Raw genomic sequence first — 63,548 nt, 5'->3', positions numbered from 1 at the left:
AGATATTCATCCATCTTTTTAACGTTTCCGATGTTAAACATTAAGTACCGTCCAGAAAATCAAAAGATGTTCAGGTTAAAATTGTCTTTTTGAAACTTTATTGACTTGGAAACTAAATGTGTGTTATTTAATCTCAATGAAAATACTAATAAGAACTATCTAGCCGTAAAAAGCAATGGGTATATATTTGTTGAGTATTCTTATGGTCGTAAAATTATATTAACCACATCAAATTTATATTGTATTTTATTTGATTTCCATATCCTGCACAAAAAGCAAATCAGTGGCACTCAAAAAACCAGTGTAAAAATAGCATAAATAACAAGTCATGACCCATCCGCACAATCATTTTCTATGTTCAGTGGTCATTTTTTATTAAGCACTAGTACTGTTAAAGTCACGATGTTGATCCCATAGACTCAATGTAAAAGAAAACATTCCAACCTAGATACCCTGGGTTTTTTTCAGCATGTGACAGTAAACACACACTTTTTTATTTGGCCTTAGCTCGCGATTAACTATCACTGTATGAAATATGATATATCAAAAATTCGTAGCAGATTTGTAAACATTTAAAGACTTAGTTTGATATTTATGCATGCATTGATTCAATGTCAATAACGTTATAATTACATTGTACAACTAAATTGTTGCATGTGACTTTAATTACATAGTTGATAGTATATAGAAATTTATATCACATATTATATATATAGTTATGTCAATAGTCTTCAAAGACACTAACTGAGCATTGTGTTCATTTATAAATGCATACAGATTTCTTTTTTAAATTAATTTCAATGCGGATTTTTTGAAGTGTTGATCGTGTTTCGTATCAATATTTAAAATTCATTTACCAGGCAAAGTCCTTTTATGGATAAGATTTAAAAGGTAATGAATAAAAAGAAACAAACAACAAATTACAAATAACCTTGATATGTATTTTTAAATTTGTTTAAAGGAATTATATATTAGATTCAAAGTGGGTACAAAACTAATTAGAAAAGCAGTGGAGATATTAAATAACCCATTTGTAATAGGAACTTGGATATGTAAAATAAAACCATATGCCCTCTGTTGGCTGCCGTCGAATGAATACGGTTAATGTAATCAAGGTGATTGAAAGTAAAAAATAATGATAAAATTCTGATTGAATTAAGCCAATTCAATTTTTTATCTTTTAGTGTCCTTTTCTTTGTGTGATGTTACAGTATTATTTCAGACAAGGGTGAATGTTTGTATCTTTCAAAACGTTAAAACCGCTTCATTTGTGTGCACCTCTTTCTCATTTCTCGTGTTTTATAAGGATTAGACCATAAGTTTTCCCGTTTATAGAGTTTCACACTTAGTCTAGTAGTTTTGTACCCCTTTATAGCTTGCTGTTCAGTGTTAGCCCAAGCGTCGTGATGAATACATTACTGTGACCTTAAATAGTTTACTTTTACAAATAGCGACTTTGACAGAGAGTTGTCAAAATTAACACTCATACTACATCTTCTTTTTATAGATATTCTTTCAAGTTTATTTCCAATATATCATGTAAACCTCCAATTGTTTGTTCCATATTCTATATTTTACTACAAATATCTTTATGTTCTTAACTCAAAATACCAAAATAAAATTTTATTTTTTTTTGTTTTTCATGTAAGGCAAACAGCCATAGACGACATTAAAATGTGTTATAAATTTTTGAAAAAAATCTATTAACGGAAAAATGTCAACAAATAAACATAATTTGTTTAAAAAGTGAGAAGAACTAATTTCCGAAATTATAACTTAAGAGGGATTGATATTTACGGATTACTCACAATTTATTAGTCCATAATTGCAGCCTTTGTTTTTTCTCTGTGTGTGGTCTTCAAACAACATATTCTTTATGGGATAAATGGCATGTTCTCTTTCCCAAAGCTCGACGAATTAACGTCATATACATTTGATCGAAAATTTATACCCGGACAATTACACAAATAGACATGATTCTAACCCTTCATGCTATATTAAAAGCTAACCGTAAAGTGTAGTGTCCATATATGAAATTGTATTTAAACTTGGCCTTTCTCAGTCATTGCGAATTGTTTCGTTAATATTGGTGATAACTCCATTCTAGGTTTCTTATCTAAGCAATTTCACTGTATCTTATCTACCACACAAACAACAGTTAAAGACAATAAGACAATAACAATCAAATCCAAGGAGTAAACAAAGACTCAAAAAACCAAAAGACATGTACATCAACTGTTATTAATAATAGATAAGAAACAACACGAACTCCATTAAAAACCGGGAGTGAAATCAGGTGATCCAGACGTGTAAGCATTTCCTGCACCGTGTTCGGCATCCGTCTTGTTATTTCTTTGTTCAGTTCGGTAATTTTGGAAAGTTATTTTAAAAGACTGAGAAAGAATATAAGATATGATTTCCGACACACTTTTGTCATAATGGCCAATCAGCTCATGATGGCGACCGTAAAATTTCTTGAGTGATGACCTTAATTTTATTGATTCATAGTCTTAGCAACTTTTAAGAAAGCAGTATTCCTCGTTCAACAAAATCAATGTACTTTAAGATAGCCCTAGAGTAACGTATCAAATAAATCAGGCATTCCAGTATAGGAACAGACCAAAATGTAATAACAAATCATGACTTAAGTATCAATACATAGTGAGGAGTTTAATTTCGCATTTTGCTTCATACGAAGTTTTCAAGTATGAAAACTTGTTTTGGAAGTATTTTGTTTTCTTAACTGCGTATCGCTACCTTATATCACCAGAAAGGCGTCATCAGTAAAACTGGCTAATTTATCCGTTTTAGGGCTAATTTCATATCATCTATTAAAATCTATTATTAACGTAGTAAAACATAAAATAATACTTACTTTATCAAAGTTATCATAGCAATCCAACAAATGATTATATTGACATGTCTATAACCAAGTTCAGTCACATTTTCAGAATTCTAGGTAAAGATCCACATTTAAGGCATATTTGTAATGAAAAGATTTAATGTTCTCGCGGAACCATGTGATATTTTAAAATCAAATATATGGGTAAAAATACAATATGCACTGTATGGTACTCTGTGCTTATTTATTGAAAAGAATACGTTTCAACTTATATGTTGAATACGATATCAGATAAGATACCAAAATGAATGACCGTCTATTTAAACTTTTGTGTACAAATTAGAATTAATTGGTAAATACGTTATATAGTATTGATGTACCTGTAGTTAAAGTATTTGACATTTCTTAAATATATCAACCTAATTATCTCTTAGTTTCTGATTTTATATATATAGTGCTGCAAACATTGATGAAAAGCAAAGAAAAGATTCAAAGAAAGACTCAAATCAGGCGGTGATAGCGTAGTAAATACCATTAATTTTTTTTAAAGAATTTTGCTTTTAAAAATTCTTAACACACTTATAATAAAGGTATTTCTTCGAGTGTTTAAGTTAGTGAAAACATGCGAAAAATAAAAGAATAGTGAACTTGTGTAAAACCAGAAGTCATTTTTAGTGCACCGAAAAAATTGTATGTTGTCTTTCTTTAATAAGGTTCAAAACAATTTTTTACAAGAAACCCGTTTTTTACATATCAATTAAAACGTGATCTTCCCTATTTCTAAAACAATTTTACAAGAAACCCGTTTTTTACATATCAATTAAAAAGTTATTTTCCCTATTTCTATATAAAACAATATAATATCACTTGAATTGACGTTGATATTGAAGGGTGTTTGCTTGTCCTGTTTTGGAATTTTTGACATATTTTCGAAATCTTTTGTTTTTATCAATTTAATATGTTTTGTCCATGAACCCCCATTTTCTTTTTATACATCTTTTACGTGTATAACTATTAGCCATTTGTAAAAGTCTTATACAATCTTAGTTTTTGAGAACTTAAACTGGTCAATGATAACGCTATGAAAAATCAAGAGATAACGTTTTCTCGTAATTATTCCAATGGCTAATATCTCGAAAACAAACACATTGACCCCTGTATTTTTTTGCTTTTTGCTTCCTTTATTAATCCCCTATCAATATAAACTAGTGTTATGGAAAGCTATTTATTTTGAAACTGAACAGCGAACTTCTTTAACCTGCGTTTTTGCTAATTTAAAACAACATAATAACTGTTAATATTAACAGTTAATATCATCATTTTATTAACTCAACTGTGACTCTACTGATCTTCTTAGGATTACTTTTTCTTAGTCGGAAATAATCAAATTTGGATTTCGTCGCATTTTCTCACTTGTTTTCATCCAGATATGGTCTTTTGTTGGCACTGAAAATTTCTGACCATTATCAAGCAGTTTTAGGAGAACTTTCTAATTGAATGGCTGGTCGTTTTTTACAAAAAAAAATCATTTTCATGTCATCCAGTCAGCGTTGTACAACTAATCGGTACATTTGATGTAACAAGACTATTTAGGAGTGCAACCACTGATTGACAGTCCCATTTCTATTTGAAAAATAAATAGCTACTGTGTCTTCAGTTGAAATATAGTGTCGGTCATTGCATGTCCAAATTAATAAGCCTAGGCTTAGTAATACAGACCGTACTTTGACTTATGATGGTTCACTTTTATAAATTGTGACTTGGATGAAGGGTTGTCTCATTGTCACTTATACCACATCTTCCCATATCTATATAAATTATTCTGACTTGTGTTAAGCATTTAATTGCAGGTATGTATAAAAGCACAATGGTTACCGGTTTGATAGTACATTAAAAGATACTTCTGTTCTGAAATAAAATGGCTGTGTGCAATCCTTTTATTCAAACATATTTTATAATTTTCAACAGAAATTTTCATCAAGGGTACTACAGTGATCCCAATATTCATCTTGAAACAAATTTACCAAAACGTTTTACTAATTGATTAAACTATTGTCTTCTCAGTGATAGCAATAGTTAGATAAGGAGCACACCTTACTAACAAAATCTAAGTAATTTGAACAACATAAAGCTTAAAGTATTCAATGAGATTTGGAAACCGCCAGCGATCAGCAGAGAAAATTTTTTTCTGTAAAATAGAAGGATGATAATTATAAAATTAATATGCTGTAGATTCCAGTTTAACATGTTCTAAAACAATTTGTTTTATCTATGACACTACGATTTTTGAAACGAATGTAATTAGAACATCTTAATAATTCTGCTAAATAGAGTTTTTAAAGAAAAAAGTGTGAAATCAACGTATTTAGAATAGAGAAACGAGATTTGCATAGCCATTTAAGATTATACTAAAAATAAGGCACACACAATACTTTTTTAAATCTCCTCTTTCATAAATGATGTAGAGGTAAATGTAAGGTACGCATATATGTTTTGAGTCAAATTTTCTTTCGTTAAACACTCCATATCTTTTAAAGCAAATAAAGCAAACATTGTTGACGTGGTTGTCTGATGGAACAATAACGTGTACATATGTTCCTCATGTTCCTTGAAAACATTAAACGTTATCATTACCAGGTTAATATTAGGACACTCAAACCCTCAAATATGCATGGACATGTATGTCGAGTTAATTTTAGCGTCTCTGATGAGTCTTTTGAGACGAAACGCGCGTCAGGCGTATTTACAAAATTTAGTCCTGGTATCTATGATGAGTTTATTTACAACCACTCGGTCGATGCCACTGCTGGTGGATATTTATTTCCACGAGGGTATCACCAACCCAGTAGTCAGCACTTTGTTGAGCTGACATGAATTATCATTGTCATGGTTATATTTATAATTTAACTGTTTACAAAATTTACTTTTTTTATTAAAATAAGGATTTTCTACCTCAGGCATAGATTAACTTAGCTGTATTGTGCAAAACTTTTTGGAATTTTGATCCTTAATGCTCTTCAAACTTTTAACTTTTTTGGATTCGAGCGTCACTGATGAGTCTTTTGTAGACGAAACGCGCGTCTGGCGTATATGCAAAATTTAGTCCGGGTATCTAAGATGAGTTTACTTATTAGTTATAATTAATTATTTAATGGAGGTCATTTAAAAATATAGTGTCCGAAAAATATTCGTGAATCAATGAACAAGCAACCTGATGTGAATATATTCATTTTATCTTATCTAAAAATTCATTTTAAGAGTGAGGAACAAAAACTCTATTTATGATTTTCACTGTCCGTTTGGTTTCTTCATCCCTCCTTTTTAACGTGATGATAAGTACCCATCGTCAAGGTCTATATTGTGTAAAGTTTGTATGAAAAAAGACGAAATGTAGTTAAGACATTTGATGTTGTTATCTGTTGAAGAGATATTTTGTACCGGTCATCTGTTGAAGAGACATTTTGTATCGGTCAGTCAATTCATGATAACGTCTATTAAATTAACATGAGGGTGATATCAACTTAACTGCTAGGAACTATTGGTTTAAAAGTTTCCCTGTAAACAGCATCCCTCTATCAAGAAAATCATGATCATAGGAAAAACAAGCCTTGAAATAGTTTACGTTTGAATTCAATTATCTTAGAACTATATTATTGTTTTTCTGTCTTGTTCTGCTTTGAGTTCGAAAAATCTTTATTATTTTATATTGTTTAAGGTAACGTTACTTAAGCCACATATTCAACGAACAATTGTTTCCATATGCATGTTTTGGTTTATTCTAATGTTAAATCATAACATTTAACAGAACATCAGCACTTCCGTTTAAATACGTTTTTTCACAGCAGTTGGCCGAGTATTCCTGTAAATTATTCACTGGATAACCAGGGAAGTTATTCAGGGAATTTATTCAGGGAATTCATATTTATAGGTAGTTAGTGAGTTTTACAACTCAAAACTATAACAAGCACTGATTTTTGGCCGTTATTTCTTTTTTGAAAGAAAGACATAACTTTTTTGTTATTAAAGATAAACACAAATTGTTTTTTGTTAAATACTCGGTAATATTTGTATTTTATAAGAATGTATAAAAAAAGTATGCATTTTGTATTCAGAAATAACTCATATTTATCAAATGTTCATGAATTGAGGAAAATACGTCTTTTTTTGCTGCATGTTTATCAAAATTAAAAAAAATCCTCTATTTACAATTTTATAAACTGGGTCACATAATCTGCCTGCAAAATGAAACAAATTGCTGTTTTGAAAAATAGGGGTCCATGAACTCGTTTTCAAATTAAATCAGTTTGAAGGATAAAAAAACAGTCAAAAAATGCATCTTTTCCCGATATGTCACAGTTTGACGTCGCGAAAATAACATTTTACGTTAGCAACGTCATTACCTCCCCTGTAACTGTATCGTATGCCCTTAAAGCTGGTTGATCAGATGTCTTTATTTATACGTTCTACAGGTGTAAAATTGTGTATTAGAAAAGCGTTGTCAAGGGTAAATTTTTGCTTTTCAATGAATGAGTGGATAAATGTCGTACTATAAACATAATTTACATTTAGATTGACCTCGTAATCAATAGAGGACATATTTATATAAAAAATACAATTTGATATTGATAAAAGATTTCTAAATGTTGATTGACAGTTGTAAATAAGTTAACCGATTTGCAGTTTATTTTTATTTTAACAATAAGGTGGTGTCAATTATAATTTAATCTTCACAATCTGTGCTTGTGTGGAAGGTTCTGCAACCTTATGTAAACAATTTAAATGCCTATAAGGTTAATTGTCACTCTAAAAATATAGCTAAAGGTCATGGTGAAATTAATGTTCTGCAATCAAAATATTCAATGTCTGTATGAGCAAGTTACAAAAAAATAAAATTCAAAAAATATTACAAATGATCAGAAGTTAATATTGCAGTAAAGAGATTATCCAAGAGGTTAATAATTGTAAATATTCTAACATAATTTGTTATTCTTTACTTAACTAAGGCTTCAATTACAATACAACGTATACAGATTTTTTTAGTGTTCGTTTACTTAAACATCCCGTTATTTTGTTATTGTGCTATGATGACGTTTAGTATTCTTGTCTATATCTTTAATAATTTGCTTTCTCTTTAAGCCTTTTTTGTGCTTCTTTAATACATAATTATTTGTTTTCATAGTTATTAAGATTATAGCACAATGCTGAATGCAATACCCCTACTTTGACATGTCTGTTTGTTTTGTTCACACATACATGTCCATATATTGGAATTTAATGCGACTGTTATACAAGTAAGATGGGTAGTCCCTTATTAAATTAGGTTCAACCCTCCATTTTCAACATAGATGTCTGTATCAATGCAGGAATATGACAGTTGATCAGTATTTATGTGATTGCTTTTTGCAATAATTGTTTTCATTCAGGAATCAATTAATGCTTTTGTTCAATTTCATAAAAAGGGTTTATCATTCGTCTGGCGTAAATATTAGATTCATTCCTGGTATCTATGGTGTGTTTATTTGCAACCACTGGGTCGATGCCACTGCTGATGGAGATTTATTTCAAAGTTTCAATTGATCACAATCATGCAGGGAATAGGATGTGTTCGTTTACTTAATCATCCCGTTATTTTGTTATTGTGCTATGGTAAAGATTAGTTTTCTTGTCTATATCTTTTATAATTTGCTTTCTCTTAATGCCTTTTTGTGCTTCTTTAATACATAATTATTTGTTTTCATAGTGATTAAGATTAGAGCACAATGCTGACTGCAATACCCCTATTTTTGACATGTCTGTTTGTTTTGTTCACACTCGCATGTCCATATATTGGAATTTGATGCGACTGTTATACAAGTGAGATGGTCAGCTACCAATAAAATCAGGTTCAACCCTCCATTTTCAACATAGATGTCTGTACCAATGCAGTTGATCAGTATTTATGTGACTGCTCTTTGCAATAATTATTTTCATTCAGGAATCAATTAATGCATTTGTTCAATTTCATATAAAGGGTATATCTTTCAACAAATTCATTACATTGTTGGGGCGAAAAGGCCAAACAACACACATCAATTATCAGTTCCATTGTTTTGCTTTGAACTCTTATTGTCCTCGTACAGCAATTCAAACCTTTTACACAACTTCTTGTTTTGAAGACAACATAATCTGTTCTTTCTATAATAAGTTTTAATGACTGATTTTTCTTTCTTTTTCGTTTTGTTCATTTAAATTTGTAATTAAGTTCTTAGAGTGGCCTTTTTATTTTGTGGAAGAGAAGGAAAATGATAAGCCCTCGTATTTATCATAAGTTAGACTGTTTGTGTTTTTCTTCTTATTGATTCTTGACATTTGGCTTCGTTCAAGAATAAGTGATCTGATGTATTCTCTGATCAGAAAATATTCATTTACTAAGTATTAACACTTTGAAAGTTGTATATATGTATATGTTGTATGGACGAGTGTCAATAATTGAAACCTCGAGTTATTCGTCTGTCTTCATAGTGATTTTTTTCTTTTATTTTCACCTAAATGTGTAGTATTCTGAAATAAAAGTATTATGAAATCCAATGATGTCATTGATTTTCTCCTGTTTCATAAGAAGAAAAAAAGGGTTTACACAATATCCATAGTAAAACGTCGTATTTTACTATACATATACACTTTAAACTGTCTTGGTCCATTTCATTATGTTTTAGAGTACCATGGTAATTTCAACATGTCAACATTTCCACCACATAATATAACTCCGATTTTCTTTATACCAGGATCCATCTGTTTTAACTTCTCTGACATGGCAGCAGCTACTGTAGCTCCAGCAGCGGCTTCTATTGCCATCTTAAATAAAAAATTAAAAAAAAATTACTATATAGCATTACAATCATAACATTTATTTAATGTTCTACGTTCTAATTTCCATTTTCATTTTATTTTTATGGAATAACAAAACTTAATATTAGCCCGATTGTTTCTTAGTAAAATAATTCAAATTAAAGAATTATTAATAAAAACAGATGTGTTCAGATAAAGACAGACAGACATTTCAAGTCAAAATAACATCTCATCCTAGTCCGTACTCAAATGAACACATCTTTCGTTTGTAATTACATTAAAATTAAAACTTTTTATGTTCTCCAGACGCGCGTTACGTCAACAAAAAACACACTCAAATACAAAAAAGTTAAAAAGGCCAAATCAAGATCAAAGTTTAAAATTATTCAACACTAAACATCCATAAACGTATTGCCAAATACAGCTAAGGTTATCCATTCTTGAGGTAGAAAAGTCTTAGTATTTCAAATATTCGGCAACAAAACACACATCAGTGACGCTCGATTACAATCAAGTTAAAAAGGCAAACAAAAGGGCAAAGTTGAAGAGTATTGAGAACCAAACATTCATAAACGTATTGCCAACGACAGCTAAGGTTATCCATTCCTGAGGTAGACTTTGTATTTCAAAATTTCAAAGTTTGGTAAACAGATAACTTATAATTATAACCATTTCAATGATAATACATGTCAACACAGAAATGCTGACTACTGGGCTGGTGATACCCTCGTAAAATAAAAAATCATCCAGCAGTGGCATGGACCAAGAGGTTGTAAATAAAATCATCATAGATACCTAGATTGAAATTTGGAAATGTCAACCTTTTGTATCTAACTTGCATTTTCTTATTATACACCGGGAACTTTCAATAACTATTATATAGTGATCTAAAGTCATCAAGCTTTCATTTGATATCAATATTTCCCAAATGTTTTACATGTTTACAAAATAACAGTTATGCAAACAAGGAACTACTTTGTGTAAAACAAGTTCTTTCTAACAAACCCCGAAAAAGGGATTCTATATGTATAGATATTTTTTAAACATCAGATTTTATCAAGCGTTCTTAAAAACAATGACAAATAATGATTGACACATTTAATGTTACACTAGAACACACCCGTGATATCACGGGTCCGTGACTGAATTAAAGTATATAACTATGCGCAAGCCTTATTTTAGTATTAGTATTGTCATCTGATAAAGTCATGCCGATTATAAGATACACAGTTTTCTCTGCTTTCAAATCTTTCTGTTTGAACCCGTCGAACCGGAACTTATCAATTATTGGTAATATTTATTATTTGGAAAAAAGAGGTCCTGGAATGGAGTCAACAGCATTGTCCTATATTACTATAAATAAAGTTGAATTCTTTGTTTCGCTGTTTTACGTCATGCCCACAAACAAATTGAAAACTGTACCTATGCGCCTTATTTTTAGTCCAGATTTTTAGTAATCGTATTGTTATCTTAGAAAGTCTTACTGATTAAAATACTACAATAGGTAACAATTTGACTATTTAGTAGTGTCAACCTTGTGATTATGACCCGTGTATATAGCATATTAATCCTAAATACACCGTTTGGTGGTGCGCCTGTCAGATGCGGAACGTACAGATAAGGTAATAGGTAACAGGTGAATATACTATTGGTATCGGTATCGGACTCGACCCGGAACTTCTTAATTATTGGCAATATTAATTACGTGGAAAACAAAAGGGCCTGGAGTGGTGTAATTTTTAATCTACACCTTTGTACTATATTAGTTATATATAAAGTTGAATTCTGTGATTCGTCGTTTTTATGTGATGACGGCTTACAAATTGGACCTCGTAATTTTAGTATTATAGACAAGACATGATACTTGTATCTACGTTAGTCATTCTTTTTTTTTAACAACGCAAGACCGAAAATTGAAATTGTGCGCTGTTCATGATATTCTTTTCGAGTGTGTTAACGCATGTGCAAATTATGATTGCAAATATAATAGAGTAAGTGATCACAAGAGTGTTGAGTATATAATGTTACCTTCATATACCGGAAAGAGAACACCATTCCATTAATAATATCTTCATTTCCCTAAATAGAAAAATCTATCAAATTAGAAAAGTAAGACCATGTAAGTGCAATACATTATGCATAAAACTACAATTGCATTACATCGCTTTTAACCTCAGGCATATATTACTTTAGCTGGATTTGGTAAAACTTTTAAGAATTTTGGTCCTCAATGCTCTTCAACTTCGTACTGAATTTGGCCTTTTTAACTTTTTAGTATTCGAGCGTCACTGATGAGTGTTTTGTAGACGAAACGCGCGTCTGACTTATATACAAAGTTTAGTCCTGGTATCTATGATGAGTTTATTTAGTAAACGTGGATATTCAGTTGAAAAGAAATAAAACCAAAGTGAATTGAAAGCTAATACACTATTTCTTAATGGCTTTCATTGATTGGGAAGTGGGAATACACAGATTGAGCTTACTATCACACCGAGTGTTGCACGCATTATATTTCATTGTACTAGTTTGTATGCTATATCTAGCTAAGTACATTACACAGACACCAGATTACTTTTTAAGTTTTATGTCATATTGATGTCGACTGTATGTTATGTTGATGTTTTATGTATCCTTGACCTCTCGTCTATTTTCAAACCATATTATGACTCTTGAAATGCAGTAATGCATTTGTGATTCAGGAATTTATCTGTTAATTCAAAAGTTTCATTTATATATTGCAACTTTTTTGACAAATGAATAAAGTCTTTTCTATAAAATTCCATAATTTTCCATTCTACACTTTTCTTGGCGTTATAAAATTCTGAAATTAGCAAAGAAATTTAACCAATGTTTGTGCATGCAGAAATATAAAACGTCAACTATTTTATCATTATTGCAAACAGTAAGTTTCAACTATTACTGGATTACTCATAAATTGCTTAACCCTAATTTTATATCAAAATCAGTGTTATTAAAGTTTTGTCTTATCTTTTATTTTAGAATGAATTTAATTATATATTGTTAAATGTGATGTTATGAATTTTATATGATATATTTAGACTAAAACTCTACATTTTACTCGTATTTTTTGTGTGGTTTTTTTTTCATTATAGTAAATATCACCTAGTCCAATTTAAAAACTTGTTAAATACTTTTAAAAATACAAAATTTAAAGAGTACCTGTTATAAACACTAGACATTAATGTTTTTCCTAGAGAATCTGTATGTGGGGAGAGGTAGTCTAGTTTGGAGAAGTATTCACTAGACAAATGCATCAATGATTTCTTCTGTTACATTGAACAGTTGAACTTACTAAACTGCCAAATTCCAATCGGACGTTGCTATAAATATATACATGCAAATCACGTAACACCGATCAGACCACTTTATTAAGCTTACTTTTAACTGATGGATGTAGGAATTGCAGATAAACATATTTCTATATCCTTTACTTACATTGACATTATTTTAATTGTGCCATTCTTTTTTCTACAGTTTCAAATAGCAAAACTTACAACAGTGAAAACCTCCTTTTCTACAAATCTACAGATGATTGGGACGGTGAGATTGCCTAATTGTTGACTCATTAGTCCTTCGGCAATAGTATCTATAAACTGTGGGGGATTAGGCCACAATCTGTTGCCTATAACAAAATCATAGTAAACATTTACAACAAACCTACATTTACTATACAATCCAGTTAAGATGTAAAAGATGTACATTTAAAACAGAAAAAGAAGTGATATAATTAACAATGAGACAGCCATCCTCAAGAGATCAGATGACATATAAATAAACAATTGTAGATCACCGAAGAGTGATACCAATGAACAAAATGTGTTTTTTTAAACTGGTCTTTGCGCTTGAATTTGTTTGCTAATAGTCAATTGATAACTATCTTTAATATAAAAATCATCTTCGGTTGTATTTCAAAAAAAGGGCCGGAAACAACAATTTCAAACATGAAATCAAACAATTGTGAATTCAAAGATAGTGTAAAATTTTCTTGTTCTTGCAAAACATATTCTTTTTTATAATTGTTATCACAATTATAATTAATGAATATCATCTTAATAGCTATTTATTGAAATAATAAGTACTACCTAGGTAACGAAAAACTAAGCAAAACGAAACATACAGTTATCCAATAAAAGTGGGCGATGAAAGGTGATCAAGCAGATTACGCAGAAAAATTAACGATATGTTGTCAGCTCATTCCTGTAATATAAAATTGAAATATTTACCTGCCCTTAAGCTCTCCTCAGCCATTTTACCTTGGGGTTCTACCATAAAAACTGAAACAGAAATAATGCAATTTTATTGACAGAATATGGCTTGCCTCTCAATAACCAGGGTGTGCGTAGGAACGACATTTCATTGAAATTAGTAATTGCAATTTACTGTTGTATACATTTTAATTCTAGTATTTTACAAGGTTTCACTGAATTTTGAAACATTGTTTAAATAACACATAGCTGAGAGTGTGATAGAGCAGATTGGTACCCCGAGAAAACATTGTCAACCGCGACGAAGCCAAGGTTGACAATGCCTTTTCGAGGGGGTTCCAATCTGCTTTATCACCCTCTCAACTATGTGTTATTTAATTTATTATACTGAATGTCCTATCATTATTGGCTTTTACAGATTACTTTTCTTTTAAAAGTATTTTTTATGACGTCACGTTCATAACATCGTTACGGGCATTAGAAAAAAAACAATAAAAGTCAAGCAAAATGTTTTATTTTATTTATTTTAACAGTCGATAATAAAATCTGAACCAAAACGTTGAACTTTAGCATTGTATTTAATTCCTTGATGTAAATTCAATTCATTGTTCTTTGAATTATTGATTTCTGACTGGTCTAGACGAGAGGGTAACATTAAAAAAAATTGTCAACCGCTCAGCCATGTGATAGAGTAAATTGACACCCTCGTCTTAACAAATCAAAATATGGCATTTTATCGTGAAGTATAATAAAATGTAGTTATTCATTCCAATTGCAAAGTAATATCATATAGACGCTAAAACTGATTTTTTTTCAAAAAGGTTATGGACGATTTATTTAAGGTGTAAGTAAAGTTTGGAATGTCGTTTTCTGGTGATCTATTACTCTTTAAAAACTAGTTCAAATGTAATTGTAATGAAAATATAACAAATTGTAAATATTACTTTTTATATTTTTGTTGATAGATTTAGCAGCAATAGATATACCAGATATCATTCCGCCTCCACTAGCTGATACTAATATCGCATCTAAATCTGGTACGTCCTGTAATAACTCCAACGCGATTGTTCCCTGAAAATTGAAATTTAATAAATTAGTCATCATTAAGGGGGCTCCTGGGTATAAATGATTTTTTTTCTAATATAGGATTTCGCTATATTTTTTCATAAATGAACTTTATCATATACTTAAAAGAAAAATGAAATAAAAAATGGGGTCACCGTTCATTTAAGCTAAAATCTGCTTCTGGAAAAAACATACATTTTTGTTAATGTCCCTTTTTTCTGTTGAACTAATAGGAGAAAAAGAGGAAATATCGAAATAAAAAAATAAAAAAATAACCTAATATAAGAAATCGCTTAAATTTTACAATAATTTAGTTTATGTACAGTTTATTTGAAAACAATAATAAAAAATATACGTCACCGATGAGTTAAAAAAGATATTTCAAATTTAAGGCAAAAAAAGGCATTTTCGCACCAAAGGGAGATAATTTGGAGCTTTTTCAAGTTTTAAAGTCATCTGGGGCCAAACCAAATCATTTTTGTGGGTTGTTTTTTGTACCATATCATAAAGTAACAACTAATAGACGTGTAATAAATAAAATTTGAAATGAAAAAATAAAGGTTTAATTTTTTGCTAAAGTTTTTGTACCCAGGAGCCTCCTTAAATCATTAGTTATGAACATTTCAAGATAAAATGCTTTGGACAGAATTATGTTATAAATGATTAAAAAAAAACAAAAGCTTTTTTCATGATTGGGAAACACGAATTGAATGGTAAAAATTATTTTGGTACTGATTTGCCGGTAAATATTTAAAATGCTTCACTTTTGATGCAAGATTTTATCGCTGTGTTGAAGGCCCGTTTGGCTGTGTTTTGCTCTTTCGTCAATTTTTTTTGATTTAACACATCAAGTTCCACGTTTCCATTCTTAATCATTGAGTACTGCATTTTTTGTTTGTAAAAAACTTTGTTTATTTACGTACAAATACACTGATAAACCCTCAAGGTTATACGGGTTTACTCCTGTACAGAAAAAAAAACATTTGACTATACGAGCGTCACTGGTGAATCTTTTGAAGACGACACGCGCGTCTGGCGAGCACAATTACATGGCTGGTATCTCTGTTGCGTTTTTATTTCTTTTAGTAATGCTGTCATTGAAAATGATATGGAATTCTATGTATCCAAAGAAAAGTTTGACCTTTGAAGGAAAACAATAAAATCAATGAACAAGAGTGTCATTAATTATAAGTCACTGTAATGATATACTCATTTACTATAGAAGGAAAGCCTGTACCATGTCTAAAATATGACATTTGTTTTCCATTCATTTGATGTGCTTGAGCTTTAGATTTAGCATTTGATAAAGGGCTTCCAATCTTAATTTTACTGGGAGTTTTTTTTTTTTAATATTTTTAAATAACTTTTATCTATAAGCTGATTTTTGTTATATCTTTAATATGCATAGATGTGCGTGCCGTATACACAGCTACTTGTGTATAGTTACTATTTCTGTACTAAAATTTTGTTGTACTGGAAATCTACTTTTAAAATTCAGTACTATTTTGTTACTTTAAAATTATTGTAATATTTAGGTACCTGTATTTTACAGTACTTTATTTGTACTTGAAATGTAGATACTACAGATTTTTGGTTACTACCGATACCATGGTTACATTTGCAGCATTTCGAAAGTTTTTCTATTTCAAATCTCGTAAAGTTATGATTTTCAAACATGGTATATTGTCTAATTTCTGTACCAAAATATTTAGTACAAATCAAGTACTGTAAATTACAAGTACCTAAATATTACAATAGTTTTAAAGTAAAGAAATAGTACTAAATATTAAAAGTAAATTTCCAGTACTGCATTTTTTTAGTACAGAAATAGTACCTATGCAAAAGTAGCTGTGAGTATAGATATGACAACTAAAAAAATATTGTTTGAATTGTTTTATTGTTTATTACCCATAACTACTTTTACTCATATTACATGTATTGTTTACCTGTCCATGTATAATGTCATAATGATCAGAAGTATGGATTATTTCATATCCTTCATTTGCTGCTATAGTTTCACAGGCTTTTAATCTAATTGTAGGTTAAAAAAACATTGTTAATAGCTATGACCGTCCAGTTCTTATTACAATTTAAGACAATTTATTAGTGGGTTTTTTCTGACATAATTCATGCAGTGCTGAATTTATATTTTCATGACTGAAGTTCTGTATGATCACTGTAGTCTAATGGTAAAGTATGTATTGGTAAAAGTTAAATAATAAAACAAAAAATGTATCCAACAGTTTGGATGATGTTTAGTGTAATGCCAACCGGTTTGATATTGTTGAACATTTTCTTGCACATATTGATGACCATTCCATGTATTATCATTGATATGAGCTAACGTTGCCTATTAATTCTTGTATCGTTTATTCTTAGGTAAACCAACGTATGAGATTATTGTGGCAGAACAATAACTGTAAAAATTTGAACAACCACAAATTAGAAAATATTTGAACTTAAAAATCACCAACTGATTAGAAAAAGAAATGCAAACAATCATAGCTAAAACATTGAAATAAGTTCTGTTCCAATAGTTGCAATCGTCTGTATGCCCTTTCCAAGTAACTAATCACGTTTGGTTGATGTCAAAAGCAATAAAAGAAATAAAGACAGTAGCATTGCTGCAAAAATGAGTTCATATCCTTGTTCAATTGCCAAACAGATAGTCCATAACAATCGTGATACTTGCTTGTGAAAAGATGACGTCAATAACATGTTTGATTCGTTTAATTGACAATCGTTCATATATTATTTTTTCCACAAAAAAAAAAATCTGATCTTTCGTGTGAACCAATTGCAACCGTTAACTCTGTTGATCGAAATAAACTGCGATTACCAATAATAAAAACAAACTGATCGATCTTCTCCATTTTTTATTTCGCTTCCAGAAACTTAAAAGATCGCTGTATCTTAACTTTAAGACTAAATCAGAATGTTGTAACTGCCATGTATCAATATATATAAAAATTAATGCAATATCACTTCAGATATTGTTTTAATTGTTATCATCAACCGTAGCGCATGCATGTGGTGTATTTGGAAATTAGTATGTCGTTCATTATCACTGGACTAGTATATATTTGTTTAGGGGCCAGCTGAAGGACGCCTCCGGGTGCGGGAATTTCTCGCTACATTGAAGACCTGTTGGTGACCTTCTGCTGTTGTTTTTTTTTATTTGGTCGGGTTGTTGTCTCTTTGACACATTCCCCATTTCCATTCTCAATTTTATTTTATACTAGCATATATGTCTTAGAAAACAAACCTAGATATAGGATCATATTCACATGTTACTACTTCTGCTCCATAACCTTGTATTGCTGTGACTTTGAATTCATTTGTCGTTTTGGGAACAACCACTGAGCACTTTACCTCTGCCAAACGAGATGCCCATGCTGTGGCGAGACCATGATTGCCACTACTATAAGCTACCTGTGAAAAATGTTTTAAATTAAGGGCTCAATTGATATATATTGGCAACATCTACAAGAAAATATACAAGCGTATTTAAAAGATGCTTTTCTAAAATATATATTTTAGATTCATTTGTGTAAGTTTTCCTCGACCGGTGTGTTTTTATTTTTTATTCAGTATTTTTTTGTTTAGTTAGGAGATGTTTCTATGCATGTTTGCCTTGAGTAGAAAATGTATTCTTATATCACTTGTTCTATGGAATATTACAGGTTTACAGATATAGGAAGATGGTGTGTGAGTGTCAATGAGACAACTCTCCATCTAAATAACAATTTAAAAAAGTAAAAAAGTAATTATAGGTCAATGTATACATGTATTATAAATAATCACTTTCGTGTTTTCTTTGTTACACTATAGACTATACCATAAAGCTTTGATCTTTTTCTATAAACCATAAATGTACTATACAATAAGAAATGTAATTTAATACTTACGACTCCTTTTAAATCAGGAGTTTGCTCTTTTAGTTTCAATATCTGAAATGCAATGCAAAATTTCAATTTTTTAGTAATAAGTTCGAAAAAAGGGCTTTGTTATTTTGATTGCGAGATGTTTTTTAGCCCACTCCTTCCCAGAACATACAGATGGCTACATAGAGGATATACTAAACTAGCATGATATTTATATATAAAAGATATGCAAATAAGGAGATGTGGTATGAGTGCCAATTTAGGTAACCATAAGGCCTTTAACAATAATAAAAACGGATACCGTATAATTACGCACATTTAACTAACATCACATTTTTGCCATCTGATTGAAGTCATAAAGTCATATGCAAGTCATGAAATGCAACACATCGCGTTTGGTGATATGTTCAGATAAAACAAAAATCATATCAAAAATTGTGTATGTGTTTGCCGTCCTGAACCAATGAATTAGAGGTCATAGGATACGGTTTTTATCCTTAACAAATGTAGGTATTACGTTTTAAGTTTGAATATGATAGGGAAGCTTCATCACATTTGCAAATAGAGATGACTTCAAATGTTTCTTATCAGAACTCTCAATTTTTTAGTGTTAACGCTGCAATTTATAAAAAGAGCATGTATATGGAATACTACATCCTCAGAATTCCAGACATTTTGCTTGATAGAGGGTTTCTGCTATTGAATGAATGGTTTTAAAGGAATTTGTTTTACTTCTGACTACGCATGTTGCAAAACTCTCGTTTCTTCTGGTTTAAATTACTATTATCGCATCGCATGCACACCTCTTATATCATGTATATGCCAATGTGTTCATTATGACGAATTGTGAGAGTGAATTAATTACAAGTCATCATGCATGAACTTACAGTATTTAATGCTCCTCTAGCTTTAAAAGATCCAGTTTTCTGCAAATTTTCACACTTGAAAAAAGCTTCTTTTCCAATCAGATTGTTAAATGTCGAATTAGTATAAATTGGTGTTTTATGAACAAACGGTTTTATCCGTTCGTGTGCTTTATGTATACAATCGATATCTTCCCTCCTAGACATTTTTGCAAACAATATTTTAGTGTGTGACCTTGTACATGAATTCAATAAAGCTATTTCCTTCTGTATTTGTAAATGACAGTATTACAGTTGCTGACCTTGTACCAAGACACGTCCTTCCTATACATGTATGTACAAGTACATGCGTATATATAAATTCATGGAGTAAAATTGTATTCACCTGGCCAAAAAAACTGCGTTTCGACCTCAAACCTTTTTATAAGTTGTCTCAATAAAAGAATACTTTGCTTCACTTTCGTTAAATTCTAATGATATTAAAACAAAAAACTCCAAGGAAAATTCAAAGCGGAAAGTCCTTTCTCAAAAGACAAAATTAAAAGCTTACACGCATCAAACTGATGGAAAACAACTCTTATATTCCTGTTTTGAACCAGGTATTTTCTTATGCAGAAAATGATGGATTACACCTAGCTGTATAACAAGCTTAACTTGTAATTTGTATGTCAAACCTATTACATTGACATCAACGTGTGAGTAAAATTAACTTTGGTAACCAAAATGAAATCAAAAAGAAAAAACGACACTCTATACACAAAACAAAGTAGATAAGCAAAAACGTAAGACATGATCACAAAAAATGACCATAGCACAATAAAACCACAGCGAGATGTATAAATAACGAGCCACGTAAAAAATGTAATTTGATTCAAATGAACAAAACATGCGGTTTTTTGGTTAAACGTAGATACATGAGTTGTACTTCTAAAGTCACGTATCCGGCCAACGTATATATACACCTATTTCACTGAGACTTGATATTTATAATACACTTAACCATTAAAATAATCAATTATAGTCTACAAATGAGGACAATTTTTGTACATTTTTATGATTTTTAATGTTAGTTTCTTTTATATATTTCGGAGATATGTTTGACCTCCATTATCACTGAACTAGTGCACCTTTTTGTTTATGGGCTAGCTAAAGCACGCGTCCGGAGCAGACTCATATCGATGTACTGGAGAACCATTTGTCTCCTTCGTCTGTTATCCGCTCTTTGATCGGTTTGTTGTCTCTTTGACACATTCCTCATTTCAATTCTCAATTTTATTGTATAAAAAAAAAATAACTGGGTCTCCTGTTTACGAAGCGAGAACAGTGTTAAACATGTTTTAACTGACATTAGTATATATTTTTTAACATCTCAAAAGTTGAATTTGTTAATAAGTGAAATTAACTCAGTCTAAAACGCGAACTGCAATGTCAACCCTAAATTCTAGTAATTCAATTATTACCGTTCGCTCACAACAGAAGAAGGATGCAGGAAGATTATAAATGTATTCTATACATGATATATACGTTTTGTATTCATTTAATCAGTACACTTGCATTTGTATGGTAGTTATAAGGTCGATTGCAGGATTCATTCCTAATGTATGTGTAACAAATTCAGTGATATTTGTTGTTTTTCTATGAATATAACAGATTTTAAAATGTATTTTTGGAATGTTTGGATGGCTAAGACTAATGATTGAAGTATTTCACATAGAAATACTGTTGCACTAATATTTCGCCTCTGTGAATGGGACGAGTTTTGAATTTCATATAATAAACGAGGTATTTTTTCTTCACACAATAAACCAATTTATGAGCTTGAATGTTCCTCATTTTAAATGAAAACACTGCTGACAAAAATCGAAATTCAAAACTGTAATCCAATCATATGTTCAAAGATTTAATAAAAATAGAAAAACAAAAGACTGACTTGAACCTACTGCGTGTACATATTGCAAAATCGAAATAAAACTCATGTGGAAAAGGTAAAACAGGGGAAATAATAATTAATATTCCCAAAAAGTGAAAGACTTTTAAACAGAGAAGATCTAAATAACTAATTTATATGAAAAGTCTTTGATTTCCATTTGTCTGAAAATAGCTCTGCAATTGTGTTATTTGTTTTAGAACGTATGTATAATATATTATATTGTGTTCTGTTTGTTTCAAATAACGTTGTTTAAACACGCCCGATCGCGACAGGTTGTGTATTTGAGTTTCATAGACTTGTCTTGAAAAAGGTACATTGTACGTATCCTTCGAAAGACCCATGGGTTGGATCCATTATTTTTTTTTTTACATTTATATTCTTTTCAGTTTTAGTTTTAAACCAGATTTGTTTTCAATTCAAGACATTTAATCAGCGGTATATATACTACTGTTTTCTTTATACATATCAATCACAACTACTTATACACAATCTCTAGACCTTGACAGGCACATTCAGATTGTGACGGGATTAAACAAGGTTTTTAGCACCAACTCCTCTTCTCAGGGAAGGGTTATGTAAAAATAAAAACAATAACCAACAATACGAACCTCCGAGGAAAATTCAAAACGGAAATTCAGTAATCAATTGAAAATTTCAAAAGCTCAAACACATCAAACGAATGGATGAAAATTATCATATTCCTGACTTGGTACAGGCATTTTCTTAAGTAGGAAATGGTGAATTAAACCTGGTTATTAAATCTAGATCAACCTCTCACTTGTTTGACAGTCGCATAAAATTAAATTCTATTGACAACATTGTGTGAAAAAGACAAATATACATAATAGGTAACAATGTCATAAAATAGACGAAAATCAATCAACACTGTGGTATAATCTTAATCACTGTAAAAAAACAAATGAATTGGCATATATACAAATAGATATAGGAAGATGTGGTGTGAGTGCCAATGAGACAACTCTCCATCCAAATAACAATTTAAAAATTAAACCATTATAGGTTAAAGTACGGCCTTCAACACGGAGCCTTGGCTCACACCGAACAACAAGCATATTTGACTGATTTTTCGGCTCTCCCTTGACATCATTTGCTAGTATGGTCTTGAGGAAACGATGATAGTCCGTCGGAAGGGGACGATCAATGGCTGATGACCCGTGTTAAAAGAGAGCCATATCTCTTGCACGTAAAATAACATCCTTGTAGATTTCGAAATAGAGCAGGCTAAAAGCGCTACAATGCAGCACTCGCACCCGCAAATTGGAAAGGGAATAATATAAATTGCAAAACTTTTTTCCCAATCCACTTTTAATAAATATGTCTAAACTGAACTAAAAAACGGACGAAATATACCAGAGCATAAATCGAAAATAAACTGACAACCCCATGGCTAAAAATGAAAAAGACAAACAGACAAGCAATAGTACAAATGAACGAACCCCAGCAAAAACTAGGGGTTAATACAAAGCATATTTGTAAACCAAAACAACGAAAGACAAGAATACAAAAATATACCATAGCACAATGACGATACGTATAAGTACAGAGCTACATCATGTGTATCAATGAAATACAAAAATGCATATATATACAAAGCACATAAGAAAAATTAAAATACAAAATACAAAAATTGTACCATAGAACAATAAAACTATGACTGGATGTAAAAGTACAGAGGCATGTCAAATGGATTCCTCCAAAAACATACTAAACAGTACAAGTTATATTTTTAAAAACAAATTAAAGAATACTATAACACGTTATTAATGCAAGATGATAAACAACGTGCGTACCCAGAATCTATAATTCAAAACCATCGAGTATTTTTTTATGAAGTTGATACGGAAAATTTATCGATAAGGCTTTTGTAACTTCCGATGAACTGCTTAAGAAAAAAGAATTATGCATTCTTTGATATACCCCTGGTTTATCAACTTGTAGCTCAGATGTTGGTGACGTTTTAAAATGTTTGAGCAGCATATGTAAGCTCTTGAATACCAAATAAGCTGGGAAATATCATCCCAAATGCAGGTAAAGTTATGTAACAGTACAACATAAGAACAAATTATAAACTCTAGTTGAAAAAGGCTCAACTCATCAGATCGACACAAAGCAGTAACACATCTAATTAAAAAAACAAAGTCCGGTTTTTGTCATGATAGACATGAAAATTAAAACCAAAAGTATAAATAGCAGTTTAAATATTAATATTAGTATTATTTATTTTAAACATCAAAATCGTTTTTTCTATTGTAATCTGAAATGTTCAAAAACCCAACTTTTTTACTTTATTATTATAACTATCTTCAAGATATTACAACAGTTTTACCCTGTTTAGAAAAATATGTCATGGTCAAGGATGGACATAGACTTTTCGCAAAAGATTAATGATATACTTGATATACATATATGCTACGTTTTGTTTGACAGGGTTGAGTTTGAACGACTGAATCAAGTATCTAGAGGCTGAGCAAAGATCATGCTGTACCGAACAACAATATATCATAAAATTAAGTCCTCTATACTGTTCTACACCTAATATCCTGGAAACGCAGTCTTTCATTTTTTCTAGAACCTTTTCCCTTTCCTCGTTCTTGGAACAATTATTCACATGCCAAATAAATTCAAGAAGTAGTCCATAAAGGAGTGGGTGAAAACTTATTTTCTTCTGGCTATTGTCAATGCACAACTCCAATGCCGCTGGTTTCGGTAAAACTGGTAATTCTGCAGGCATAAATGTAACGTCGAACCAACACCGCTCCCAAACAAGGATAAATGCATTGTATCCGCCAACAACATGGCCCTCTTCTTTCAATTGTTCGAATTCTTCAATTGTTTTGTACGGATCTTGGTCAATTAGGTCTCTGTTTATGATTCTGTTGTACATGGCTATTTCATGAACTTTGTGGATAGGTGAGATGTTTTCAAACGCTTTAATAGTGTTGTTTAATGTTTGTTTAACGTACTGGCTGTAGTTTTGCATAAATAAATAATTATCCGGGTGGTCTGTTACAGTCCGTATAACATTGAGGCAATCTTCCTTTATCTTATCATCTAGGTAGCACGTAGCAATACGAAGGCTAGTATGTGTACGGTCTCCTACAAGACTCATCTTCATGTATTTTAGATATTGACTACGTTCAGTCGTGTCAGTTGTGTCTTCAACTGTTAGCTTCTTTTCTTTTAGACGGACATATTCCAGTACGCCCATGCAATTTTGCAAAAGCTTGATAAAAGGCTGTGCATACATTACTGTTGTCAGATTTTGCATGGCGTCTTTACATCGGGATAAACTTGTTTTTGAACTATATCCGTCATATAGTTTCCAGAATGAATGCACACTAGTAGCGTGATACTGTTGTGCCATCGATATTCTTATTCGAAGCCATTCTTCAATGAAAATTTCCTTACTGATTGCATTCAAAACGGGAAGTGCAGTGTTTTCGTACATTTTGTATATTGACAAAATTACACTGATGCCAGCTTTGGGGTCTTCAAGAAAACTCTCCAGGAATTGTCTGGTTCTGGTTTGTATGTCTCCCGAAAATTCAGTCGAGATGAACTGATTTCGTTCCCTGATAAAGTAGTTTGGGAGAAACCCTTTTTCAACAAAGTCTTTCAGTTTTGACATGCAAAAGCAAACACAACGCAATAGATTTGATGGTTGCCAAAATTCATCAGATGTTTCTTCCAGACTCCAAAACATTATAGTTTTCATTGTATATGATGTTATGTTTTTTCCAGCTACTTTTGAAAGCTGACTTGTTTTCAATAACTTTAAAAGCATAATGCAGTGAATTTGTGTTTCGTTAAAAGACTCAATCATTAACTGTTCGGCAATGTTAAAGGATACTCTCCATTGAATTTCATTCTCTTCAGATTCTTTACTTCCAACTCCAGCAAGGAAATAACCTGATTTGATTATATTGTCATATTGTTCTTCTGTCGGCCAATTGTAAGACCTTTTCCTTTTCGTCCACTCGGAAGCCTCTGCTGGCCATTTGTCGCCTTTTAGGCAAAAAACGAAATCTGTATCCTCTATCCCATAGTCACTCTCCCTTTCGAAATCTGCAACATTAATAGGTGTTGTACTACCTGTTTGTCGAAAGAATGAAGCGATATCTCGGGGAAACAGTTCCGTATTGACCGCTGGACCATGAATATTTGAATGGTTTGGGCAGTGCTTTTTGAATTCAAGACTTTTTTCTTTCAAATTATTTTTTAAGAAACTTGTGCGACCCTTTTGATGACAAACATCTCGTAGATCGCTTCGAATTTGTGAGACAGCTAGCTTTGCATAGCCAGGACATGTCTTGTCTGGTACTCGTAAAACGTGATTAAGTGTTGGATAGGAAGCTTCCACGATATCCTTTTCATTTATATGTTCATAAACCTTAAAGTCAGAGGAAATCAAGATAATATCTGTGTCACTTGACGATAGGTCTTTATATTGTCGATCAATTGCTGTTCCTAAGCCTTCAGCAGTGCTTCCAACAATCATAGCCTGGGATTCATTTCGAAAATTGTCAATAATGTTCCCTATCTTGTTAGCATAGTTGGCCTCGTTCTGACGTAAGTTCACCAAGGGCAATGATGTACCACATGCTTTCAAAATAGTTGGCAAATGAAATTCCATTAAATCCATTACTGAAAAGATTCAAATATCCCTTTCTTATTTAAATGTTTATTTCAACTTCATGTGTAAAATTGGTGTGTTTTGATGAGGTTTATTATATGTTTAAAAACAGATTAGATAAATTTGTCATCAGGTTTATACTCACATGAGCAACACGACGGGCACGACATGTGGAGCAGGATCTGCTTATCCTTCCGAATCACCTGCGATCATCCACATTTTTTGTGGGGTTCAAGAAGCTCAATATTTGGTTTTAATACTATGTGTTGTGTGTACTATTAAAATTGAGAATAGAAATGGGGTTTTCTCACAGAAATAACAATCCGAGCAAAGAGTGTGTTTTGTCTTTGTCTTAGTATTTTAAGCCATGGCTTTGTCAGGTTTATTTTCGACTTATGAGTTTGAATGTGCTCTTTGGTATCTTCGCCTCTCTTTTGACATCCTTACAGTATATGTTTTTGGACATTTTATTAGATTAATATCTTACCTAATATAAATGAATAATCCGTTTGAAGTTATTTATTTCTTCCGCCTTGTGCAATCCTAGTCTCGTTTGAACATGTTGAAGTTTTAAATTGAATGTTAAAATAGCTGTGTGCATAGCGTAAATAATTGGTTTTATATCGACTATAATATACACAATGGTAGTTTAAAAACATATGTTTTAAACTACCATAAGCAGCGATGTATACAGATTTAAACATGTACTCAACCTATTGAAATGAAAGTTGTAAACAGGAACTTTTTGAAAGTCACGCATTCAGGAAATATTTACATGATTAAATGCAAATTTATATTGCAAATGAGACAACTATCCCACAAAGTTCAAATAATGTGGACGTAAAGAAATTAGAAATTATAGTATTAGTCTATCTAAAACTTAGACTCTACCAGCAGGTGTATCAACATAGTAGAAACACCAAACTCCAAGGTTATTTCAAAAAGCGCGAGTCCTTAAAACATAACAATAACCAAACGGACTAAAATAAGTCAATCATACAAATTATACACATGATACATGTTTCGTAGTAGGGTTGTCTTTCTTTGTATCTTAATGTGCTTTTCCGTATGATATGACAAATTTACGTAATACGTTATGTTACAATTTGTCTAGATGCTTGACGGTCAGATTCGGTATTAATTAATTCATGTACTGTGACAATAAACTAACCATAGACACGAGGCTTAAACTTTTGTACTACAGACACGCGTTTGGTCTACAAATTAGTCCTATAACATATGACCTCGGGGGCATTATTCACTATTTCTATTTGCTGTTCTGATATTTTCTTTTTACTATCAATGTGCCACCCGAGGTCATATCGCTGTAGGCAAAATTCGCGTAGCAAAAAAAATTTCTCAAACCAACATGTGTACCTTGTTTTTAAGTGTGTCCAATCATTCTTAGAAGTGAAATATCATATAATATTGCTTTAAATCCAATGAAAATGTGTCATTACATAACAAATCAACATTCATCAACATTCATCAACATCACGTTCAAACTTTCCAAAAGGCTAATACAAAAGCGGATTCTTTCGTGAAACGAAACGAAATTTTATTCTTCTGTGAATAAACCTCCTTTGCCTAGGAGCACATGACATTAAACACTAAGTATAAGATTACGTACACATATAACAGAAATTATTATGTTATATGATAAATTACGTGAATATTTTCTTTGTATCTAAAATAACAACTTGATGGAATATAATAAAAACTGTAAATGATCGATACACTTGATTAATATTTAACTAATGGTCTTCCTGTACATCTGAACTATCTCAACTATAAATTTCTTCCATGTCAGGAATTATTTTATATTTAGTTTACAATTTGATAACTTTGCTTGCATGGTTTTAATCATTTATGCTAGGTTTATAAATAAAAATGGAAGTGAATATCAGTCTAGTTTGAACCGGACAACTCCATGGGCGAGCGAAGCAATCTTCATTCACCCATATTGACATTTATTATACAATATAAAAAAGAAGATGTGGTATGATTGCCAATGAGACAACTATCCACAAAAGACCAAAATAACACAAACATTAACAACTGTAGGTTACCGTACGGCCTTCAACAATGAGCAAAGCCCATACCGCATAGTCAGCTATAAAAGGACCAGATAAGACAATTGTTAGACAATTCAAACGAGAAAACTAACGGCCTTATTTATGTAAAAAAAAAATAATGAAAAACAAATATGTAACACATAATCAAACGACAACCACTGAATTAAAGGGTCCTGACTTGGCACAGGCACATACATAAATAATGTGGCGGGGTTAAACATGTTAGCGGGACCCCAACACTCCCCCTAACATGGAACAGTGGTATAACAGTACAACATAAAAACTAACTATAAAATTCAGTTGAAAAAGGCTTAACTCATCAGATAGACAAACATACAAGTGGACAAGTCAGTTTTAACCAGACAAGTCTCTATGTACAACTCCATCGGCAAGCGAAGCAATCTTCATTCACCCATTAGTCCAGTAAACAGTTCAGTTTTAACCATACAAGTCTAGATCTCTATGTACAACTCCAGGGGCGAGCGAAGCAATCTTCATTCACCCATTAGTCGGAATTACAGTATACAGTTCTGTTTTAACTAGACAAGTCTCTATGTACAACTCCAAGGGCGAGCGAAGCAATCTTCATTCACCCATAAGTCGGAATTACAGTATACAGTTCAGTTTTAACTAGACATGTCTCTATGTACAACTCCAAGGGCGAGCGAAGCAATCTTCATTCATCAATAAGTCGGAATTACAGTATACAGTTCAATTTTAACTAGACAAGTCTCTATGTACAACTCCAAGGGCGAGCGAAGCAATCTTCATTCGCCGATAAGTCGGGATTACAGTATACAGTTCAGTTTTAACTAGACAAGTCTCTTTGTACAACTCCAAGGGCGAGCGAAGCAATCTTCATTCATCCATAAGTCGGAATTACAGTAAACATTTCAGTTTTAACTAGACAAGTCTATATGTACAACTCCAAGGGCGAGCGAAGCAATCTTCATTCCCCAATAATTCGGAATTACAGTATACCGTTTGGTTTTAACTAGACAAGTCTCTATGTACAACTCCAAGGGCGAGCGAAGCAATCTTCATTCACCAATAAGTCGGAATTACAGTATACCGTTTGGTTTTAACTAGACAAGTCTCTATGTACAACTCCAAGGGCGAGCGAAGCAATCTTCATTCACCAATAAGTCGGAATTACAGTATACCGTTCGGTTTTAACTAGACAAGTCTCTATGTACAACTCCAAGGGCGAGCGAAGCAATCTTCATTCATCCATAAGTCGGAATTACAGTATACCGTTCGGTTTTAACTAGACAAGTCTCTATGTACAACTCCAAGGGCGAGCGAAGCAATCTTCATTCATCCATAAGTCGGAATTACAGTTTACAGTTCAGTTTTAACTAGACAAGTCTCTATGTACAACTCCAAGGGCGAGCGAAGCAATCTTCCTTCACCCATAAGTCGGAATTACAGTATACCGTTCGGTTTTAACTAGACAAGTCACTATGTACAACTCCAAGGGCGAGCGAAGCAATCTTCATTCACCCATTTGTTGTAAATACCACAAGACATTTTAAACTTATTTGTCATCTTCACAGTGACGTTCTTGTTTAAGGAAAGTCTGCACATTGAAAAGGCATCTCTTTTGGCATGGACACTTTTCAATGCACACTGAACAACATCTACAAAAAGAACAATCACAATGTTCCAAGTCGCATCCACTGCATGTATCACTTTCCGACAGACTTGCACCTGTTTTCTGGTCTGAAAGAAGTGATAGTACTTGCGTACGGATACACGTGTTATCTTTGTTTTGTACGACTTTCGCAATATCTTTAGCCGTATTTTTCAAAGACACAGTGAACATGTCATAAATGATGAGACTTAACCCTTGTCGGCCATCTCTCGCACAACGACCTGCCTCTTGCCAGTAAGAGAGTACAGATTAAGAACATCCAATATGTACTACTAAGTCTACGTCCCGTATGTCGAGACCCATACCCAAAGCAACTGTAGCAATCACACATCGGATCCTACTTTCTTTCAGTTTGAATTCTTTTAAAATTCTATCTTTCGAATCTTGGTGTGTACTTTTATGGAACATTTCAACTAATATATTATTTGGGTCCTTGATGCCATCAATGTATGCCTTTACTCCAAGACAGTCCTTTAGTGTGCAAAATATTTCCGATACTCTATCGATTGATCTGCAATACACAATTACTTTTTTTGATGCAATACCACGAAGGCGTAGATGATCAATCAGCCATTTGAGACTTTCATCATAATCAGATGTTACTCTTTTATAGAATTGTATGTAAATATTAGCTCTGTCGGGACTCTTGAACACGATGTCTGTACACTCATCAGATAACTGTAAATACTTAAAAATATCGGCTTTTACTTCTTTTGTGGATGTTGCAGTCAAGGCCATTACAGGAACATCAAAAAAACTTCTAAGCTCAAAAAGTCTTTGGTATTCTTTTCTAAAACTCTCCCCCCATTCAGACACACAATGTGCTTCATCAATTGCAATTAATTTAAGTTTTTTTTGCCACACATCTGTCATAAAAACACTTCTCCATTGCGGCATCAATGCTGATTCTGGAGAGGAAAACACAAAAGAGAATTTTCCTTCTTTAATACCTACAAAATAATAAACAATTTCGTTATTCGCAGTACTAGTAGATTGGAAAAGGTGGTGTTTTTTTTTTTTGGGGGGGGGGGGGGGGGAGGTGTTCTGATACTGAAATCCTGGGCTTAAAAATACAAAATCCCGAGGTCCCGAATTTTATTAAATTTAAATCCTGACATCCCGAAAATCGAACAAAGAATTCCAGGATCCCAAAAGGGTCAATTCTGATATCCCTAGCTTCATTAAAAACACCTGATCCCGGAGTCCCGAAAAAGGTCATTTCCTCCTTGTCATATAAGTGTTATATGAAAGACAACGCCCGTAATAAGCCTATATATGTTTTATTTCTATAAAACGTTTAGGCTAAATATGGGCAGCGTTTACCTACAGGCAACACATTTTGAATAAAAAGTATTCCCTTTTCCTTCTTTTATTGATTTAAGATAAAACTTAAAAACAGTTATACTGGCAAAATAGAGAATTGAAATGTGAGAAACCAATATCAGTTTCAATTGAAAGGATCAAAGAGGCAAATTGCAGCAATGAATTTAAAAGTTAAAGGGAGAAAGTGGATGCAACCTTTTCATTAGTCAATTTAAGTCCCATATACATAAATGGCATAATTTCTCGAGATTAATATATTCACAAAAAAAGAAATTGTAACTGATTATACGGTATGGGGATTGCTCAACGCTGAAGGCTGTACGGTGACCTAGGTGGAATCTTGTTTCGCTTAGCATTTATATCACCATCTTCCTTTTTATATTGCATACAAGGTTTCAAAAGTTATTTTACGTACCTAAAATATCATCCTTGTCCATATCAGAGCCAATTTTTGTACATGTAAGGTTGAAGCCTCGAAGACTGGATATTTGGTCATCTATTAAACATGTGAGCGGTGACACCACTAGCGTGATCATAGACTCATCAGATAAAATAGTTGGAAGAACGATGCAAAGTGTTTTACCATAGCCTGTTGGGAGAAGTCCTAAAACATTTCGTCCATTTACAACTGTCAAAGCTACTTCAATTTGCTCATCTTTAACCTCAAATTTCATGTTGTATTCGGACTTCAGTGAATCAAACTTTGCTTTTGCACGGATTGCGTCCATCGTTTGCCAACTTTTTATTAATAAAACTCTGACGTGTCAGTTTGGCGCGTTTTCTTTTGGCGCGTTATACGATATTACAAGCTTCATTGAAAAATGTCTTGTGCAAATTGTAACAAAGTATTCATAGAAAAGCCGAACAATTCAGGATATTACAGATATTCTTTGGAAAACTCGCTACCTTGTGGCGATGAAAGTGCTAGAAACATTCTTGTCAACATCACAGGATCGCAATTAACACCGGCTCCAAATAAACGACAAGGACAATTTTTATGCCCTGAATGTTGGTCCAAGTTGAATGACACAGCAAAATATCAAAAAGCTGTCACCGAGTTTTGGAAAAGAACTGACAATGACACCTATATTGCCCAGAAAAGAAGGTTGGCCTTAACACCGGGAAAATCCCCTTTGAAGAAATTTGGTCGGATTAGTAGTCCTTTGCAGGTATGTGAAATATTCCATACCGACTTTAGTAAGGATGCAATTTAGTACACATGTCTCACCCTTTAATACATGGATATCAGTAGGTCATGATATAAAGACATAGAAGCATATACATATATATATATAATCGAGTCTAAAGGAGGGGCGAAAGTGACCAAAGGTCTGTCATGCTAATAGTTTTACATAAGTAATTCTTGGGGCCGTTTAAAGCATGCTGTTGTGAGCCAAGGCTCTGTGTTGAAGGCCGTACCTTGCCCTTTAACTTGAATGGTTTACTTTTATATATTGTTATTTTGAGGGAGAGTTGTCTCATTGGATCTCATCCCACATCTTTATACATCTTATAAATCGAAAACTAACTGACAACGACATGGCTAAAAAAGAAAAAAAGACAAATAACAGGTTACAAGGCAAAACATATTATAAAACTGAAGACTAAGCAACACGAAACCAAAAGTACAATGTTAGATATAGGCTAAAATAAATCTATCATATAAACCTCTCTCTGTTATGTCTCTCCCCCTCTCTCTCTCTCTCTCTCTCTCTCTCTCTCTCTCTTTCTCTCTCTCTCTCTCTCTCTCTTATGTCATCTTTATCTCTGTTATTTTATCTGATTATCTATCTGTTCTCTCTCTCTCTCTGTTATCTTATCTGATTATTTCTCTGTTCTCTCTCTCTCTCTCTCTCTCTCTCTGTTATAGTATCTTTATCTCGGTTATCTTATATAATTATCTATCTGTTCTCTCTCTCTTTATCTGATTATTTCTTATTTCTCTGTTCCCTCTCTCTGTTATCTTATCTGTGCTATCTCTTTCTATCTCTATCTCTTTCTATCTCTATCTCTTTCTATCTCTATCTCTTTCTATCTCTATCTCTGTTATCTCTATCTCTTGTTATCTCTATCTCTTTCTATCTCTATCTCTGTTTATCTCTATCTCTTTCTATCTCTATCTCTTTCTATCTCTATCTCTGTTATCTCTATCTCTGTTATCTCTATCTCTGTTATCTCTATCTCTGTTATCTCTATCTCTTTCTATCTCTATCTCTGTTATCTCTATCTCTGTTTATCTCTATCTCTGTTTATCTCTATCTCTTTCTATCTCTTTCTATCTCTATCTCTTTCTATCTCTATCTCTTTCTATCTCTATCTCTTTCTATCTCTATCTCTTTCTATCTCTATCTCTTTCTATCTCTATCTCTTTCTATCTCTATCTCTGTTATCTCTATCTCTTTCTATCTCTATCTCTTTCTATCTCTATCTCTTTCTATCTCTATCTCTGTTATCTCTATCTCTGTTTATCTCTATCTCTGTTTATCTCTATCTCTGTTATCTCTATCTCTGTTTATCTCTATCTCTGTTTATCTCTATCTATCTCTATCTCTTTCTATCTCTATCTCTTTCTATCTCTTTCTCTCTCTATCTCTTTCTATCTCTATCTCTTTCTATCTCTATCTCTTTCTATCTCTATCTCTTTCTATCTCTATCTCTTTCTATCTCTATCTCTTTCTATCTCTTTCTATCTCTGTTATCTCTATCTCTGTTATCTCTATCTCTGTTATCTCTATCCCTGTTATCTCTATCTCTGTTTATCTCTATCTCTGTTTATCTCTATCTCTGTTATCTCTATCTCTTTCTATCTCTATCTCTTTCTATCTCTATCTCTTTCTATCTCTATCTCTTTCTATCTCTATCTCTTTCTATCTCTATCTCTTTCTATCTCTATCTCTCTCTATCTCTTTCTATCTCTTTCTATCTCTTTCTATCTCTTTCTATCTCTATCTCTTTCTATCTCTATCTCTTTCTATCTCTATCTCTTTCTATCTCTATCTCTTTCTATCTCTATCTCTTTCTATCTCTATCTCTTTCTATCTCTTTCTCTCTCTATCTCTTTCTATCTCTATCTCTATCTCTTTCTATCTCTATCTATCTCTATCTCTTTCTATCTCTATCTCTTTCTATCTCTATCACTCTCTATCTCTTTCTATCTCTTTCTATCTCTTTCTATCTCTATCTCTTTCTATCTCTATCTCTTTCTATCTCTATCTCTTTCTATCTCTATCTCTTTCTATCTCTATCTCTTTCTATCTCTATCTCTTTCTATCTCTTTCTATCTCTTTCTATCTCTATCTATCTCTATCTCTGTTATCTCTATCTCTGTTATCTCTATCTCTATCTATCTCTATCTCTGTTATCTCTATCTCTGTTTATCTCTATCTCTGTTATCTCTATCTCTGTTTATCTCTATCTCTGTTTATCTCTATCTATCTCTATCTCTGTTTATCTCTATCTATCTCTATCTCTGTTTATCTCTATCTATCTCTATCTCTGTTTATCTCTATCTATCTCTATCTCTATCTATCTCTATCTCTTTCTATCTCTATCTCTTTCTATCTCTATCTCTTTCTATCTCTATCTCTTTCTATCTCTATCTCTTTCTATCTCTATCTCTTTCTATCTCTATCTCTTTCTATCTTTCTATCTCTTTCTATCTCTATCTCTCTCTATCTCTCTCTATCTCTTTCTATCTCTTTCTATCTCTTTCTATCTCTTTCTATCTCTTTCTATCTCTATCTCTTTCTATCTCTATCTCTTTCTATCTCTATCTCTTTCTATCTCTATCTCTTTCTATCTCTATCTCTTTCTATCTCTATCTCTTTCTATCTCTTTCTATCTCTTTCTATCTCTATCTATCTCTATCTCTGTTATCTCTATCTCTGTTATCTCTATCTCTATCTATCTCTATCTCTGTTATCTCTATCTCTGTTTATCTCTATCTCTGTTATCTCTATCTCTGTTTATCTCTATCTCTGTTTATCTCTATCTATCTCTATCTCTGTTTATCTCTATCTATCTCTATCTCTGTTTATCTCTATCTATCTCTATCTCTATCTATCTCTATCTCTTTCTATCTCTATCTCTTTCTATCTCTATCTCTTTCTATCTCTATCTCTTTCTATCTCTATCTCTTTCTATCTCTATCTATCTCTATCTCTTTCTATCTCTATCTCTATCTATCTCTATCTCTATGTATCTCTATCTCTTTCTATCTCTATCTCTTTCTATCTCTATCTCTTTCTATCTCTATCTCTTTCTATCTCTATCTCTTTCTATCTCTTTCTATCTCTATCTCTTTCTATCTCTGTTCTCTCTATCTCTGTTCTCTCTCTTTCTCTCTCTATCTCTTTCTATCTCTATCTCTTTCTATCTCTATCTCTTTCTATCTCTTTCTATCTCTATCTCTTTCTATCTCTATCTCTTTCTATCTCTATCTCTTTCTATCTCTATCTCTTTCTATCTCTATCTCTTTCTATCTCTATCTCTTTCTATCTCTATCTCTCTCTATCTCTTTCTATCTCTTTCTATCTCTTTCTATCTCTTTCTATCTCTTTCTATCTCTTTCTATCTCTATCTCTTTCTATCTCTATCTCTTTCTATCTCTATCTCTATCTCTTTCTATCTCTATCTCTTTCTATCTCTATCTCTTTCTATCTCTATCTCTTTCTATCTCTATCTCTTTCTATCTCTATCTCTTTCTATCTCTTTCTATCTCTTTCTATCTCTATCTATCTCTATCTCTGTTATCTCTATCTCTGTTATCTCTATCTCTATCTATCTCTATCTCTGTTATCTCTATCTCTGTTTATCTCTATCTCTGTTATCTCTATCTCTGTTTATCTCTATCTCTGTTTATCTCTATCTATCTCTATCTCTGTTTATCTCTATCTATCTCTATCTCTGTTTATCTCTATCTATCTCTATCTCTGTTTATCTCTATCTATCTCTATCTCTATCTATCTCTATCTCTTTCTATCTCTATCTCTTTCTATCTCTATCTCTTTCTATCTCTATCTCTTTCTATCTCTATCTCTTTCTATCTCTATCTCTTTCTATCTCTTTCTATCTCTTTCTATCTCTATCTATCTCTATCTCTGTTATCTCTATCTCTGTTATCTCTATCTCTATCTATCTCTATCTCTGTTATCTCTATCTCTGTTTATCTCTATCTCTGTTATCTCTATCTCTGTTTATCTCTATCTCTGTTTATCTCTATCTATCTCTATCTCTGTTTATCTCTATCTATCTCTATCTCTGTTTATCTCTATCTATCTCTATCTCTGTTTATCTCTATTTATCTCTATCTCTATCTCTTTCTATCTCTATCTCTTTCTATCTCTATCTCTTTCTATCTCTATCTCTTTCTATCTCTATCTCTTTCTATCTCTATCTCTTTCTATCTCTATCTCTTTCTATCTCTATCTCTTTCTATCTCTATCTCTTTCTATCTCTATCTCTTTCTATCTCTATCTCTTTCTATCTCTATCTCTCTCTATCTCTCTCTATCTCTTTCTATCTCTTTCTATCTCTTTCTATCTCTTTCTATCTCTATCTCTTTCTATCTCTATCTCTTTCTATCTCTATCTCTTTCTATCTCTATCTCTTTCTATCTCTTTCTATCTCTTTCTATCTCTATCTCTGTTATCTCTATCTCTGTTATCTCTATCTCTATCTATCTCTATCTCTGTTATCTCTATCTCTGTTTATCTCTATCTCTGTTATCTCTATCTCTGTTTATCTCTATCTCTGTTTATCTCTATCTATCTCTATCTCTGTTTATCTCTATCTATCTCTATCTCTGTTTATCTCTATCTATCTCTATCTCTATCTATCTCTATCTCTTTCTATCTCTATCTCTTTCTATCTCTATCTCTTTCTATCTCTATCTCTTTCTATCTCTATCTCTTTCTATCTCTATCTATCTCTATCTCTTTCTATCTCTATCTCTATCTATCTCTATCTCTATCTCTATCTATCTCTATCTCTTTCTATCTCTATCTCTTTCTATCTCTATCTCTTTCTATCTCTATCTCTTTCTATCTCTATCTCTTTCTATCTCTTTCTATCTCTATCTCTTTCTATCTCTGTTCTCTCTATCTCTGTTCTCTCTCTTTCTCTCTCTATCTCTTTCTATCTCTATCTCTTTCTATCTCTATCTCTTTCTATCTCTTTCTATCTCTTTCTATCTCTATCTCTTTCTATCTCTATCTCTTTCTATATCTCTATCTCTTTCTATCTCTATCTCTTTCTATCTCTATCTCTCTCTATCTCTTTCTATCTCTTTCTATCTCTTTCTATCTCTTTCTATCTCTTTCTATCTCTATCTCTTTCTATCTCTATCTCTTTCTATCTCTATCTCTTTCTATCTCTATCTCTTTCTATCTCTATCTCTATCTATCTCTATCTCTTTCTATCTCTTTCTATCTCTTTCTATCTCTATCTATCTCTATCTCTGTTATCTCTATCTCTGTTATCTCTATCTCTATCTATCTCTATCTCTGTTATCTCTATCTCTGTTTATCTCTATCTCTGTTATCTCTATCTCTGTTTATCTCTATCTCTGTTTATCTCTTTCTATCTCTATCTCTTTCTATCTCTATCTCTTTCTATCTCTATCTCTTTCTATCTCTTTCTATCTCTATCTCTTTCTATCTCTGTTCTCTCTCTCTCTCTCTCTCTCTCTCTCTCTCTCTCTCTCTCTCTCTCTCTCTCTCTCTCTCTCTCTCTCTCTCTCTCTCTCTCTCTCTCTCTCTCTCTCTCTTCTTGGTCGGACGTCGGACGATGAATATGCCTTGTTTTCTTTTCTATTTTAAAAGAAAAGGAAATCCAGTAAAAGTCTATTTACCAAGAAAGGGACACAGGCTACAAAATGGGACCACATCATAACCGCTATTAGAGCAAGACAATACCGTAGAGCAATTAAAGGACTGTACGGAGCAACTAAAGGCTCGAAAAGGAGTTTTATTGAAGTAACCAAGGATATTGTTAGAAAAGAAATTTCTGAACTGCTTCATAGCGATACTGGAAATTCTTTCCATCTATTTCAAAAAGTTAATATACCAAATTTAGAATCTTTCTCATGGGACGAGGCCCTTACTAAGCTCCAAGATTCATGCCCTCTTTTGTATAATGCCCTGAAAGAGACTATGACAGCAAAACAATATGAAAATAGTTTGGTTAAAAGTAAATACGTCAATTTGAAACCGAAGATTGGCACTGTAGCTGCTCTAATCTTGCATTCCAAAGCACCACGTAAAGCAAGTTTTTTACCAACATTGTTCTCGATCCAGTTCTGGAGAGGTGGTTTGAAACGGGAGTTGATAAAACAACTAGCCCACACTGGCATCTGCAAAGGTTATGATACAACTCTTGTAGCAGTGGATAGCATTTCTTCAGATTTTGATTCAGCTGCAGTAGTTTGCAAAGAGAAAATTGAGGGACAGTTTAGGAACGCGCCAATCGCCGAATTGCTGCAACACGAACCAGCTAATCCGGATTTAAGAATTGCTATCACTGCTACAATGGAAAACATTGAAGATGAGATTGTTGAACCATCAAGCACCGAAAATACCCAAATGACAATCTCGGTGACAATCTCGATGACACAATACCATATGGACTTGGTGAATCTGATTCAGATGATGGTGGTGATCCGGAAATTTTAGAAGAAAGTTCGGATGACTCAAATGTTATTCCTTCAGATGAAGACCTGAGCCTATCTGATGAAGATGTTGCAGAAATTGAGAGCGGACCTGAGGAAGTTGAGCAAGAAATCGCACACCCTGGATTTACAATGTGTTGGGATAATGTAGGAAAAAAGGTGACTACAAGAAATCCATCTGAGGATAAGAAGAACGTATACCTCAATATGGCGCTCGGGTACATAGGAGTAAACAGAGTGCAAACAACGCATCTTGATTGGGAAGTTAATTGTGAATTAAAGAAGGCCGTAAATTTATCTCCTGATGTTTTTGTTCCCAACGCTAAAGACACAGAAAATCTGGAAAATAGAATGAAAGTCATCGTATCCAGAATAATAACAAGACATTTGCGCTGGTTCAATAGACATCTAGGTGACTGCACCACTCCGCATATTCTACATGAGTATTCTAAAGAATCTTCAGAAAGAAGTGTGTTGATAAACCTTGGGGTTTTCGATGTAGACCCATCATCCACGCAAGGGGCAATCACCATTTACGAAAACTTACAGCGCTATATTCCATCTGTACGAGAAAAGCCATATACTTCTATAGTTTTCGGTGATGGTTTGAGCTGCGAAAGAGGAAATGATGCTCACCGTGCCAGGTGTAACGGTCTGAACCCATGGGAACGTTTGGAAGGTTGTGAACCTGCTGTTCAAGAATTCCACAAGGAAATGCTACTGCTGCAGGATTACTATGACGAATTCTTCAAAGGGTCAAGCGCGGCAGATAGAGGCACACTTAGCCACCTAAAAAATATTTTTAATTACAGGCAAGTGAAATCAGATATATCTGACAACTTCAATCACGCATGGGAATTAATGTACCTTACCACGGAGGGTTACGTTTGTCTTCTTGCAATGAATTTATTAGACATGAAAACCGCCAATGACAGACCCAACTCTGCACCAGAACAAATTGAAAATTCGTCCGTTGATGAAAGAGCCCAGTATCTTCATTCTGTGTCAACTGCAATCGTGAAAGAATTATGGCATCATTTCGATCATGACCCCCTTCAATTTGATGACAATTCGGAACCAGACCGCTATTGTTGCGGAGAGGAAACTGGAGAAGATGTTATTTTGTGTGGAGCTGGACGAAACTGTTCACATGGAGAACTGTTTCATTATACTTGCGTTGGTTTGGATCCGGATGACCTTCCAAATAACTGGTTCTGCAGTGATGCATGTAAGGATCATCAAGATATTTATCCGTACTGCACATGTCAGCAAGATCTAGGAAACGATGAACCCATGATTGGCTGTAGTGCTGGATCTAGATGTACTGGTCATGAATGGTATCATTTGAAATGTATAACTATGACAGCAGATAGTTTACCAGAAGGGGATTGGTTCTGTAAAGCAGCTTGTAAGAAGGCAAAAAAGGGCAAACCAAAGAGGAAATCAAAATCAGCAAGCAAAACCGAAAATTCTCCGAATTCTGATTTTAAATGCAACTACAGCAGAGCTATTGCTTGGGTTGGTCTAAATCTTCTTTGTCGTCGGGATGCTGTAAGAGAGGCTGATGGTGAGGCTATGCTAACTCATTGGAAATTCGACCTTATTCATTTCTTCTCAACGAAACACCCAAAATATTTGATTCTTGCACACCGTTTGTTAGTCTCTGTAAATGGATGGCTCCCCGAAAAGTTGAAGAATGACCTAATATACAACAGAACGGTTAATTATGGTGGTGTTATGGGTAGAAATCTTCCTCAAGATTTTATGAATGAAATATTGAATAGGCTTTTTAAAGACATTCTAGATGCTGCTAAAGGGAGGTATACTAAAACCACAATCCAACGATGTGGTCAGATTGTAGGTCCACTTGGCGAGGCATTGGATTCTGTGTTTGATTCCCAAATTATAGAGAAAGAGTTGTACAGACACCGAAGAAGGGAATCAAACAGAGACAAAAATATTGAAAGAATGATCGCCTTTCTTCAAGGAGACGACCTTTTCTCTACAATCAATGGACGGCATCATAGAGCTTTTGATCCATTTGTTCATAATGAGAATCCAAAGTTCCCAGGAAAGTTTCAGCCAAAAATGAAACAATTATCAAAGAGACTGGATAAACGGCGAAGAGTGATAGTCGATGCGTAGAATGTACTTACAATTTCAAGACTGGGGATTTTTTTTATTGTCAAAATGATCTGCATATATTAATTACTTCTAAAATATTAATTATAATTATTGATTAAGATACGATAAAAAAAATCTATTTAATTTGATTTTTTCAGCTTTTTTTTGGCATTAAATTTTAATTGTCTGAAATACTTGCAACCGGATTTTAAGGATCTTTATTTTAATAATTATAGATATCAAACTTGTCTAATTGAATACATGCTACTTCGTGTATGATATGCATGAAATATTTAGCAAATCAATCTTTAATTTCGTAAGAAAACTTTTCTACGATCTCACCATGATCCACAGTTGAATAAGACCGTAAGGCTTTAAGCGGGAAATAACACGTGGCATTCTTTTTACCCAAAATGTCTCAACACGCAGTGCGTAAGCAATTAGACAGGTTTGATGATGATTTTCAGAAGAAAATTGGTGGTCAACAAAGTCGTGAAGCCTTTCTTTTTACCGACAGTAAAGGGAATTATCTTCTGAGGAGTGTACAGCGCGATGACACAATTATTAAGTTTGTTGTGAAAAGGGGGGCTACAAGTAGGAACGCCAAATTTGTCGAAGAACTTGTAGGTCGTATTTCAAGTTGTAAGTCTGAAAGGCCGTTAGTAATGGTTTGGCTTGGAACTTGCGAGTTCACAAAAATTGGAGCTCACCGAATTATTTCTATCAATTCGTGTGAAACTATAGATGGCGTAATTGAAAGACTAGTATCCATAAAGACAAAAATACTAGAGGTTAAGTCGTCGGCTGAGGTAATTTTTTTGTCGTGTCCAATATTTTCAATCACCCACTGGAATGAATATCAAGGACACGCCATTCCAGAAACGTTTGCAGACGAGGACATCAAGCTGCAGGAAATTATTGAAAGTTTTAATACTAAATTGGACTCTTTAAATTCCACTACTTCGGGACCCAAATTTTCGTTAGATCTAGTAAAATCCAGCAGAGTACGTAGGGGACGCAGTAGGAGAAATATCCAAACTCATATATCGCATAATTTTAAAGATTTGTATTTAGATGGAATTCATCCAATTGAAATTTTAGCAAAACTGTGGCTTAGAAAATTGCAGAATTTGGTACTTGATAAATGTTTTTAACCAGTTGTAAAAATTATTTTCCCCCATTCTTGAAATTAACTTGTACATTTCCGTTAAACTGACAACGACACAGATTGTATAACATTATCTAGAAGAAATAATATTTGAAATATCGGTGAATGGAGATTGCTTCGCTCGCCGATTTTCTTATAATTCAGTAATGATTTGGATTGGCTAAAAATTACGTTGTTGGCTACGTCGTAGCAGAACACAATTAAAGGAGAAGAATGTTGAGTATGCAGAAACAGAAATGGACCGATAATTAAGTTACAAATTTATTCACAACACATATGTTTTATATGCTTATATACGGCGAACAAAGAATGAAATCAGAGGACGGAGAATTTTGGGAAAAACTTTCCAAAACTATTTCGAGAAACAATACAGAATGTTTTTACTATACGGTGAATGAAGATTGCTTCGCTCGCCGAATGAAATCAGAGGACGGAGAATTTCTGGAAAAAAATTTCCAAAACTATTTCGAGAAACAATACAGAATGTTTTTACTATACGGTGAATGAAGATTGCTTCGCTCGCCGAATGAAATCAGAGGACGGAGAATTTCTGGAAAAAACTTTCCAAAACTATTTCGAGAAACAATACAGAATGTTTTTACTATACGGTGAATGAAGATTGCTTCGCTCGCCGAATGAAATCAGAGGACGGAGAATTTCTGGAAAAAACTTTCCAAAACTATTTCGAGAAACAATACAGAATGTTTTTACTATACGGTGAATGAAGATTGCTTCGCTCGCCGAATGAAATCAGAGGACGGGAGAATTTCGGGAAAAACTTTCCAAAACTATTTCGAGAAACAATACAGAATGTTTTTACTATACGGTGAATGAAGATTGCTTCGCTCGCCGAATGAATTCAGAGGACGGGAGAATTTCGGGAAAAACTTTCCAAAACTATTTCGAGAAACAATACAGAATGTTTTTACTATGCGGTGAATGAAGATTGCTTCGCTCGCCGAATGAAATCACATGACCGAGAATTTCGGGAAAAACTTTCCAAAACTATATTTTGAGAAACAGTACATATTGTTTTTATTATAGTAGTACGGTGAATGAAGATTGCTTCGCTCGCCGAATGAATTCAGAGGACGGGAGAATTTCGGGAAAAACTTTCCAAAACTATTTCGAGAAACAATACAGAATGTTTTTACTATGCGGTGAATGAAGATTGCTTCGCTCGCCGAATGAAATCAGAAGACCGAGAATTTCGGGAAAAACTTTCCAAAACTATATTTTGAGAAACAGTACATAATGTTTTTATTATAGTAGTACGGTGAATGAAGATTGCTTCGCTCGCCGAATGACATTACCAGTGAGACATTTATCGAAAGTTCAAACCAAACGACTAAGGAACAATATACAGACTCTATAAAGATAACTGACACGTGTATTTAACTTTGCAGAAATTCCCATATATAACAATTGTTTTTCATATATTTTGAAACCATTCAAGAGACTGACAAATGAAAACATTAGTTGAAATAACTCAGGTATAATATATAGATGTAAGAAATTATTTTCAACGTTTCCCTTAATGAAGGTTCTGAAACATTATTGGGGGGAGGGGGTAGGGGATAGTGTTTTTCTTTAACACCTTAGAAAAAAAAATATTTTTTTTTATGAATGAGAGAGAAAATGCGGGAGTTTTTGCTATTAGAATTAAAAAAAAAATCTATGATTGATCATGTGTTGTGAAAAATTAACTCCTTTCTTTCAAGGATATATTATATTATCGTTTCATAAAAATGCTAATAAGAATTTCTTTTTTTTCTTTTTAAAACAAACTGTATTCTCTTCTGTATCTTAAAGCTAGAAATTACATTGAAACCAATCCTCGGTTAACAATGCCATAAGTTCGTTTTTTTTTCATTTGAATTTTATATTCCGAAAATTATTTAAATTTGGGCGCCATGTTTAAACTGGTGTTATTGAGCTCCGACTCGAGAATAAAATTTTCTTAAAGTGATGGATTAACTATTTCTTTAGCACAAGTAAGTATTTTTTTTAATAGTTTTCGTGCTTAAGTTATTCAAAATGATATTTGGTCCGTTAAATTTTTGACATCGAGAGAATATTGAAGCAAATTTGTTCCGACCTGAAATCATGTCGGAAAGTGCTAAAGGAAATTGACGTATCTCGATATGACTTCGCATTCAAAAAAAAAAAAAAATGAAAATATCAGTATAAAAACGTTAAAAATTGAATAAGAATGCGAAGTCATATGTTATAGGACTAGTCTACAAATCAAAAGATTAATCAGTGTTGATCAAATCAAAAGATTCTTCAGTGTTGATCAATGCAATGCAAAATGGTTATTCTAGGTATATTTATTCATCATGAATACAAATATCATACACAGTACACAATTATAATTTCCTTGTTGATGATAAATAAATTATGTTTAAACTAAAAAAAAATGGTAAAGCTACATGTAAAACAAATATAACTCATTCTAACCATAATCATGATAATTAGACTGTTTCTCCTAATATACATAAAGTCGGTTTACTTTTGAGTATTTTGCACAATATTTGTCATGCATTAAGTATATTTGTGTGCATTTATTTTAGCGACCTTGTATTCATAACCACGCTGAGGGAGGCGGCAAATAACGGCTTCTTAACACCGGCTTCTTAACATATTCAACGCATAATAATCGATATATACTCCATTGCAGGATTAGACCAAAAACCATAAATTAACGATATATTTCATCATACTTGCGTGCATTTATTATTGCGATTCTGTCATTTAATACTTAAATGCGATTTTAAATTTTACGATTTTGTGAAAAATCCTGTTTAATCTATATAAAATATTTCATAATGCGAGTTTAAATTATTGCGTTTACAACTATGTTGCATTTTTCGCAATAAAAAAACCTCGCATTAATTTCTGAATTTACAGCATTCAATTGATAAGGTTCTTTGATGGGTGTTGTGCGCCATGTGTCTACTAAATATTGGGAAACAGAAGCACAAAAGAAAGGGCAGTTAAAAAAGGAAAAAGAGATGATATGTATATGATATCAAGATATCGGCAAAGGCTTCTCAGAAATAAGACCCGTTTGATCAGAATTGAGGGATTTTGTGTCACCCATCGCCAACCCTATTAACATGATTACCCTGCAGGTAACTGTTAAAATGAAAATAAAATCAGACCGACTCGACTTATGATTTAGTCTTAAAATTGAACTTGCTGAAATTTGAATTGAAAGAATTAATCAACTATATATACCAGCGATCAACGTTACCTTTATTATTATAGAATAAGTATTTGTATAGCATGAACCTTTCAGTAGATCTTACTAATATTTTGCTTACAATTTAGTTAGCCACAAGCGCGCTTCGTTTTCTCCTCAAGATTCACCAATGGTGCTTAATCAAATGAGTTTGACTTTTCTCATTTTTGGTCTCGCTTCCGACCATTAACTACCAAGAGCCTTGGGATAAGTCACAACTGGACCATATCGAGATAACCTCATTATTATAACTTATATATAATGATGAGTTATGGATATCTGGGCGAGTAAGACAACGAATGAGAAGTATTTTAAATTCTCCCTCGCCCTGCTCGTCCGAATTTAAAGCATGTAATCTCTAATTCAATAGGCTATAAACAAGACAAACACAGATATAGGATTAGTTGCTCGCAGTAACATCTTATTTTCTCTTGCGATACAATATTTTATTTTACTGAATTGTACATATTTCTTCAATCGAAACATTATATAAACACATGACATATAACATTGTTCCTCTTTCGCATCGTTTCTTTTCCCCCGGCTAATGCCTCCAACGCCTGTACGTACAATAAACATAGCAGCAACTGCACATATACCTATGTGACCAACTTCAATCCGACGTAACTGCGAGCACCTTCGATACTAATACATTTAAATCCCAAACTTTATATAGTACCTTTAAGGTTCATCATAAGGAATTGTAAAATATGGCCGTGTTACACCTCAAAAATTACTATGAGTACAGACAAACTGGTACATCCAGGAAAGTTTTAAGGCATGGCAGGAACTAGATATATAAAAGTTATATTAAGTCTACGTTTCAGAAAATTAAAAACTTACCTGCATTTTGATGTGCATTTTTTTCCAGTCTGCAGAAGATAGAAAAATAAACAAACACCCGAGTTCATTTGATACGGTCCACTCAGTTACACAGTTTAAACCTGTTAAAACAACTATTGTTTACAGGTGTATATTGTCCATCTATTGTCCATTTAAATCAATACTACTCACAACATTGATTATATGAGGGGAGCTTCTCAATCGTTTTCACTACTTAGTTAATTTTTGCACATTCTGCAGGAACAAAAAAAATTGGATAGAAAAATCTAGAAAATTTTATAATTTTCTGAAACATAAAATGCATTTAAAATTTATATATCTAGTTCCTGCCATCCCTTAAAACTGTTGCAGGTGTATAGGTTAGTCTGTACTCAGAGTAAAATTTGGGGTGTAAATACGGCCATTTTAGCCAAAAGGTTATGATGAACCTTAAACCCCACCCATAAAAACCGCCAAAACTTTCCTCGTGCATCCTGCACCTAACATCAAACTTATAAATAGTACATACTGTTACAAAACCAGTATCCGAACTAGTTATACTAGTTCCCATCTGTAAATATAAACTACAAATAGCAAACGGGAAAACCCCTATTTCAAACGAAATAAAATACATGACTACACAGTTATCATCAAAATAAAAATTTAATATATAAGAATTACAATAATTGTAAAATTAATGAAAATTAATAAAATAGTGTAAACTCCAACACTTTATATATGCATCTAGTAACATAACTATGCAAGTAGTTTTACTACTCATAAGATTTTAAATCTTTATTAATCATGATAAGTCATCAAACAATTCGATAAATAGAATTGTACAAATAGCAAAAAATAAATTGAGTATTATTTTGGCAAGAATAATTTAATATCTATTTTAGCGGCAGTTTAGTAAATCTGTAAAAATGTCATTTGCTTGATTTAAAGAAAACAGCAGATATATAAAAATTTAAAAAAAAAGATACAAGTAATAATACGGAAAACGATCATTCAGAAAATTATATTACAACCTGAGCAAGTCTAATAAATGACAAATCTATATGTATACATATTAATAAAAAGCACCGGTTACATTGTTTGTAAAATACGGTAAACGATGTATATGTTTATAAAAAATATTAAAATGCATATATACATTTCTCATAAAAATATTATTTCAATAGCTCTTAAATGGTAAGACAGAATATAAGGGACACACATCAAACTTTGCATTGTTGATAATGAATTCCTGCATAATATATCAGTAATTACCATTTTTTTTTTAGTATTAGCAGTTGCAGAAATAGTCTTTTTTTTAATAGATTTTTTTAATCCGGGAAAAATTAGATCATACTAGTTCCTATTCAGCTTTGGTTTGTATATACAATTTTAAAAAATATAACTTTTTGACAATTTGCAGTAAATCATATCTTGATATTTTTTTAAGGCATGCGTTCTTATTACCAACATTTTGATGACTAGGTGGTCAATTAATCTTCTTACTATTGTTATTTTCTGGTTGTTGTTTATCTCTTGGATTGACAAGTCTGTAATAAGGTATAATAATGTCTGTTTTGCACAATCTCCATAACAGTACAGAATTCACGACGGCAACAATAACCGCACAAAGAGTTGTCATGGAAACAACAAAAAGATTGGGATGTCGAAAGTAAGTAACATAGCATCCATGAAGAACTATCATTATCGGTAGCACCCGGAAGAGAATAAAAGTGACGAAATTCAATACAACACACACACGGTAAAGAATAGATTCATATCCGATTTTACATATACGCAATAATTTTCTTGAATGCAAGAAGAAACTATTTCCCTCTGTTAGTAGTGCTATACATGAGTATCCAATAAAAGTCTTGGTGTGCCAGTTATGCCAAAATATAGCAATACACTGCAAAATAATAGAGAGATAAAATTAATTCAAAAGGTATCCAAATAACATCTAATATAATGATACTGCTAAGCATAAAACTTTGGCCATTGTAATGAAACATATGATATATAAATCAACAACTGTGGTATTCATAAATGCATTTAAACAGACGTGTTTTTGAATGAAGGAAAACGCCTCTAAATAAAATACAACTTCTAACACGGTATACGAGTCCGAGGCGCTTTTCTGGATTTATCTTGATCAGGGATGCTCAAAGCCAAAACATTGAAAGTCAATACAAGAATCGTAACATTTGGAGATATGTACCAATAAAGTTAATACCAAAAATAATAGCGATATTAATCTACATTGAAATAAAGTTGTAAGAATGCCACAGAATGAAATATAAAGAGCTGTAAATCAGACAAGTGTGGCGATTTAGGTGTACACGTATGAAGCTCATGTTTTATAATGTGAAAGAGCTTCAAAATGGATACTCTTAGCTGCATACGTCGTTCTCACAATCTCGTCTTCTTTTCTGATTTGCGACACCACCAAATTAGATTCGTGCTCCAATGTTTACTTGTCACGAGCAACTCGACAGGTGCCATTTTTAAATAAGGATCTGTCTAGTGCCATTCTGGAGCATCTGACATCATCCCGGTTTCTCATACAAATAGGGGTAGTGCTCTAGAGAAATGCTAAAATGCATGAGTGCAAATGAATTTGTAGCCGGATTTTTGTGACAAAAATGTCGATTATTGATTTGGGGATGTACGGAGGGCGTTTTGGTGCCCGGGCGGCAGCCAAATGATGTCCGTGCATTTACTCATGAACCGTTCAATCAAAGCTTTTTAAAATTGAAATATGTTGTTACTGACAACAAAATGGAGGTCAAGTTCAATAATGACGATACCGGATTTTGGTGACAAAAATGTCGATTATTGATTTGGTCGGGTTGCCGGGCGGGTGGCAGCCAAATGTTGTCCGTGCATTTACTCATGAACCGTTCAAGCAATGCTGTTAAAATCTAAATATGTTGTTACTGACAACAGAATGGAGGTCAAGTTTAAAAATGACGACTTTGACTGTTATCGTTCAGGAGTTATGGTTCTCAAAAGATTGAAAAAGAGCGTTTCCGTGCATTTACTCACGAACTGTTCAAGCGAAGCTTATCAAATTTAAATATGTTGTTACTGACAACGAAATGGAGGTCTCTTTTTTATAGGGTTGAGTTAACATGATGTGCAGGTCAGCAAATTCATCAAATATACCAGGATTAAGTTCGAATAGACAAAAGTAAAAAAAGGCCAAATCAAATAAAGTATGAAGTTGAAGAGAATTGAAGATGTGAGAGTTAAAAAAAACATCGTACAAAAAAATCCTGAATCGACATACAATTTGATTTATAAATATATTTAAGATACATTAAAACTTACAGCAATATGATGCAGCGTTACCTCCCATTCTTGAAGTGATTTGCCATTTATAAAATGATCAATAAAATCGTACACAAAATAACCTATAAATAAAAGAAATCAAACTAATAATTCAGACATTTGTAAAATGAGATATTTGATTTTAAACATTTTATTCATAAAATTATGAAACGATTTCGGAACAGTTACCGCATTTCAAATCTCCATGCACAAGTAAAACTAGAGATATATGTTTTCATGTTTGTTTGTGTGTGTGTTAGCTACAGATTACAAATAAAGCTTGAAGTTTGGTTCCCAAACATGCCTCAAATGAGAACAGCTGTATGTATTATCATCCAGAGCAACTGATCATGGCATCCTTCAAATATTTAGGCCATTGTTGGTCACTAAATCTATTGTTTTTTAAGACTATTGATAATTACTAATAGACAGTTGGTACATTATGAGTCATTTAACCATCAGCCTTTCCTGAAGCAAATTAATATCATGGAATTGTGTATCTTTTTATTTGAAATGACTCTCAATCAAGTATATGATTCTTTTTTGTAAGTATTATCTCTTAGGATGACATTAAAAATCAATGTCATAGAAAGAGCTAGCGGAGAGAAAAAATAATATGTGCGTTATTCGCGCAATCTTTAAGTATTTCAAATATTTTCATTATCTTTTAAACAAAAACCAATGGGCAGCAGGACCTCATCCTTTTTGTCCAAATAGAACCACTATTCTATTATTGGCAAAAGAAACCCCATTGTGTTAAAAGTATGTATTAAAATGGCAATATTCAAATTTATTTAGTAATAGGCAAAAAAAATGAAATCCGTACAGTGTCCTAAGGTCTTCGGTTGATATTTGTCACATACATGTAGGCGATCATAGAACTCCTTTTGATTTCTTATATTGACAATAGCTAGAGTATTTTTTTATATTTGAGTTTGCAATGATCTATTAACTTTACTGAACATACCTGAGCAAAATACAACCATGTGGAAAATAAACGGATTGCTGGCAGTGTATGGATCTTCAATTAATTCAGGATACAATAACAGACTATAAATATAGAAAAATATATTCGATAAAATAATTTTACTTAATTGCAGCAACAAAGTAAAACAGAGAAATTCTAAATAAATGAATCCAACAATGTTGTTCTTAATCAACACGTTTAATTGGATCTGAATGAAGTAGCTCACAAGATAACAACACGCAAAAAAAATGGGAACCAGCGAATGTACCCTAACACGTTATTCTGACTCCGTGGCTATGCTCTTTCTCCAGAATGCCGCATGTTCTGTATATAGTAGCAAATATCAATTTTCAAATCTTTGGTTTGATCAAATTTTAGGTTTTATACATCTACGTATTAAGATGGTGTACCTTATATGTGAGTAATTTGTTTATTCATTGATTGATTGTGTGTGGTTTGATTCAGTCCTGTGGTAAATACATCATTCAAAATGAGAACGTAAACGATTAATTGAGTAAGCTTTGCAGAATGTGTCGACTGACGTGTAGAGCGGTGGAAAAGATTGTCAATCAAATTGAGGCATGTTGGATAGGGACGTACTTTTGCATTTGAACAGGTCACCTAAAGACTACTAGAGTATATGTCAAAATGATTCTTAAAGTGGAGACATCTTTAAGCTACATTGTATACTTTCAAGATATATAAACTGTTAACGTCCAATTTTCACCTGACGTGGCCGCGTATTTATACATCCTGAGAAGAAAAACCGTCGATTCCTGAGTTGGGGGTGTTATAGAGCAATTAGGCACTATGTTTATACCACGTTCTATCATGTCTCGGGATTTTGTCTACTGTATCATCCTTACAGACAAACTTTTTCAGCCCTATTTGTTCGACATTTGAACCCTCTCACAAGGCCTTGTTTTGTCTTTGATATCAATGAATTGTTGACATTTTGAACTGTTACCACCACATAGGTATAACCACAATTTGATAAGCAGTTTGTAATTTACGGTTGAACTTAATACATAGAAAATGAAGTGTGTATTATGCTTACTTAAAATAACAAGCTTATCTTAATACACATATTAATCATTTATTTTCAATAGAAAAGTATGCGCTCGACTAATAACTTAAAGGATAACATTATATATATCAAATGAAACGGTTGCATAATCTTCTTAAAGATTACAGCGATAAGTAAATTAAGTTTCGTTGTATTAATTGTTTAAGAAAATCAAATCATGAAATACACAAATTAATATTGATGATAAATATTTTATGTAATTATTTCCTGTCAGTAGATGTCCATCTCCGTACATTACCTAGCTGTTGTCTGCTCTTTGGTCATGTTGGTCGGGTTGTTGTCTCTCTGACATATTCCCAATTTCCATTTTCAATTTTATCTTTAACAACTGTTCTTTGCTGTCTTTAGTTTGTCATTTATTGTATATATTTTCGTTTGCCCTATCATGTATATAATATGCTTCTTGCAAATTAAGTTTTCATACATTCAATCAATAGTATAGCAGTCAATATGAATTCAAATTATAAATGGGGTAATTGTCAATGAGACGGAAATAACAAAATACAAATATGAAAATCAATTAAAAAATGACATCTTCAGTTACATAAACAGTATAAAGTAACAAAAACAACTTTTTGTAGGATTGGGTTAGTTCTCTTGGTTTGTATTTATTTTCATGTATTTTAAAAAAAGTATACATTGGTGTTTTTTTTAGTCTTTCATTTCTTTGGTCTTTAATTACTTTTGGCCTTGGTGTTAACAGTCAACTTTGTTAAATGTCCGTTATCTTTTCGCCGAACTGACGATACGGGAAAGTAATGAGGAAAATAACTTTTGAAATTGTTGAGACCCATTCTTCCTTTTTCTATAAGAGATACATTTTTGATGTTGTATTATATTTTGTTACCTTTCAGACGTGTGTGTAATGCATTTGTGTCAGTGTCAGAAATATAATTTTAACTTTGTCATGGTTGTGTGTTATTTTTTTTTTTTTTTTTTATTTTATTTCTGTTTGTTTTGGGGTTTTTTTTTTTTTTGTTGTGTGTTTTTTTAAGGGGGTGTTGGCCCAGAAGAAATGGAAGATACTCCACTTCGATCGAAATATTTTTAGTTCGCCTACTGCAAATTCAGTATTATATGTTTTAAATATTCCGTTTATAATAAATATGTTCATTGTGGTCACAGTTATTTTTAGCAAAACAATATAATAAATGTTACAGTTTATCTGTGTCTGTCAACACCAGCGACCTGTGCTACGTGTTCAATACTATGTATTAATATATGAAATAATATAAAGTTATGCCGAGTGCTCCAATAACTATTAATAGTTGATCGTGCTATATACATGATATAATATACTGAGTATATATACGTAATATTGTTGTGCCGGTTAAATATACGTACCAAAGGCATCCCCATATACCAGCTATAAGTCCATGTATACCAGAAACAATAAGATTTCTCCATGTACAAGGATCGGTTCCCACTGATGCCGGGATATTTATCAATGAAACAATTTTGTTAAATGCAGAAAACGCTACTATAGTTGAACAAAAAACGGGATATCCATACTCTTGATTAGAGGTCATAACATTAGTTTTGTTAAGAAACATAATGTTATGTTTATCGGATCAACCCAGTGTAAAGTAGTTCGTGGTTAGTAGAGCACGAAGTGAATATTTTTATAGGTAAACACATTTATCATGTTACTGTTAAATTCATTTTTATAACAGAAATGAAACTGTGCCAAAGACGCTCATGTTTGTAACATGTGTAATCGGATATTTTACAAAACACACGATATGAAAGTACACACTTGTAGATTATAATAACTTATATGTACTTAAGCAAGTAAGATTCCATGCGTATCTTTTAAAGTCAAATCAATGTAGATTCTAACAGTCGTGTACACACTTATAAATAAATCAGATATGTTACTCTGGACCTGTCATTAGCGTTAAGTGATCTATCAGATCTTACACTGTGTAGTTATGATTATAATGTATTTTTTTCATTGAATTTTTTTTATGTGAATAAAAATTTGAATAGCTTTAAAATATAATAAAGGGTGTATCTTTAAAGTACAGTGGAAAAGTGAGATTGATTGCGCACACATATTATCTTACTGTAACTCGATCCTACATATTATATATCTATGTGGCTGTCACAAGACAAATGCATGGTTCTTGTTCAGTGGTTGTCATTGGTTTTTATCCGCTGTCACGGCTGTACTCCATATGTTAAAATATATAGAGTTTTTGGCAAAATTTTATTGTCAATTAAATTGTTTAAGAATGATTCATTTTTATATCTTGAGACGTCTTGAATAGTTATTTTAAAAATCAATGTAAATAAAAAAAATAATAATAAATGAAATAGACTATTTGAACTATATCAAATGACAAGTGCTTATTCTACACCTTGTCAGTTGAATGAATTCATACGTTTTTGCCACGGCTCTCAAAATATTAACTTTATCTACAAAAAAAATTGAGAGTATAATTTAAGTATAATGAACATTTCAGTATAACTTACTTTCGACTTAAGAGTTTTTGTGAAAAGAACCCAACGACTTATACATTTGAAATTCTCAAATAACAACACATAGAATATAATTTGCAGTGGCGGATTCAGGGGGGGGGGGCGTAGAGGGCGTACGCCCCCCCCTTTGCTCGGATTTTTTTTTTTTTTTTTGTAAAATTATTTATCAGACTAGACTTCGTGAACCGTTTGCCATTTCCCGAGTATTTAATTTTTATACGACAATTCTTTTCTTATAAAGATATTTTTCGCTGGTATTTACTGATAGTCAAAGTCATGTGATTTGCTATGGTGGATTTGACCAGTGCGTTGAAAAAACGGCACACGGTCATTTTGAAATTCAAATAACAGTAACTATATACACATTGCTTAGGCTGAGGATGTCATGACAATCAGGAAACCTTCAAAGCGACATAGGATTGAGCAAGAACGTATTGACGTCTATTTCACTATTCCACCAAACAGAAAGTAATAGTAAATATTATACTCTATAGACTATTACTCTCTCGTGAAAAAAAAGTTCCATAATATTATTTACCTACGAAAACATGTTTAACCCCAAATGCCACAGCTTATTTTATAAATAACAAAGTTGAATAATGATTCCCAGTCATCCCGCCGCATTTTTGCGCCTGTTCCAAGTCAGGAGCCTCTGGCCTTTGTTAGTTTTGTATTATTCTATTTTTCGTTTCTTGTGTACACTAAATTATTTGGGAACTAGTATGGCGTTCATTATCACTGAACTAGTATATATTTGTTTAGGGGCCAGCTGAAGGACGCCTCCGGGTGTGGGAATTTCTCGCTACATTGAAGACCTGTTCGTGACCTTCTGCTGTTGTTTTTTCTATGGTCGGGTTGTTGTCTCTTTGACACATTCCCCATTCCCCATTTCCATTCTCAATTTTAGTATAAGCTCTAGAAAAATTCAAGTCTCATGTACCATGGAACCATTTGGTTTGAGGAGGCAGTCTGAGATATTTGAGAAAGAAAAAAATGACTCTGATTCTTGCCTTAAAAACAAATTCTGGCCGTATCTGGATTGAAAACAATAGTCTTGTCCACTTTTTTGCTATTAAAAACGAAAATTTGCAACAAAATTATTTAGCATGAAATGAACATTTTTTGTGGCCGGGGTTTGCATGTCTGACTGGAATGTCTGTTTCGCCGGACTTATATATATTGAATTCTTTTTCAAGACCAGACTGTAACCTGCCTGCTGGGTGTGACCTTTAGGTCTCCAATTGTCGACCTTCATTCTAACTTCGTTGTCATTTCAGACACTTTCGTAATCTTTGGTGGCTTTGGAAGTTATGTTGGGTGAAACATATCAATCAAACATTTTGATAAAAACTGCTTGTTTGTCTTTTTTAACTCGTGTCGGTCGTATTGCAAATTTCATCGAATTTCCTTGTCTATTTTTTTACTGACAAGTCCTACCTATATCAAATATATCAGTACATCTTTGGATCAATACTATCACTTTATGATAGACAATTAATAAGGAGAATACAGCATAAAAAATGTCCAACCCTTACACTTTACAGCAACTATAAAATATACATGCCCCAAGCCAGGAACCGTTTAAATAGTGCATTTTATGTTTTTAGGCCTAAAAAGGTACCAAAAATTTTTTCGCCTCGCTCCGCTCGGCAAAATTTAAAATCTCCGCCCCCCCTTTCAAAAATCCTGGATCCGCCCCTGATTTGTCGCTAAATATAGGCAGCAACCTTACAAAAATACCCATCATTTTTACTAAACAGGCGCACATGTATTTCTTTTAAATACCGCAGTCCCACTAGGCCACGATCCCACTACGATCTGTAAAAAAAATGCAAATTTTGATGATCGTAGAACGATCGTGTAGATCGCAGTTAGGTCGTATCACGGTCGTGGTGAGGTCTTCAATATCGTGATGAGCGTAATCAACTTTGAACGTGCTCAAAACATTCGTGATGCGGTCGTGGCGAAATCAGGTCGTAGTAGTTGCGTGGTGAGAGCGCACTAATATAAGGTCGTTATAAGATCACAGAGGTCGCTGTACTATCGTAGCGAGATTCTATTCGGAGAGACTGACCCAACTACGCTTCCACTACGACTATACCCCGTTAGCACCACGCTGTTCAAGACCATAGTACGATTCTAGTACGCCCTTGTCGTCCTGATCACGCTCTTTTTACGACCTGACTACGTTCATACTACGACCTTCATTCTCATTGTCTTTTTCACATAACATATATTATATATCTCAGTAGTATTATCGATCCTCATGCCCCAAAAATATATTCCTTTGTTGTCTTAAGTAGGTGTGAAGTGTCTCTTTTGTTTTTTTTTGGGGTGTCTAATTTTTTTTTGGGGGTGTATAAATTTCTTTTTTTTTTTTTTATTTTTTTTTTTTTTTTTTGGGGTGTATAAAATTTCTTTTGTTTTTTTATTATGTAAGTTTGGGGTGTATAAAATGTCTGTGTTTTTTCTTCATTGGGTTTGGAGTGTTGAAAAAATCCTTTTGTTATTTTCTTGAATAGATTTGTGGTTTATAATTTAAACAGTCTTCCTTTGTTGTTTTGAATTTGTAGTCATAAATATTGGGGGCTATAAAGTTCCTTTGTTATGTACTTAAGTAGGTTTAAATGATCCAACTGTTAAATTATAAAAATAAGTGGAGGGGCGGTGTCAATACCCTTTATATAATTCATTGATACTCGTAAAATGTCAAATGTAAATTCGAAAGATATTAAGAAGGTGAGAAAAAACGTAAGAATAGTCATAACAAAATAAGAAGAAAAAAAGAAAGAAAAAGAAAAAAGTGCAATGTGATTTTTCTTTCCTCACTTTGTTATTCTTGTTTTTTATACTTTGAAGACTCCCTTTCTTACCGATGACAAAATTAAAGAAATCCATCCCATGATAGTCTGGGGGTTTGCGTTCCAAGAAGAAAGAAAAGGTCATTGGATGATTTGTGCCATTGATGCCCATCGTTTTAGACGGCGTGTTCAGATGGCAGATGTCTTTTGTTGGGGGTTATAACTTTTATGAATAGATTTGAGACGTCATAGATATACTGACAGGTTTGATCCTCATGATATAAAGATACTCTTATACTGATGGAAAATGTCTTTGTTTAGGGGTTATACTGTTTTTCTACTTTTTATCAATATATTAGAGACCTCATACTTTAGATGTTTGAACACCAGTTGGGGTGAAATCGATTATTGTCAAATTAATTTGGGTTCATAAATATTGGATTAAATAAGATACCTGTACTTATTGGTTTTAAATTTATTCGCGTGTGTTTTTCTTCTTCTTTAAACAGATTAAGGCATGGAAATGTTTACTATATAGAAATCAGTCGTTCGTCAGTTTTTTAATCTATGCTATTGATGTGGCGGAATAGAAGTTCCTTCATAATAAATGTTCCAAACGGAAACAATATTTGGAAAAATTATTTACACTGGAATAAATATTACAGTAAATGTTCCTAACGGAAAAAATGGTATAGAATATTTGTTCCAGTGGAACCTCTGTTATGCGGAACAAATATACGTTGACAATGGAAAGCCGTAAAATGTCAAACGTACTTTCAAAAGAAAAGAGGGTGAGTAGCGTTTAAAAAAATATTAACAAATTGAAAAAGTTTTTTAACCCTTAACACTGTTATGGTTTTCATGGTATAGAATAGGGGAAGGGGAGGGGTTCTACTTTTTTAAGTTTGGCTCACGACTCATTTTAGGTTATGTTATTTGGTGTTTTAATGCAAGATATATACATGAAGCATAAACCATAGTAATATTCGTCGATATATTTTATTGAAATTACAAGGGTATGCTGTAATTAAACCCCCATCCGTCCATAGTGCTACTAAAACGTTAAAATATAGAATGTTCAGAGTTTATGGAATAACATATGACTGTCTGTTTCCGATTTTTTTAAGATAAACTACCTCTTTCTGGTATTTTTTTATTACACTATTGAAAAAGAAATAAGTTACTTCTGTAACATCCTTCAATGTCTAAATTTTTGTATGTTTACACATTTTAATCTGTATATAGCATGTTCATATCATACTTCCATCTTTTACCCGAGAAACAACAATGAATAAGCTAAAACATAAATAAAATAAAAACATAACAGATAATAATGCAAATGAATGAGAAAAACCTCCACAGTCTGTAATTGTTTCTTAAGGTCATACGATACAGTTTGATCCCATATTTACAAGTTGATGAAAATTTACATATAGGCTATTTTTTAACTGATTAAATCAAATATGTAATAAAAAGTATACCTTCATGTGCTACTTTTTGAGTTAAATGAGGTAGAAATTTTGAATATTTGCTCAAAATTCGGATTCGTGGCCGTATTTTCCTTTTCGAAAGAAGGACATAACCTTTTTGTTTTAAAAGATAAACACAATTTTTTTTTTGTGAAATAATTTGTAATTTCTGTATTTTATAAGTATTCTAAAAAATTATGCATTTTTTATTCAGAAATGGCTCATATTTATCAAATGGTTATGAATTGAGAAAAAACGTAATGTTTTGCTGTATATTTATCCAAATTAAAAAAAATGCACTATTAACAGTTTTATAAAATTTGGTCCACATAATCTCCCTGCAAAATGAATGAAAATGTCGTTTTAAAAAATAGGGGTCCATGCACTCGTTTTCAAATGAAATCAGTTTGAATGATAAAAATCAGTCGAAAAATGCACCTTTTCCCGATAAGTCACAGTTAATAACATTTTTCGTTAGTAACGTCATTATCTCCCCTGTAACTGTATCGTATGCCCTTAAAACGAAGTATACCACTTTACACTAATAAAGTATATCCATTGAGATCAGGGTGGTTGCGTTCGAACATTTTTCACTGTAGGAGGGGGTTTCGTGTAAAATGTTTGAATACTTTGTTTCATTTATGACTGATGTCAGGGAGACCAGCATTAAATATACTACAATTAACTGTTGAATCATTTTAAGTTTTACGCAAATTAAACGGCTACATATACAACAATGAGAAACAAAAATATCGCCTACCTTCTACTTAGTTAATCAAAAAATATATACTAGTATAAGAAAGAAGTACACAAAACAAACCCACAATTTGTGTCCTGTTTTTATTTTTGTTTTATAACCTTTTATAACATGTAAAAATATTGTAAAGTAAGTTTGCACAGTTGTAAGGCCTATAATGAGGACTGAAATATAATACTTCTTCCCATGTCTAACTCTCAGTAAATCAATCAATGATGATTTATATTGAATATTATATACAAGTTGCGCTCGATGTTGATACTAGTGAGCGTAAAAAGACGTTCCTTATTATAATGCGATTTTGACGATTTCAAATAAAGTTTCAAGCGTTCAACCTTATATTTGATGAGCTCAATGAACTGTTTTGAATTCGGTTATCACGATTTCGGTTTGTCGAAAAATGCATTGTTTTTACAAATCAAACTCAAATTGCTCGTACATGTTGTTTTTTAATTGAATGTTTCTTTACATGAGTTGTCAGTCTTGGACCATTATGGCAAATTTTCCGTTTGTTTTTTAATATCATTTAGATATTGTATTTATATTCCCTACTTTTTTTGCATATACATGTATATACTCATTTCGCCGAATTTCTTACAGTTTCCTTTCATTTTTATGTATTATCATTGCCCGATGTCGCAAAAGATCTAGGTAGTTTTTTAAATTTATTTGGGAATCATATTTTAATCATTTTCAGTACTTTTTTACCATAATGCATGTCCTTTGTTTGTTATTGTTTGCCGGTAATAGTTTTCCTCTTTCTTTTATTTCAAGTTTACGATGATATTATATATTTTTTCTTTTGACGATTTGAAAACCTGCAGATCGACAACGTTCCTTAAGTAAAACAAATGTACTAAAAAAACTATGATCCCAATAATTATTAATCGCATTTGATCAACATTTGAATTTTAACTTAAACTTTTCTTTATATTATAGATTATAATTCTTTATTTTTATTCGAGTAAACCTGGAAACAAATAACTATCATGATATATATCTAAAAACCAAAGCATGACTTCAAATACGTTTTGCAGACGTTGTGACACAACTTCTTCACTTTTTGAAACGATATAAAAATCTTGTTGTCTATCGAAAAACGTTATACACTATTTTGTTTCTCTGTTACAAGATGGCTATACTTTTTGAAGTCATTGCAATAGAAACTATACTCATGTTTCAAGCAAAAATATATCATGAACCAGAAATAAAGCTAATGCACTTTTAAATGTATAAATAATTTTCCTCTCAGCTTTTCCAAATTCTTGATATGAATGCGTAAACCCGCTATATGCTTACTTTCGAATGCTTGGACATTTTTCAGATCGTTTTCAAACATGATATTTTCCGGTTCACGGTTTCAGTGATATTGATTTTGCTTTAACATGCAAATAACTATAACAATAGCAATATTCTTGTGAAGTTTTACGATGATCGGAGAAAATATGCGATACGAACGACACAGAACTCTGAACCTCTGCACACAAAATGTAACGTTTGACATTGCGGTTTTGCATAAAAATGGAAATAATTAAGTTTTAAAATTTTTGGTATTCTAAATTTCGTTTCCTTTTTTTTTTAATTTTCAAGTCTATTAAACTCAATTCAACCAGATATCACTATTTTGTCAACGAACTGTCCAGTCTACGTATTTATTTTTTATGATAATCTATAGCAAAATGGATTCGTACCAACATTGTGCGCAACGTCAGAACATTTGTATTTTTTCTTCTTTCCTCCTTTCAACTAAAGATTTCTACCCTACATCTTCATACATGTTTTCAGTCCTTGTAAAAATTGGCAAACCAGTTACTTTTTATCAGCTTTAACCTGTAAACCTTCTAATTTATAAGAATATATATATATCTTATGCCAAAATTATCCCATACCTCACTTGCATATTTAAAAAAATGGTCTAATAAGGGTTTATTCAAATTTTCCGTAGTCAATATGCTATCAATGCAATAGTCTTTTGCATTTTTAAAATAAACAATATCTTTCTATATGAATATTGTGGTCAATGAACCTCTCTAGTATTTTGAAGTAAATATTAAATGAATATCAAAAAGGGAATCTATTATAGCTAACAAACAGATTTTGATGTCATTTTAGTTGTTTCTAGGCAATTTATTCAATGAGAAAATAATAAACTAAGGTAAACTTAGGTTGCATATAGATACACTTACTCGTTGATTTTGATTGAACACTTTCTGTCTGGTAAGCTAGATTATAAATTACACACATCGATACTACACAGTAGGTATAATGTCCGGTTGGTATATGAGTTTTGTTTTAAAGACTAAATTAGGTTTTGGTATTGTTGAGTTGGACGAAAACTTTTAATCGAATGTGGTATATTAACGATTACAAGATTCAAAGGAAATGCGTTCATGAAATATGTATATCCTTGCATTATCGCACACTTAATTTTGAATTCCGGGTATTTATAGAACGGTCCCGGGTTTTTTTGTGTGTAATGTTCATGTCTTATTTCTCATCGTTAGGTTGATTTTCTAGGCACTTTATACATATTCTAATGCCTACTATTTCTTAATCATAAGAAATCCGATGGACAAGGTATAATTTGCTCTTGTCACTACACACAGACACACACACATACATATATATTTATTTACAGTGATTGTATGCTTCTAGAAATATATTAGCATCTTGTAATTATACTGAAGAGATGAGTAGATGATCATTTCTGTACACTAATAAGAATACTTCGTGTATTGTACCAGAGATCCTTATTAAATTCCTACAAGAAGGTAACACCTCCCGAAACGAAAGCTTATGTAATATAAGCTAGAGTTAGAGGAGGGGATAAGGTCTCTGCGCAATGCTAGGTGGTCTTGTCGTAGAAGTTAGAAATAAAAATTACAGGTTCCAGCCCCGGCGCCGGGGAGGAAGTTACGAATCAAATCTACTCTAACATCGTTAGGTTGATTTTCTAGGCACTTTTTTTAAATATATTTTTTTTTTCTGGAACGAAAAAATGTATTTCAAGGACCAAATAATAACTTTGCAATGTAGTATTTCAATTACTATCGTTTACAGTTTTGTATCGATTTTCCAGTTGAAACAAAATATCAGTACAAAATACTGCAAAGAAAAAAGACATTATAAACTAAGACTATATGCCATGTGCTTAGCAAGGATTTGATTCGTTTCATAAGTATTCTTACAATTTATTTTTTATTGTAGCATCGGTGGCTCATCGCCTAAATGAATCAGCTGGAGAGAGAGGTTTTAAATTTAATTTCCTCTGTCAGTCGATGCAATTAATTTCCTATCTCAAATGTAAATCTTATACTTTAATTATAGATTAAATTGAGATCTATTGATACATTGTCGTACGAAAAAAAGAAAAGATACAAAAAATAGGAAAGCATTAAGCACATTTGCAAAATGTTTAATTTAAACAACTTTTGATAAGCTTTATTTCCGCATTTAATCCAACAAAAATCGTTCATTATTACAGTTTGTTCTATATGAATATGATTTTTGTTTTACAGACAAATATTTTTATCTATCATTCACTTAAAAAGAAAAAAACTGCACACATGTTACTATTTTGAAGAGAAATTTTATATAGCATATCGATTCGAAGTTGTCAAAGCATTGTTAACAATGGTTAAAGACCATGGTTTATTTATTTCCCCATTTTAAAGACAACTTGAACATGTAACACACATTGTAAATTTAATTTACACATTTGTAATGACAATAACAACGAGTGAATACAATACTTTCCTCTAAATGTCAAATTATTAGTTAATCAATCAATTTTATTGGATTTTACGACTTTTTATAAACCAGTGTATAGTTCGATGTTTCATTTATATATTTAAGCAGATTGTAATGTTAACAGTTTTGAAGGGAAGTGGTATTGTAGTTTTTGTTAAAAATAGATTGCGAGAGACACATGGTTTGATTGTTGAGCCGTTCATGTAACGTTTTAGAATTAAGTCCTGTAGTTTGTTTGTGGAGAGATTGAAGAAAGATCGGATTGAAATTAGTTATCGAGTTGCGTGACAAAATTGAATGAAAACAAGACTGAATTAAAACAAAATATTATCATTATCACTACCTTTAATTGTCCATTTTTTTCCCTTAAGGTTTACGAACATATCACTCTTTTAATTACAAATTTAACCATTGCTTAATTTTTTTTCTCTTAAAAACTTGTATGATATTGTTGTTTTAGAACTAAATAAAACTTGATCCCTCTATACTTATAAACGCTATTAGAAAGCGAATAATAATAAATATTTGGTAAGATCAGGAA

General features: G+C 32.3%; 4 protein-coding genes across 4 annotated transcripts; all 4 read right to left on the bottom strand.

Moving 5' to 3' along the window:
- Positions 1 to 9,485: 9,485 nt before the first annotated feature.
- Positions 9,486 to 20,008, bottom strand: LOC134681810 (probable serine racemase). The gene is made up of 9 exons (XM_063541449.1): positions 19,733 to 20,008; positions 18,870 to 18,911; positions 18,227 to 18,393; positions 16,908 to 16,992; positions 14,841 to 14,967; positions 13,915 to 13,965; positions 13,186 to 13,313; positions 11,699 to 11,749; positions 9,486 to 9,676 (listed from the first exon to the last, which is right to left on the bottom strand). Exons 1-9 carry the CDS (start codon positions 19,913 to 19,915, stop codon positions 9,527 to 9,529), a joined length of 984 nt encoding a protein of 327 aa, XP_063397519.1. The 5' UTR covers positions 19,916 to 20,008; the 3' UTR covers positions 9,486 to 9,526.
- Positions 20,009 to 30,270: 10,262 nt separating this feature from the next.
- On the bottom strand, positions 30,271 to 32,072 carry LOC134727553 (ATP-dependent helicase wrn-1-like). The gene is made up of 2 exons (XM_063591934.1): positions 31,760 to 32,072; positions 30,271 to 30,971 (listed from the first exon to the last, which is right to left on the bottom strand). The coding sequence occupies exons 1-2, from the start codon at positions 32,070 to 32,072 to the stop codon at positions 30,271 to 30,273; spliced, it is 1,014 nt and encodes a 337-aa protein (XP_063448004.1).
- Positions 32,073 to 33,002: 930 nt separating this feature from the next.
- On the bottom strand, positions 33,003 to 38,387 carry LOC134727552 (zinc finger CCCH domain-containing protein 13-like). The gene is given in 4 exon segments (XM_063591933.1): positions 33,003 to 33,103; positions 34,023 to 34,064; positions 34,311 to 34,433; positions 38,324 to 38,387. Coding segments are annotated over 4 exon segments (330 nt in total).
- Positions 38,388 to 45,920: 7,533 nt separating this feature from the next.
- On the bottom strand, positions 45,921 to 53,545 carry LOC134680781 (TLC domain-containing protein 2-like). The gene is made up of 4 exons (XM_063540013.1): positions 53,094 to 53,545; positions 50,663 to 50,745; positions 49,696 to 49,778; positions 45,921 to 48,274 (listed from the first exon to the last, which is right to left on the bottom strand). Exons 1-4 carry the CDS (start codon positions 53,300 to 53,302, stop codon positions 47,855 to 47,857), a joined length of 795 nt encoding a protein of 264 aa, XP_063396083.1. The 5' UTR covers positions 53,303 to 53,545; the 3' UTR covers positions 45,921 to 47,854.
- Between the last annotated feature and the right edge of the window lie 10,003 nt (positions 53,546 to 63,548).

Source organism: Mytilus trossulus, chromosome 8 (genome assembly GCF_036588685.1).
Source record: "Mytilus trossulus isolate FHL-02 chromosome 8, PNRI_Mtr1.1.1.hap1, whole genome shotgun sequence".
Classification (NCBI taxonomy): Eukaryota; Metazoa; Mollusca; class Bivalvia; order Mytilida; family Mytilidae; genus Mytilus; species Mytilus trossulus.
The sequence above is the reverse complement of the archived record's forward strand: the minus strand, read 5'-3'. Positions and strand labels throughout refer to the sequence as shown.

Bases quoted from the DNA above. Each gene is read 5' to 3' on its own strand.
- LOC134681810 (XM_063541449.1), bottom strand. From the start codon at position 19,915: ATGTCTAGGAGGGAAGATATCGATTGTATACATAAAGCACACGAACGG. The intron at 18,394-18,869 runs GTAAGTATTAAA...CATTTTTCACAG, and splicing joins CTCCTGATTTAAAAGGAGTC to GTAGCTTATAGTAGTGGCAA. The intron at 14,968-16,907 runs GTAAACAATACA...TTCAATTTTCAG, and splicing joins ATGACATTATACATGGACAG to GGAACAATCGCGTTGGAGTT.
- LOC134727553 (XM_063591934.1), bottom strand. From the start codon at position 32,072: ATGGACGCAATCCGTGCAAAAGCAAAGTTTGATTCACTGAAGTCCGAA. The intron at 30,972-31,759 runs GTACGTAAAATA...ATTATTTTGTAG, and splicing joins GGACAAGGATGATATTTTAG to GTATTAAAGAAGGAAAATTC.
- LOC134680781 (XM_063540013.1), bottom strand. From the start codon at position 53,302: ATGTTTCTTAACAAAACTAATGTTATGACCTCTAATCAAGAGTATGGA. The intron at 50,746-53,093 runs GTACGTATATTT...CTATATTTATAG, and splicing joins GGTATATGGGGATGCCTTTG to TCTGTTATTGTATCCTGAAT. The intron at 49,779-50,662 runs GTATGTTCAGTA...TTTTATTTATAG, and splicing joins CATGGTTGTATTTTGCTCAG to GTTATTTTGTGTACGATTTT.